Source organism: Schistocerca gregaria, chromosome 7 (genome assembly GCF_023897955.1).
Source record: "Schistocerca gregaria isolate iqSchGreg1 chromosome 7, iqSchGreg1.2, whole genome shotgun sequence".
In the NCBI taxonomy this organism is placed as follows: Eukaryota; Metazoa; Arthropoda; class Insecta; order Orthoptera; family Acrididae; genus Schistocerca; species Schistocerca gregaria.
In genome coordinates this window covers 134,511,673-134,583,761 of record NC_064926.1, presented here as the reverse complement: position 1 = coordinate 134,583,761, position 72,089 = coordinate 134,511,673, and the positions used below count along the sequence as shown (strand labels likewise).

Below are 72,089 nucleotides of genomic sequence, written 5' to 3'. Positions count from 1 at the left end.
TTGAAGGCATCTCCCACAAGGAGTAACTGAACTTTCTGTCTCACTGAATATTTTTGACGAAAGACATCTGGTATGAACATTATTATTTAGACGTATGTAATAACATGGCAACATTGCAGGATTCAGACCCTAGGTGACAAAAGATAGAAGCACTTCTGTCGGACAACCGTCGGATTGGTTTCAATATTAGAAGATTCACATTGATATATTATTCTACCGACGCAATTTCACCAGTAATAACTAGTGTGTATGTATCCCTAGCACATATTTAGTATGGCACACTCACTCCGTTTGGGTGAACTACTTCCTTGAGAAAACTGAATTTATACTGCTATTTCCAAAATACGCCCAGGTACATTGAACAGCTTTTAAAAACCTATCACATATGCCAGAAGGCTAAGGCAAGAAACAGAGGTTGTAATGCTGAACTACACGACTGGCCATTAAAATTGTTACACCAATATACTAGAACTGACATGTTATTACATTTTGACGCAATTTGGGTTCATAGATCCTGATAAATCAGAACCCAGAACAACCACCTCTGGCCGTAATAACGATCTTGATACACCTGGGCATTGAGTCAAACAGAGCTTGGATGGCGTGTACAGGTACAGCTGCCCATGCAGCTTCAACACCGTACCACAGTTCATCAAGAGTAGTAACTGGCGTATTGTGATGAGCCAGTTGCTCGGCCATCATTGACCAGACGTTTCCAGTTGGTGAGAGATCTGGAGAATGTGCTGGCCGGGCAGCAGTCAAACATTTTCTGTGTCCAGAGACCGAGCGAGATGACGCAGTGGTTAGTACACTTTACCAGTGTGAAAGTCGCTGCTCAGTAACAAGACAGCAGTCATCGAATATTGCTAATCCAACTTCGGGAGGACGACGGTTCAATCCCGTCTCCGGCCATCCTGATTTAGGTTTTCCGTGATTTCCCTAAATCACTTCAGGCATATGCCGGGATGGTTCCTTTGAAAGGGCATGGCCGATTTCCTTCCCCATTCTTCCCTCGCCCGAGCTTGCGCTCCGTCTCTAATGACCTTGTTGTCGACGGGACGTTAAACACTAATCTCCTCCACCTCCTCTGTGTCCAGAAAGGCCCGTACAGGACCTGCAACATGCGGTCGTGCATTATCCTGCTGAAATGTAGGTTTTCGCAGGGATCGAATGAAGAGTAGAGCCACGGGTCGTAACACATCTGAAATGTAACAACGTCCACTGTTCAAAGTGCCGTCAGTGCGAACAAGAAGTGACCGAGACGTGTAACCAATGGCACCCCATACCATCGCGCCGGGTGATACGCCACTATGGCGATGACGAATACACGTTTCCAATGTCCGTTCACTGCGATGTCGCCAAACACGGATGCGACCATCATGATGCTATAAACAGAGCCTGGATTCGTCCGAAAAAATCACGTTTTCCCATTCGTGCACCCAGGTTCGTCGTTGAGAACACCATCGCAGGCGCTCCTGTCTGATATGCAGCGTCAAGGGTAACCGCAGCCATGGTCTCAGAGCTGATAGTCCATGCTGCTGCAAATGTTGTCGAACTATTCGTGCTGATGGTTGTTGTCTTGCAAACGTCCCCAAACATTGACTCAGGGATCGGGGCACGGCTGCACAATCCGTTAGAGCCATACGGATCAGATAGCTGTCATCTCGACTGCTAGTGATACGAGGCCGTTGGGATCAAGCAAGGCGTTTCGTATTACCCTCTTGAAGCCACCGATTCCATATTCTGCTAGCGGTTTCTGGATCTCGAGCAACGCGAGCAGCAATATCGCGATACGATATACTGCAATCCCGATAAGCCACAGTCCGACCTTTATCAAAGTCGAAAACGTGATGGTTTGCATTTCTCCTCCTTACACAAGGCATCACAACAACGTTTTACCAGGCAACGCCGCTCTACTGCTGTTTGTGTATGAGAAATCGATTGGAAACTTTCCTCATGTCAGCACAATGTACCGTAAAGTAAGTTACTGAATTATTAGTGTCAATATATGTTAATGAGAAATGATTATGAGGGTAACAGACAGTCAATAGCCACCACCTCACTACTTGTTGAATGGTGTCACCGTTAGTCGATAAACTATATCAATGCCTTTCAAGGGGGCTGTGTGATATACGTTTTCCAAACTTAAACGGATAATGGAGAGCTCCACAGATGGAACGCCGCATCGTGGTAAGAAAATTATGTAAACGTAATCTGAGACTCTTCAAATGTCAGCTAATGTCTGCTGAAACAGATTATTGAAGTTTCTTTAGCGTTAAGTCCTGTCTCACTCTCTTCTGCCTTAGTTTCCGATGTACACACAAGCTTTGATAGGAGATGCGGTATTTTTTGTGTCTGCATGTTTGATGTCCTGTATCATTTACTCCCTGAAATGTTCTTATATAAGATGAATCATTGTGTCTACATTGTCGTAACCCATATTTGTCTGTTTCAGCATTAATTTGAGATAAGGTGACGTTAAAGTGTTGATGAGGTGATGTGACTGACCGGCTGCCATAGTGACAGCCTATATGTAAATTTACATGATCAAACATGGAACCTGCCTTAATTGTCTTTTATTGAATTTTGAAGTACGATTACAATTCGTTGTACGCATTTTTATGCACTCCAGCATTGACGATTGAAATCCTTATTAGTGATACACGGTTTAGCATCACCCTATTAATGACTGACCACGAACACCAACTACTCTGGTCTTAATTATTTCCATAACTTATTTTCTTCACATTTATTATCGTCTATTAGATCTAATGTTGCTATATGATTTATACATTTTCTTTCAAGTAAGTTTGTTAGATATATCATTTCATTTCCTTTATTAGAATGTCTTGTCTTTCCATATAGTACTGCTGCTCTCATCGGTTGTATCAGTAAACATTTTCAATAATTAACTCTTAACTGGAGCAGAAATAAAATAGTGACACTTCTGAAACACTGAATATTATACTACTACACTCCTGGAAATGGAAAAAAGAACACATTGACACCGGTGTGTCAGACCCACCATACTTGCTCCGGACACTGCGAGAGGGCTGTACAACCAATGATCACACGCACGGCACAGCGGACACAAAAGGAACCGCGGTGTTGGCCGTCGAATGGCGCTAGCTGCGCAGCATTTGTGCACCGCCGCCGTCAGTGTCAGCCAGTTTGCCGTGGCATACGGAGCTCCATCGCAGTCTTTAACACTGGTAGCATGCCGCGACAGCCTGGACGTGAACCGTATGTGCAGTTGACGGACTTTGAGCGAGGGCGTATAGTGGGCATGTGGGAGGCCGGGTGGACGTACCGCCGAATTGCTCAACACGTAGGGCGTGAGGTCTCCACAGTACATCGATGTTGTCGCCAGTGGTCGGCGGAAGGTGCACGTGCCCGTCGACCTGGGACCGGACCGCAGCGACGCACGGACGCACGCCAAGACCGTAGGATCCTACGCAGTGCCGTAGGGGACCGCACAGCCACTTCCCAGCAAATTAGGGACACTGTTGCTCCTGGGGTATCGATGAGGACCATTCGCAACCGTCTCCATGAAGCTGGGCTACGGTCCCGCACACCGTTAGGCCGTCTTCCGCCCACGCCCCAACATCGTGCAGCCCGCCTCCAGTGGTGTCGCGACAGGCGTGAGTGGAGGGACTAATGGAGACGTGTGGTCTTCAGCGATGAGAGTCGCTTCTGCCTTGGTGCCAATGATGGTCGTATGCGTGTTTGGCGCCGAGCAGGTGAGCGCCACAATCAGGACTGCATACGACCGAGGCACACAGGGCCAACACCCGGCATCATGGTGTGGGGAGCGATCTCCTACACTGGCCGTACACCTCTGGTGATCGTCGAGGGGACACTGAATAGTGCACGGTACATCCAAACCGTCATCGAACCCATCGTTCTACCATTCCTAGACCGGCAAGGGAACTTGCTGTTCCAACAGGACAATGCACGTCCGCATGTATCCCGTGCCACCCAACGTGCTCTAGAAGGTGTAAGTCAACTACCCTGGCCAGCAAGATCTCCGGATCTGTCCCCCATTGAGCATGTTTGGGACTGGATGAAGCGTCGTCTCACGCGGTCTGCACGTCCAGCACGAACGCTGGTCCAACTGAGGCGCCAGGTGGAAATGGCATGGCAAGCCGTTCCACAGGACTACATCCAGCATCTCTACGTTCGTCTCCATGGGAGAAAAGCAGCCTGCATTGCTGCGAAAGGTGGATATACACTGTACTAGTGCCGACATTGTGCAAGCTCTGTTGCCTGTGTCTATGTGTCTGTGGTTCTGTCAGTGTGATCATGTGATGTATCTGACCCCAGGAATGTGTCAATAAAGTTTCCCCTTCCTGGGACAATGAATTCACAGTGTTCTTATTTCAATTTCCAGGAGTGTATTAATAACAACATTATTGCATATATTAATATACAATATTGTTATGGTTGATAATACTAAATATTATAATATTATTAGTATCCTATTATTAATTATAAAATTATCGTATATATTTATATACAATAATGTTATAATTAACAATAATGTATTAGTCAGTGTGGAGAAGTGTCACTGTAATATTTCTGCTCCAGTACAGAGTTAATTATTAAAAATGTTTACTGATAGAACACATGAGAGGAGCAATATTATATGGGAGGACAAGACATTCTCATACAGGAAATGAAATGTTATATCTAACAAATTTAATTGAAAGAAAAGGTATAAATCATATAGCAACATCAGACCTAAAAGAAGATAATATAAGCAAAGAAAATAAGTTATGGAAAAAATTAAGTCCAGAGTAGGTAATTATATTATTAATTAATCGTCTTAATATTGTAATTCTAACTAAATAATAGTAAATAGAAAGATAAGCTCATCTTGACAACGCTTATAACTGATAATATTTCATATTAATAGACTAAATATTAATCACTGAAATCAAAAATGGTAAGAGATTAAACTGAAAGAACAGATACTGTAATAATTAGACATAATACCAATTCATGTTTGTATAAGTAAACGTTTACTGAAAATAACTGCTTTTGGACTTGAATATCTTCCTGAACATTGTTGTAGACCACCTCTGCATTAACAAAGGGATCAAAGTTCCCCCCTTTTCTCTCGTGGGAAGCAAATTTTGTAACCACGTTCGCAAAGAAAAATTACATCTTCCTGAGTTCTCACAGTAGGCGAGCTGCAATTGAAAATTAAGTTAGCCTCTTTTCCCCATAAGAATTTTGAGAACAGTTTTTGATACTCTTTATAGCGGTAAACAAACTTTTTACCAAATACTTTCTTACAGGAATTGTACATAGTAATGACACTAAAATATTATGCAGCTGAAACCTTATGTTTGGCATTGGAGTAGTACTCATTAAAATGGCTCTGAGCACTATGGGACTCAACTGCTGTGGTTATCAGTCCCATAGAACTTAGAACTACTTAAACCTAACTAACCTAAGGACATCACACACATCCATGCCCGAGGCAGGATTCGAACCTGCGACCGTAGCAGTCGCACGGTTCCGGACTGCGCGCCTAGAACCGCGAGACCGCCGCTGCCGGCATAGTACTCATTACTTTTGCAAGCTCACTCGCTGTTTTAATTCTAAACCCTTCAGTAATGTACACTATAATCAGCTTAGTTTTCAATCGAATGTCGTCGAAAATCTTTGCATAAGCATCTAAGGGTTTTTGGAAGTTTCTGTGGGATAACTGGTTGGAATATTGTTCATGGTTCTCATGTGACAATAAGTTTAAAAATGTCAATTTAGAAATATCCTGAAATCTTAAATCCATGTGGGTATCAATGATATGAAATACTTCGCAATAAATGCGTTAACAGGTGATATTTTTCCTCTTCGAAGGTTCTCCTACTTGAGACACGGTTTCTTGGGAAATTTCTTCACAGTCGTCTTGGATTTTCCGTTCACGGAGCGAAATATCACTTGCCTGGTTTCGTAGCACAACGCACGATTGAAAGTAAGTAGTTTGTTGAGTGTGTTCAAGAAAAAAAACGAATCTGAAATCTTCTGAAAGTGCCAAAAACCTCATTTTCTTGATGATGTTCTCGCAGGGCGCTAAACACAATGTTCACCATTCTTGATGAGTAGTTCCATCATGTTGGACAAATGTGTGACGACAAGGTGGCAAAAAGTGCATCCAAAAAATTATTTTGAAAAATATATTTCAAGTATATCAAGAGAATTTTAAAATATTTGAAACTCCGGTATTTAGCTTGTGCATTCAGACAAAACGAGGATTAGTAAGTGGGCATAACAGTGAAAAAACATGGCCTCATGATGTATGACTTTGATTAATGCTTGAGTTGCCTTCACGTTTCTCACCATAGTCAACGAGCCATCAGAAGTTTGTGCAATCAGGCTTCTATTTTCATTACATCCGAATTCTGATAAGAAGTGCTGGACACGTTCTGCAATAGCCTCGATATGCGTATCACTCCTTGTATCACACAGTCTTTAGAATCGTACTTTTTTCTCTCCTTCATATACACAACGCAGGACAGTAGAGAACTGTGCTTTATTTTCCGCATCTGCCGGCCACAAAATGAACATTTACAACTTCCCTCTTTAAACTAATGAAACGATCGAACCTATGGCTTGTATTAGATCATTGTGAATTCGATTAGAAATTCCTTGAAACACAGTAGAAGTTTCTATGTGCTCCGTCAAACGAGGATCATACTCCGTAGTTTGCTTCAAGAATTCCACAAAATTCTTTGATTAACATAATTTGTTATTTCATTGTGTCATCGAAAGGACCACTCTAGTTTTTCCGGAAAACTCACTGCAGTAATACACCTTTGAAGCAACCGCTTTGCCTTTGGATTATGTAGAGATATTTCATTTTTAAGCTAGCATATCAAACACAGTTTTTATTGTGTATTCCCCAAATGCAGCTATAGCTACAGATGATCGTAGATGGTTAACAGACATCGCGTGCTCGTTATCGACTTCACAGAATTTCCAAAATGCGTTTAGTCCGTTTTGGTCCAACTAGTATTTCTGTCCTTTTCAAACAACAGACAATAGCAATAAAACACCGCACTTAAATCACCGTCACCGCCTAACCAGCCACAATTAATATTACACTGGAAATGTCTATCGAATTTATTTGTCTTTTGAAACGAGTTCAGTATCTCTACTGCTGGCCGTCCATTTTCAATTGTTTCCTTCTTTTATGAGAAATAATGTGCACAAATCTGTTTAGTAATGCATGAACACACAGTTCGTTATTATACTAGCGACTGGCTTCACACGGGTAGCGTTAAGTATTTACGGTAAGACGACTTGTGTGACGTAGCGTATTTTGTTTGTCGTCCACTCCGTAGAATTATGAATAAATTTCAGAGAACAACATTAACCAACTGAATATCATCACCTTCCTATAACTTATGCGATGTAAGAGATGCGTGGGACGAAAGTTGTCTGCAGACACGAATGTTAGGTGATTCACATTGAATTCCCTCTTGATGTGACATCTAATGACTATGGTGGGAGCACAGTGATTCAAGATGTATTAGGGGCTGGCCGAGGTGGCACAAATAAAAGTAAAAAAATAAGAAAAATCATGCATGATGCACATGTTTAGCTCGTGTTAGAGCACTCATCTTGTGAAGCTTAGCATGTGCTGTGATGCAACGTTGAGACCCATTCCCTCAGTTGTTTGTCGTGGCCTCCAACGGCAGACTTCTTCGACGCGCCACGCAAGGAATCGTGTGAGCATCAAGGTTTGATTCAAGGAAGATAGTCCAGCATAACACTTGCAAATTTCGTCTCGCTTTCTGCATTGTCAAGAGACTACTGTTCTCTATAATTATGGCGCCTGTTTTCACAAGTTAGTTTTAATTCATAACGCTTCAGACAATTTTTATAAAACATTTATAAATTATATACAAAAACCATCCTCGCGAACCAGTGTGCCTATTAGTAAAAACTGGATCAAAATCCGTACAGCAGTTCCTGAGACTAGCTTGCACATACAGGTGACGCGAGCAAGTGACTTCCATTTGTATAGAAAGAGATAACTAGATGCCACCTGGCATCCTGGCACCACGACACACTTTCATATCGTTACAATTATTGTGCTTCAGTTGCTTCCCGTAAATGCACGCCACTGGCAGCACCTTCGGCAAGCTGTAGAAGTCGACATCTTTTCTGATGACATCTTGGGGAGAACATGGCTACTCGAACTAAATGGTTCAAATGGCTCTGAGCACTATGGGACTTAACATATGTGGTCATCAGCCCCTAGAACTTAGAACTACTTAAACCTAACTAACCTAAGGACATCACACACATCCATACCCGAGGCAGGATTCGAACCTGCGACCGTAGCAGTCGCACGGTTCCGGACTGAGCGCCTAGAACCGCGAGACCACCGCGGCCGGCCTGTTACTCGAACTTCCACCATCACTGCAGTGCACGCAGGAACCCAAAGAGGACAAATTAGTCTTGTCCGATAGAACCCATGCGTTATTGCAGTTACATTCCGAATCGTTTACGAGCATGAAGTTTTCTTCCTAATGCTACGAAGTCAGCCATATTTGGACAGGAAGAAGGGTACGCTTACGGTGTATTACAAACGCTTACGAATTCGTCCGAGCCGGTCATGTTAGACTGAAAGAATCATGGGAACCACAGCGACGACGTGGGATGGCAGTTAGCCGAGAGAGCACGGAAGCAGCAGACCTCTCACGAATAAAGCACACTGCCCCGATGTCGTCGGCGTTGCGGCTAATCCATAACACAGAGCGATCTGGTGGTATGACCGCGACAAATGTGTTGGCACCACGAGAAACAACGCACCTTCCGGTTTCAAATACTAGCAACAGTTGTCTCATATAAGACGCAATCACGACGCACGCGGGACGAAGATGCAGATGACCAAAATAATCTTAGGCTCTATCAGCTTACAGACCCCAGACTTAGCTACGGAAGTGTAGTTGTACCATTATGGTACAATCAATGCAGACGTCCAACAGCACGGAAGTTTTGAGTATTCCAGCACAAGGGGAGAATAAAAATAAAATATGGAAACTCATAAATTCGATGAAAAACAAAAGATTTTATTTACGTCATCAGCCTTCTGACTGGATTGATGCTCCCTGCCACGAATTCCTCTCCTGTGCCCACCTTTTCATCTTAGAGTAACACTTGCGACCTACGTCCTCAGTTATCTGCTGGATGCATGTCAATCTCTGTCTTCCTACACAGTTTTCACCCTCTACATCTCCCTCTGATACCATGTAATTTAATTCCTGATCTACTAACAAATGTCCTATGATTCTGTCCCTTCTTATCGTCAGTGTTTTTCATACATTCCTTCCCTCTCCGATTCTGCGCAGAACCTCCTCATTCCTTTCCTTATCAGTGCACCTAATTTTTAAAATTGTCTGTAGCACCACATTTCAAATGCTTCGCTTCCGTTCTGTTCCGGCTTGCCCACAGTCCATGTTCCAATGGCATGCAATTCTCCGCTACAAACGTACGTTCACAGAAACTTCTTCCTCGAAATCAAGTCTATGTTTGATACTACTTTTGGACAGGAATCCTCTCTTTGCCAGTGCTGGTCTGCTTTTGACGTGCTCCTTTCTCCATCCGTCATCTTATCACTGAAATTCTTTCACCCTAAATTTTAATTCCGCTCTCTAATCTTTCTTTTATTTTCATCATTGCTTCTTCGAAGTATATACTGAACAGTAGGAGCGAAAGACTTCATTCCTCTCTTACACTCTTTTTAATCCTAGCTCTTCGTTCTTGGTCTTTCACTCTTATTACTTCTTCTTGAATCTTGTACATGTTGTACATTACCCGTCTCCCCTTGCAGATTACCACTATTTTCCTCAGAATTTCCGGGTGCCCGGGTTCGATTCCCGGCGGGGTAAGGGATTTTCTCTGCCTCGTGATGGCTGGGTGTTGTGTGATGTCCTTAGGTTAGTTAGGTTTAAGTAGTTCTAAGTTCTAGGGGACTGATGACCTAAGATGTTAAGTCCCATAGTGCTCAGAGCCATTTGAACCATTCCTCGGAATTTCGAACATCTTGCACCATTTGACATTGTCGAATGCTCTTTCCAAGTCAATAAATCCTATGAAAGTGTCTTGATTTTTCTTTAGTCTTGCTTCCATTATCAACGACAACGCCAGAACAAATAAATGGTTCAAATGGCTCTGAGCACTATGGGACTTAACTTCTAAGGTCATCAGTCCCCTAGAACTTAGAACTACTTAAACCTAACTAACCTAAGGACTTCACACACATCCATTCCCGAGACAGGATTCGAACCTGCGACCGTAGCGGTCGCGCGGTTCCAGGCTGCAGTGCCTAGAACCGCTCGGCCACTTCGGCCGGCCCTCTCCTTCCTAAAGCCAAACTGATCCTCTAACACACCCTCAGTTTTCTTTCCCATTATTCTGTATATTATTCTTGTCACCTACTAGGACGCATTACCTGTTAAGCTGATTGTGCGATGGTTCCCGCACTTGTCAGCTCTTGCAGTCTACGGTGTTGTGTCGATGATGTTTTTCCGAAAGTCAGGATTTATATGACCGTACTCATATATTTTACACACCAACGAGAACAGTCGTTTTGTTGCAGCTTCCCCCAATGATTTTAGAAATCCTGATGGAATATTACTTATCCCTTCTGCATTATTTGAGAGATAACATCTACTAACAACAACACAGAGGACGTTTTAGAACTTAAAGTGATATTAAATCGAGAATACAGAACTAAGAAAGAAATAAAGCGTAGACAATAATAGTTGGATATTATATACACAAGGATAAATAACTTGCTGCCGAATGTGGAACACACAGGTTAGTGCAGGGATGGCTGAAAGTGGTTCACCCAAACATAGAGACAGGACGCGACATACAACAGATAAGACACGCCTTCAGTTTATCTGAAGGAGACAGGCGTGGCTCATGGCATTTCATTCATAGGAAGCAAGGTTCACCAGCCTACGGTAAAACGCGTAGACCGGCATCGGCTACCAAGGAATTTCCTAAATTGGTTCAAAGAGTGAAAATGCATATAGCCCAACTTCATTCGTGCAGTGTGTGCGAGACAAGGCCCGACCAGTCTTGGCTTTTCTCTGTCCTCCTCGGAAGTACCCAGAACAACGCGACACTGCACTGAGTGTTGCGGTGTGGCGTTTTTCAGCCGGCACAACTCTCTTTGGTTCGGGAAAATCTCGGTGTCAGTGCTGTTTAACCATTCCTATTTGTTCGTGATATGAAGGACGTTCACAACTCCAATTGTTGTTTGCACAAAGAGAGGCGGTCTAGCTATCATTACAAGCACTTAAAATGAATGGGAATGACAAGAGTGGAAGGACGAAAATTCTCAACATGTATTGTGCAGTCGCATAAGCGGCAAGTTCTGCTAATTTACTACTAAACGACATTTCAATACCATGCATAAAGAATTTAAATATTTAGTTGACAATAAATGAGCAAAAAATGACAACGATCGATAGAAAGGATTCATTGTTTTGTACATCAGGAAGGACTTTCTGCTAAATATCCAGGCATGGGGCTTGTGAAGAAATTGATGGTACAAATAGTAAAATTGCTCAAGTCGCACTCATTATTCAACTTTCAGTTACAACAGTTGTCACAGGAAGTAAACGAGGAGTATGGACACCTGGTACATTACCAGAAAGTACTTCAGTCAAGTTAAGGGGCATGCCTGGACGATTTTTGGATTTAAAACTCGCTATTGTTGAATTTACGAAGGAAAAATGTGTGTAAGAGCGAAAATTAGTACGTCGGGAGTGGACTGCAGATTTTGTGGACTTGACTGCACACTCCCAGAGTAAGATTATGCAAAGTGAGAACCAAATTCTTTCTTATGTAATGGGGATGCATTTAAAAAGAAAATCATATTGTAAAAGGGACACATTCTGACAAACACAGTCCACTTCCTGACGCTCACTGGCGTTAAAGAAAACGCAAAGTTAGAATAATTCATTGTGGCCTTGGAAGAATTACAAGGACAGCTTCCTACACGTTTTGAAGACACTGGCAATATTACATCTGTCTTCGAATTGGTTTCGAGATCATTTGCCCTACCAGGTGAAAGCGTCCCTGTGCCAGTGCAAATGTAACTGATTGCTATGCAAGGTGACTCCCATTTTAAAGACAAATTCCTGTATAACTGTTCAGGACGTCTACATTGCTTTCCTTAGGTAGTGTTTCCTCGTCTTCATAATCAGGTTACAAAAGTGCTACAGTATTTCGATCAACATGAGTGTGAAAGACCTTTTCGATGATGAAACAAAATAATTCACGATTCTTACGTGGCAACCTGAATGCGAAAATCTGTGTAACTGTCTGCACCTGTTCGTATGTCAAGAGTTTGCATCACAAAAAAGTATATTATGTTTTCAGCGCCCCAAAGATATTTAAAAAATACTTAATATAATTTTTAGCTACATCGACGCGACAAAGAAACTGGTATAGACATTCGTATTCAAATACAAAGATATGTAAAGTGGCACAATACTGTGCTGCGGTCGGCAACGCCTATATAAGACAACAAGTGTTTGGCACAGTTGTTCGGTTACTGCTGCTACAATGGCAGGTTATCAAGATTTAAGTGAGTTTGATCGTATCGTGGTGCTACAGTCGGCGCACGAGCGATTGGACACAGCACCTCCGAGCTAGTGATGAAGTGGGGATTTTCCCGTACGACAATTTCACGAGCGTACAGTGAATATGAGGAATCCGATAAAACATCAAATCTCCGACGTATCTGATACCGGAAAAAGATCCTGTTTAAACGGGACCAACGACGACTGAAGAGAATCATTCAACGTGACAGAAATGCAACCCTTGCGCAAATGCTGGGCCATTAATAACTGTCAGCGTGCGAACCATTCAACGAAATAGCATGGATATGGGCTTTCGAAGTTCCTCCCACTTGTGTACCCGGGGTGACTGCAGGACACAAACCTCTACGCCTCTCCTGGGCCCGTCAACACCGACAATGATCTGTTGATGAGTGGAAAATGTTGCCTGGACGGACGAATCTCGTTTCAAATTGTATCGAGCAGATGGACATGTACAGGAATGGATACAACCTCATACTCTGTGAACCATGCATATCAGCAGGGGAACGTACAAACTGATGAAGGCTCTGTATGGTGTAGGGCGTGTGCAGTTGGAGTAATATGAGACCCCTCATAGTCTAAATAAATCCATTCCTCGGCCTCTTGGCGCTCAGACAGCTTGCCGTGGTGGTGGCAGAAATGTGCCAGCCAGACCGAGCGCTATGGCACTCGCGCCAGGACATGGATCGCGAACCGAATTCATAGGCCACCCTGGGTTGGAGGATTCGCTTCATACACAGACGCAGATGACTGCTCCAGACTGTGATGCAATTGCTACACCAGCTCATGCGATACAATCACGTAATGTACGTCGGCGCAGTCCAGCAAGGCGCTTGGAGGATGCTGCAGGATGGGGACACAGCACGAGATCTACAAGACTTATCGACTACGTCCACCTTACAGGGCGAGTTATTCACGCCATATAAAGCAGCAACATATTGCCCACAACCAAGCTCCTACTGCTACACCAACTGACGTGACACTATCACGTTATGAACGTGGATGCAGACTACCAGTACATCTGGAGGACTGTATTGTCAATTTAAAAGTTATCATTCTCATTGTAAATACCTGTGCATAGGTCGTTTTCTCTCCCCTATATATTAATTGCCAACGGCCTTGCCGCAATGGTAACATCGGTTCCCGTCAGATCAGCGAGGTTAAGCGCTGTCGAGCTGGACTAGCACTTGGATGGGCGATCATCCGAACTGCCGAGCGCTGTTAGCAAGTGGAGTGCGCTTGGCCCTTGTGAGGCAAACTGATGAGGTACTTGGTTGAGAAGTAGCGGCTCCAGTCTCGTAAACTGACATACAGCTGGAAGAGCAGTGTGCTGACCACATTCCTCTCCGTATCCGCATCCAGTGACGCCTGTGTACTGAGGATGACACGGTGGCCGGTTGGTACCGTTGGCCCTTCCAAGGCCTGTTCGGACTGAGTTTTGTTTAGTTTAGTTGTATATATTAATTACAGCCGTGGTGTTAAAATACAGTTTTTATTCATTTGACAGACAGAGTTATTACACATTTGCATGGCTCACAAGTACATCCTTCTTCTACCGAATATGTGATGACTCTCTTGCCACTATTATATTTCTAATAGCAATAAGATTCTTATATATGTTTCAGTTATATATTACACAGTGTTTAATTTTTTATATTACCATATTAATTTTTGCCAATCCGTTATGTAATATTCTTGCGTTTCTCGGTACGTTTCATGTTTATTGTCTCAGTACTGTGCCTTACAGTGTACCATGAAAACGATACACATACATAATACACAGACCATTGCCCTAGTGCTTCGCTCTGTATTGGGGTGGATGCTACGTAGCAGAGAAAAGAATAATAAGATCAACTGTTAAATAAAATCGAACTAATCAGGATCGTTAGAGGGAAGAAACCAACTTTCCCATCCAAAAGGCTGAGAAGTGTCGGTTCTTCGGAGAAAGAGAGTCAGTGTGATCTGGTAACGCAAGGAGAGGAAATACTTATTAAAGTAGTTATTGTTCACTGAACAGTGTGTTCGACTATCATTAGTTGCAATCCACTAATAGTCCTTAATACTTTACCCTCAGATCGTGATGGGCAGGAAACAGACCAAAGGGAAAGGAAGAAATATGGTTGTGAATAAAGGACGTAACTTTAGAGTAAGTTTTTTATTAATACATTAATTTGTACATCAGCTTCGACAGACAGGAAGAAATTGTCTATTGGAGACCAAAGTTGCTCACCGAACTTTGGTGTCTTCGCTGAAAGCTAGATTTGTAGTTTGAGAAAATAATGCTAGCTGATTCTATTAAATCACACTAGAAACCAGTCATTTCGTACTAGAATGCAGTAATCATTAATTCGATACTTACACACTAGTCTTTTACAATGAAAACTATTCACGTCTTGTCACAACATGCGTCTATTAAGTAAAATGTTACCTCCTACAGGTAAACAAACAACAGGTTCCTTATCTGATATGTAAACTGAAACTGTAAAAAGAAAGCGAAAGTAGTGAATCAAGATTCGAGCTTTAATTAACCATAATCTGGTTATTTTATTGCTTGTTTTATATCAAATGTGCGTATAAAGACGTTTAGCAGACGAATTAGATTGTATTTTGTTTTCCGTATGTCTTTAAGTAAATTACTTCAGTAGTCATCCAAGATAGGTACAATTTAAACTTAAATTTAGCAGCAACTTTATATGCAGAGAAGGTATGAAAGTTATATAACTGATTCTGGAACTAGGAAAAGGTATGTTGTGCATTCAAATGCAGACATAGCAACACCTAGTATATTTACAGAGAAAAATAGTGTCACATGTAAGAGGATGGAGAACTTAAACTGGCGCATGAATGTTAACGATTGGTACAACGACAGTTTTCTGACACTCTGCGAATATCTCCATACTAACATGGGACGAAAATTCTTTGGCTGCCGATGCAACTCTCCACGGCATTAATTACTGATGCAAAGTACAGACAGCGGGTTAAATGTTGCTTTAGGTATTAACGACAATGACAGAGGATGATTGTTATGCGTAGAGTTGCAATCTACCGAAACAATGGATCAAGCAGTTTTCTCATAATACGTAAATGACGTAAGAATCGTATAATTACCGGTAGTATTTGTAGAACTGGTTTATACGAACGCGTGAGAGATAAACTGGTAGCCTACGCCTTCTCTTGATTATTGTTTGTTTGTTTGTTTTGCACATAATTAGAACTGTACGTCGTTCAGTATTAGTCTATTGCGTACTTTATATCCTTACAAAACATAAAAAGCATTTTATAAGTAATAAAAATTAGTTGATTGCATAAATTCTGCGCTTATGGAACCAAACCAATTACTTTTGAAACAAGTGCAGTTTACAGGCACAAACGTACAGAAATCTGTGTAAGTGTTGTTATTATTTTGTACTCAATAAAACTTTGTTCATCACGATGGAAAGCAGACTTTCATGTTATTGTTAGTAACTGCGAATGTTGTTTGTGAATAACAGAAACATGTTTAGTACGATCTCCTCAAAGTATTAAATAGGTGTATGATATGTTTTTGTTTTGTGGTTCTCTTTAATTTTACCTTTTTTTAAGGAAGTCCCGATTTCTAGAGCTATACGATAAAACAGTAGCTTTTTACAGTCCAAAAGAACAATTTTTTTTTAAATCTTGCATTATACATCAACAATTTCGATTATGGTATGAATGCTGTTTATTTTTTAGAAAATGACGGAAATATTCAGAACAAAAGTGTTCCATAGGGTAGGCGTTCCTTTATACAGGGTGAAAAAAAAATATCGCACTTGCATGTTGGCATGCGATTCCTCATTCAGATTCAAGACAGAATTTTATCTACCAAAATCAAATAGGGGGCATTCTAAATAATGTGTGAAAACAAGGAGCTGGCAAAACTGTTACGTCATGCAGCTCTTCGAAATGCATACATGAACGTGTATCATTCTGCACCAGTCGTAGCTCATGGAATAGACTGCAGTGACATCTAACCCACGTGAGAGATGACGCTATTGTTCGAATCCTCGGTATGTCCCTTTCTTTATTTTTTAGTCGTCCGTTCCCTAGTTTTCGTCTTTGAAAGGCCAACGTCATTTTGTCACATGACAACAGCCTGTCGCATAACACTGGGTTCCATTAAAATACATGCGTGCGTCTACTAAACGCGCAGTGCAGAACCACAACTGGCCCTGTCACGTTCACGTAGGGCGGCTTCCCGATGGAGCACACAAACAACGAATACGTCGATATGCTTCTGGTACTGGACGCATCCGATGGCCAAGCTGCTGCCGCTGTTCAGGCATATGCTGCACGGAGCCCTCCTAAGAGGCGCTTTCCCGATAAGAATGTTTTTCGATGCCTGGAGCAACGCCATCGGGAAACCGAGTATCTTCATCCACAAGTAATGGAGAGAAGTTGTCCAAGGACAAGACGCACTCCACAAACCCAGGACGCGATTCTTGAGACCGTCCACCAGTCACCTCTGCTAAGTGCCCGTGATACTGCAAGGCCGTTCCATATGTCTCAAAGACTGGTTGTTGGAGTGCTGCACGCTGAAGAACTGCATCCATATCATTTACACGTTAAATCGACACCGGTGGCCAGAACATTGCAGCCATCATTGGTCTGAGCAAGACCCACATGTCACCCATGAAGGTGGTTTTCAGGCACGCTTTGCCATAAACCTGTGGGATGGAATCGTAGGAGGAGCGGTTTTGCACCCTTATCTATTGGGGCTGGGCAAGTTTAACGCGCTCCTGTGTCGTACATGTCTTTGTAGATCTTTGCATGACGCATTAGAAAACGTCCCACTTCGTGTTCGGTACAGCTATGTTTTCAGCATGAACATGCACCGACACACTTCGGAATGAATGTGTTTAACTATTTAACTGAAGCGTTTCCAGGGAAACTGATTGTTCGTGGAGGACCGGTGTCCTGGCCTCCACGTTTCTCGGACTTTAATCCATTAGGTTTTTATTTTTGGGGACGCTTATATGAACAAGTTTGTGCTACACCACTTCTGGATATAAACGACCTAATAGCTCGCGTACATGTTGCTTCTGCAATGATTGATGCAGCTGTGTGGCATAGGGTTCAGTGAAGTACGATGCAGCGAATGTCGCAGTGTTCGTAAATGTAAGGTGGTCGCCTTAAACATCTTCTCTAAACAGATCGTTGCTCGTGTATGTACATAGCGGCTATGTGAAGATAAGCCTGGATGTGAAAGGTACAGAATAGAACTATTGTATGTAGCATAACGTGCAATCTAGTGTAGCCTACTTACCACGTTTTTTGTACCTCACTGGATACAGATGATGTTACTGTATTCACTATTGTTTACTATTGGATTGATTTCTTCATTTGTGTCACGGACAAAACAAAATAGTCATTTATGTCTATAAGAAGTTTATTTAAATTCTTAAGGTTTAAATGAAGATAACAGTACCAGAAAGAAATGCACAAAATACCGCATTTAAATTATAGTCTGATGCTTTAAATGAAAAAAGTTTGACGCGAATGTGACTCGAACATTGGCATGTCTGCATATGCATTCCACACGGCATTGCCTCATTGTCTCGTCTCAGTGAACTATTAGGGCAGCTCCGGCACTGTGTAGGTTTCATACTACTTCTTCTTGGCCACACTGCACACAGTTACAACAGTGGAAAACACTCGTTTCTGAAATTGCATTTCTATTAAACCTTTTAGGTATGTATGTCTCAGAGGAGACTTCGTCGAGAAGTAGAGTGAGTTGTTTACAAAACAAACATTTTTTCTTGCTTTTTTAGCAGACTTCAGTACGGCCCCTCCCGCCGGAGGTTCGAGTTCTCCCTCGGGCATGGGTGTCTGTGTTGTTCTTAGCATCACTTAGTTTCAGTTAGTTCCAGTAGTGTGTAAGTCTAGGGACCGATGAGCGATGACCTATGCAGTTTGGTCCCTTAGGCATTCAGACACATTTGAGCATTTGAACCAGACCTTAAACCATCCTCATAACTGTATGTGTGTGTGTTTGAGAGAGAGGGAGAGAGAGAGAGAGAGAGAGAGAGAGAGAGAGAGAGAGAGGTGATTCAGAAACCTTAGTACCAGCAAGCAAGAATGTATGGCAACAGTTCTGTCGTCTTCGCCTTGATATAATGTTTTACGGTGATGAACTTGGAAAATTTTATTCACAGATAATTATTAAATGACCAAAATATTTTCTTCTTTAACATTACTGACCGTCTCTTTTCGAATCACTCGTGACATCTCGCTTCATCACAAATTTTACTAGCGTAATATTGCAAAATTTACGGTGTATATGTTGCTAATGTTAATAACAACAAACCAAAGAGTTCTATAGGTTACTCGGTTACTCATTACTCGATACTACAGGGACGAGATTGGCACAGAGTGCAGTGTAGTTCGTTGTAAATATTGTGTTGGTGTTTAATACACTGAAGTAATCACGCACAGGGTTGGCCATATTGTCCATTCTGTTGACAGCTATAAGATCACTTTGCACTCTTTACTTGGATTCTGAATGCTGTGGAGCTCTATCTCAATCTGCAAGTGCTGAAAGAAAAATTCTGGCGTTACTTAACTAATGCTAGGTGCTTGAGACGACACAAGATGCCTGTGTTTATGTGATAGCAGTGCGTTTGCCTGCATCACAGAATGCCGAAAAAATAAGTTTGGATTGTTGGTTCCGTGCAATAATATCCACACAAGTTACAACAACATCAAGCAGAAATAAAGAAACTATTGTTTTCTGTGTGTGAATGTATATGCCGCTTTTAATAAAGATTTTGTAAGAAAATATTTTTTTTATTCCACACCCTGCCAAACAAGACTCCTATTTTTGGTGATTCATATGTATTTAAGATGTGTAGCTTCCTGAGTCCGGAAACTAATCAAAACTAGGTAGCCGAAAGTACAGTAGACACTTTTTCTGACCTATATGACGATAGCATTGTGGTAGTAGTCACACACAAACGTGTGTGTGTGTGTGTGTGTGTGTGTGTGTGTGTGTGTGTGTGTGTGTGTGTGTGTGTATGTGTGTGTGTGTTTTGCATGAGAGATGCCTATTTTACACCAATGTGATGAACGTTTGTAACACGTGTCGGTCGCCATTAGTTTGGAAACCTTTGAGGAATAATTAATTTGTAGTAACGAATACCTGACTACTCTAGGAACTGTTTATCTCAGTAAAATATAACTAGCACATTTACCTCAACAATGTCTATGTTGGGTCTCCCCTCATAACCAAGATATGTGTCGACAGTGACTGTGTTTATGAGGCGTGCAATTGTGTCAGCAGCAATATGACACCAGTGTGTCAGCACTGATAAGAATGTACTAATGCAGAAGTCTGCAAAATTATTGCCAGAAAATACATTAATGGATGTGGAAAATAATTGATTGAAACGGCTCTTATGTCTTGAGCGAAGCATTGTATATAAAGCAAAAATTTATCATTGTTACCATGCAGATATCTGTTGGTGATAGGACGAAACTGCTGGTACAAAGAACTGAAAATGGACGTTTTCCGTAGTGCTGCATTTGTTATTGACAGCGAGCAATCAGAATATTAAACAAGTGTCGGTTTTATTTTGCGTGTTCTCAGGATTTGCAGAATAGTAATAAAAGAAAACTCATATTTGACAACTGTGTATCACTAATTTGTTAGTTACATTTTATAAGCAAATACTAATTTTTAATTATTTCCAGAGAGTATATTTTATAAACTTTTCAATAATCCACCATGATGGTATGTATCTTCAAATGAAATTTGCCCATATTACTACTGACACAGTCCATAAGCGATTTTTAGAAGGCAGTAATACAACCATAGTTCGTCATACATTACACAATTCAGATACTTTTACCTGAATTTCTTTAAATATTTCAGATACTTTTGAGGATCACCGATTTAGCCAATATGCCCACTGCCCTCCTACATATGGTTGCTCAACGGATGGCAGCCATGAAGGTGGATGTAATTCTGCATACGTTTTGTCGGTACTGTAAGTTAAGAATAAACGTTTCGTAATATTTTATTTTGTTATTCCCATCACAGTGTCACAACAAATCTACACGTTGATCAGGACAAAGTTAAGGTAAGTATCTCCATGAGAATTGCGGATCTGTGTATTTATTAACGGCGGCTGTATTAAATGCCAGAGAAAATATGGTATATCTCAGTGGTTAGCACTATTTTTATTGTATGTTAGTAAAATTAGAAATTCGTTCTGCAAATGAAGCCCGTATCATGGCTAAAGTATCGCTTTTAATCTACCATCTTGGATTAACCTAAATTACTTTAAGAAAACTGTTCCAATTTTCAGAAGAATGGTTAGAAGTGCATTTCGCCCAAACATGAGTTCTGTTTCCTATTCAGTCTATCAAACCAAATGACCTATGCCAGTTATTAGCTATACGCTTTACAAGGCTTCATATAATGTTCTGATACTTCTTAAATTGCTAACAATATTTCAAAGGAAAGTAATTTTGAGCTACGAGTGTGGAACAGGTTATGAGGCGTATTGAGCTAGTTGCTGACAGTTGTCTCTATCGTGATACCTGTGTTACTACAATGGAGCGACAAAAGCAAATTTAACAGATCCACACGTGTTAGAATCAGTAAGCGTAAATATTTCTCCTATCACGATTTTTAACAGTGCCTTTAAAGAGAACATCATCACTGGGTGTCACCACAACTTTCTAATAAGATATTTCAACAATGTTCAGCCGATTCAAATCGCTATTGCTAGCTGTTGCTGGCTCTTTGTCACCGATAAATACTTCAGAGATATCATTCTGACATCTAGAAGACAGAAACGGAAAAAAAGAGCCTATTCCTGGTTCGGGACTGAAATACATGAGAATAATTAAGATGAGTTATCTAGACAGTTTTTGTTGTTACTAAACTTCATTCATTTATTGCTTCAGTAAGACTTGCAGATTATATCAAACTCTAACTTCATAGTTTTGTATTAAACAGATGATATAGTTTGAAAGAAAAGTCTTATACTTTTTATGTGAGGAAAATTTATTATGAAAAACGAGGAACTTGACAGAAAACACATTCTTTCTACTGGCAGAAATATTTTAGGGGCATTATAACAGTTTTCGACATATATAAAATGAGGAACAAAAACTTTAAAAAAATATCATTACTCAATCCAAATCGACATACTTAGTATAAGAAAATTTATTATTCATAGTTACTGTACAGTCCTCATTGTCACGGACTTTCCTGAGAAGCTTAAAAAATACATGCAAAAAAGTACACTATGTAGTTCACCAGCAACCACGAAACCTTTATATTTTTGAAAAGAGAGAATTAATACAATGCCTCTAAGTATAATTGCATTATACTAGTTTTCAATGAGTAATTGACAGAGAAACCGGTCATTAGGCCACATCATAACTGTGTAAGCTCCAGAAAGTTACGTTACTTAAAAGTGTATCATATAGTTTTCTCTTTCCAATTTTCACTACGCGATTTTTTTAATTTCGTGTGCTCTACAAAACATGTAGTAAAAGCCTATAGCTAGGGTCACAAAGTAGTGAAGCTAAGCCAATGAATAAACAAAATGAATCAACGGAATATCTCAACAATGGGTAAAATTTCCTTACAAATTCTAAGACTTCTGAATAATATTAGTGACAATGGCCAGGCTGTAGGTTTCCCTACTGCTTATAATTCTAGGTGTCTGGTTAACTTTTAGGACCCATAGAAATTATCAGCACCAGAGATGGAACAGGAACTGAATCACAGAAGTGTTAGGAACAATTGGCCTGGCCTTGTTACTGTCCCATCCCGTCATTTGTCTAATGTGGTTCAGGAAGATCACGGAAAATCCAAATCAGGATGATAAGTCGAAAGTTTTGAGCCCATTACGAGAATATGCAAGATGAATATCTTAAGTACAACATTACAGCACTCATCTGTTCACTGTTCATTCTATGTAAATGCTCCAGTTGCTGGTATGGAGGAAAGAACCCTAGAAGTTGGCACATTTTCACCTTGGAACTGTACGGAGCTCACAATATTATTTAACTACGTGTATGTGGGCTTCTTCGAAGATACGAATCTCAAACACACTGTTGTATTAACATTAAATTGTTAGGCTATTCTATCCACTGAATTGTTAGTGCGGCGCTGGTTATTTTAATCTGTTAACTGGAGGAACGTGCCAAGTAAACTATAAAGCGTTCTATATCAGCAGGAAAATCAAAAATTTTGTGGGAAGACCGCTCTGTAGAAACCTCTGTAAGCGGGCGTCTTTGGAAACAGCTCGTCGTAGGGTACAGTATCGAAGACGGCTTGTGCATACTGGCGGAACACTTCGGCCAGCCACTTTTCCAGCGTCGGCTTCAAATGCGGTTCCACTACGTTCGCTGCAACGTTGTTGATGAACATATTACCGGCGAGCGCTGTAAACAGAGAAACTACAGTCTTAAACACATCAACTGAGACAAAGTTATTGCGAGGTTATTGCCTTACACGCTGTGGTCTGACCAGAACTTTTATTATCGAAATGTGCAACTCAGTTATTAAGAATTAAGGTTCAAATGGTTCAAATGGCTCTGAGCACTATGGGACTTAACATCTGTGGTCATCAGTCCCCTAGAACTTAGAACTACTTAAACGTAACTAACCTAAGGACATCACACACATCCATGCCCGAGGCAGGATTCGAACCTGCGACCGTAGCGGTCACGCGGTTCCAGACTGAAGCGCCTAGAACCGCAAGGCCACACCGGCCGGCATGATTTAAGTAACTGAACAGCTTTAATACAGTAGTTATTGACGGTGTGGTCATTACAGATGGAGCAGTTTCTCAATTGAAGAAGTATAGGAATGTAACCGTCCATCGGTTGTTCAATTAAGCAATTCATAGATTCGCATGAAGTGATTTAGTGAGATCTTAGGCCACGAAAGTTGGTGGTTTTTATAGAAAAAGAGACATTTTTTATTACAGTCTATGTATCGAAAGTTCCTCCGATTCTTCTTGCAGTCTTGCCAGATTAAAACTACTGATCTTACATCTACATCTACATCTACATGACTACTCTGCAATTCACATTTAAGTGCTTGGCAGAGGGTTCATCGAACCACAATCATACTATCTCTCTACTATTCCACTCCCGAACAGCGAGCGGGAAAAACGAACACCTAAACCTTTCTGTTCGAGCTCTGATTTCTCTTATTTTATTTTCATGATCATTCCTACCTATGTAGGTTGGGCTCAACAAAATATTTTCGCATTCGGAAGAGAAAGTTGGTGACTGAAATTTCGTAAGAAGGTCTCGCCGCGACGAAAAACGTCTATGCTGTAATGACTTCCATCCCAACTCGCTTACCATATCTGCCACACTCTCTCCCCTATAACGCGATAATACAAAACGAGCTGCCCTTTTTTGCACCCTTTCGATGTCCTCCGTCAATCCCACCTGGTAAGGATCCCACACCGCGCAGCAATATTCTAACAGAGGACGAACGAGTGTAGTGTAAGCTGTCTCTTTAGTGGACTTGTTGCATCTGCTAAGTGTCCTGCAAATGAAACGCAACCTTTGGCTCGCCTTCCCGACAATATTGTCTATGTGGTCCTTCCAACTGAAGTTGTTCGTAATTTTAACACCCAGGTACTTAGTTGAATTGACAGCCTTGAGAATTGTACTATTTATCGAGTAATCGAATTCCAACGGATTTCTTTTGGAACTCATGTGGATCATCTCACACTTTTCGTTATTTAGCGTCAACTGCCACCTGACACACCATACAGCAATCTTTTCTAAATCGCTTTGCAGCTGATACTGGTCTTCGGATGACCTTACTAGACGGTAGGAAAAATACGTAGTCCGTTGAAATGTTTATGAAAGACAAAAATACTTTGGGAAGCTGAAAAGTAGCTTTCCAATTGAGGTTTTTTTATGACAAGTCACTTACGTGTGACACTAGGTGATGCACGTGGAGTACATGCATAACTTTGCATACATTAAAACAAAATTTAAGGTACTCTGATGAAAATTGGGGAATACAGTCGTGTAGGTAACTTATTTAACTGATAAAACATCGCAAGACCACAGTTTAACCGGAGCCAGGAAGTCATTGCAAATGTGAACTGCTGATACGTTAATAACGCATGTAACCACCTGAACGTTGAATACAAACATGCAGAAGTTCATGTATTGTGTTGTACATGTGCCGCATGTCAGAATGTGGGACGGAGTTCCATGCCTGTTGCACTTGGTCGGTCAGTACCCGGACGGTTAATGCTATTTGTGGACGACGAGAGTTGTCATCCGATGACATCCCATATGTGCTCGACTGGAGACAGATCTGGTGATCGAGGAGGCCAAGACAACATGTCGACAATTACAGAGTGTGCTGGGTTACAACAGCCGCATATGGACGAGTGTTATCCTGTCAGAAGACACGCCCTAGAATACTGCTCAATAATGGCCTGATTAAAGTACAATGTTGCAGTTAGGGTAAGCAGGATAACCACGAGAGCACTACTGTTGTAATACGAAATCGCATCCCAGACCATCTACTACAACAGGTTGGTTGTAGGCTCTCAACTGGTCTCCCCTGATCCACACGACCACCTCTGGCAGCGAGGCAGAGCCAGCTTTCATCAGAGAACACAACACAACTCTACCCTGCCTTTAAATGGTCTCTCGCCTGACATCATTGAAGTTGCAAACGGTGGTGGTTTGGGATCAGTGGAATGCACGCTGTAGGACATCTGACTCGGGACTGTTCTTCAAGTAAGCGATTTTTAACAATTCTTTGTGTCAATTGGGTGCAAACTGCTCCTGAAATTTCTGCTGTAGATGTAGTACGATGCGCAAGAGCCATATGCTGAAAACCGTGGTCTTCCCTCTTTGTAGTGCCACGTGGTCGTCCAGAGTCCGATCTTCTTACAACCTCGTGACCACCGAAGTCAGCTATCGTGAATAGTGGTTACTTTCCTGGCAGATCTTTCTACAAAATCGCACGTGGTATATCCTACGTCTCGTGTAGTAACACGACCTCGCTCAAACTCAGTGAGATTTTGATAATGGCGTCTTTGTCATCTTAAACGTATTCTTGACTAGCATCAACACGCCACGTCCAGTTCCAAAGATAACTTACCTTCACAACCGTTTCAGTGTGTGTTTAAAGCATAACCTGATTATCATCCTCATAGTGGCGCTATTAGCACCACTCTGGATCGACTGGCACGAAATCTGAACAGACATTCTTTTTCAGATGTAGTAACATGCCTTGCAACTTTCGATCATGTTTCTCATCTTCTTCTTGGTGCTGCAATTTTTTTACGTCAGTTTATTGGTGTACTCTGCTCTACCTAAGACTAAAGTGAGTGTTTCTGAAAGGATGCGTTAGTATCTTAAAATTATGGAATGTACTGGAACCATATGAACGTAAGTGGAAATAATCAATGAAAAAATACTAGCTGCTCTTCTAAGGTAAGACAGATGAGAATTTACAGTTTTCGAAACCATCAACAGTATATTTACTTACTACCATAAAGACTTTGCGAAGGGATATGGAAGTAACTGTATACAAAGATACAACACTACAGTCTAATTCTAAAAAGCATTCTTTCAACAGCGTGAACTGACCGAGTTGCTCCATAAAAGTGAGAGACCAATGGTGAAGATTTCTGGCATGGTCTTTTTTTCGTGTAATTGAACAAGCCGTTAGGCCTTGACATCTTCTGCAAAATTAATTCTGACTTCTGTCTGTTAGAAACGAGTTATAATAAATGCGAGATAACATGCTTTGATGTATATTGCTTATAGATTTTTATTCAGTAACGTACCTAGAGGCTGGTAGTCTCCAAAGAGACCAGTGAGCTCATACTGAGACCTGCCTAAGGCCAATGCGACTCGGACAGTGTCTAGCTTCAGATACGACCGTCCTCCCTGGCCGCTCTCAAGGTGTCCAGAATATGTGACGTCCACAGCACCACCACCTGAAATGCAATATGTATGTACTTCTCTTTTAATGTACGTTTTTTATAGCCACACATCAGAACATAAATATGACGTTTTGATAAAAGGACGTTTTAGTAGTCTTTAAAATACGTTGTGGTTTTTTCTTCTGACCGTACCTGCAAATAAAATTGATTTCTTAAAACCGGTAATATAGCATTTTAAACAATAATGTAGCCTAGCAAGTAAGATATTAGTGCCAACATAACTGCTGTTCTGCTTTTTATAAATAGCAGATGAGGAAGAGGAATAACAACATAAATTGGTTTTCAACATACATTCACCAATTTATTTTTTTAATTGATTTTCTCTTTCGAATCTTAATTATTTTCACAGTTGGGCCAAAGACTTATGAACGACTGATTTTCAGTTTGTAACAGTCATGTGTCACTTATCACTTAGGTAATCTCTTCTCAGCAAATTGCTTTTTTTTTTTAGTTTTTGTTCACTTTTTCTGTAATATGTCTCTTACTTCCACGCTTTCCCCTTCTTTCATGTTTCTTTATTTTCACATGAATGCGATAGTTAATGTCCCGCATAATACATTGTGCTCTCAACTGGCCATTGTAATAGAACAATTTATTGGATTATCTTACTGAGGGTACTGCATCACTCAGTGAACGTTCGTTCAACAACTAGCTGTTTGCGAACTAGTGATAGTTATTCACAATGTGCTCACAAGGGAACATTAAAGGCAATAACACAGATATCTTTTACATCTACATCCACACTTATTCTCCGCAACGAGGGGCGTCGGGTAGAGTACCCTGTACCACAATTAGTCATATCCTTTCGGGTTCAACTCGAAAAATAGAGCGAAGGAAAGACTACTATCTGTGATTCTTGAGTTTCTCCCGGCGTATTTGACAATCAAAATATCCACGGGTGTACTGCCGGTCTATAGTGTCCAACGGGCACAATATTTCGGCAATCAAACATGTCGCCATCATCAGGTGAACTACCGGACTGAGCTCCTGTGAACGCGCCGGCACGGAGATCCGTACGCTATGGCTGCTCAGGGGGAACTGGCCAACAAATATGTAGGTGCCCTGATGTTGCTGACAATGGGGCGTACCTGACGGGAATATTAAGTCCTTATGTAGGTAAATGCCCTCATCACATCTGTAATTCCGTGGATTTTGTTAAACGCCTCGATAGCTTCAGGTTGGATGAGTCAGATATCATGGTGAGTTTTGACGTCGTTTCCTTGTTTACGAGGGTACCCCTGCGAGAGTCGCTAGAGTTGATTGGTCAGAGGTTTGACGAGAATACCACGGAACTTTTTAGGCATGTCTTGACTTCCACGTAGTTTCTTTTTAATGGAGAATACTACGAACAAACGGAAGGAGTCGCCATGGGTAGCCCACTCTCACCGGTGGTAGCGAATTTGTACTTGGAGAACTTCGAGGAGGAAGCCCTGTCGTCATCCGAATGGAAACCTACTTGCTTTTTCCGTTACGTGGACGACACGTTTGTCATCTGGCCACATGGTATGGATAAACTCCTTGACTTCCTTACACATCTAAACTCCATACACCCCAACATCAAATTCACTATGGAGACTGAAACGGAGGGTAAATTACCTTTCCTTGACGTCTTGGTCAGGAGAAGGGCTGACGGCACCCTAGGTCATGGGGTGTATCGAAAGACAACACACACTGTTCTGTATTTGCACGCAGACAGCTGCCACCACCCTTCACAGAGGAATGGGGTACTTAAAACTCTAGTACATAGGGCGCGCACTATCTCTGACACAGAGAGTCTACCCCAGGAATTGGAACATCTGAGAACTGTATTTCGAAAAAATGTGTACTCAGAGTGGCAGATCCAACGTGCTCTTCGCCCAACCACTGCATCACAACCTGTTGAGATGGATGAAGTCACGAGGGAGGAGGTAGGCACTGCATTTATTCCATACATAGGCGCACTCTCGGGGAAAATCGCCCGCATTCTGAAGAAACACCGGGTCGGAACTGTGTTTTGTCCTCCGAATAAAACTCGTGCACTGGTGGGGAGCGCCAAAGACGACCTCGGTTTGAGGAAGGCCGGCGTGTACCAGATTCCGTGTCAATGTGGCAAGTCGTATATTGGTCAGACGATGCGTACCGTCGAGGATGGATGCCGTGAACATCAGAGGCATACTAGACTGATGTATCCGAGCAAGTCGGCGGTCGCTGAACATTGTTGGTCGGAAAATCACTCTATGGAGTATGACCGCACGAGGATTCTGGTACAGACTTCGAGATACTGGGACAGCGTTGTTAGAGAGGCCATCGAAATTCGCACCAGTGACGACCTCATAAACCGTGACTGTGGCTATAATCTTAGCAAGGCTTGGGAACCAGCGATTGGGTTAATCAAGAGTAAATCGAGCAAACGCATAGTTGTGACGACCACGGCGGACAGAGCCATCACACTGACGTCATCTCAGACGTCGTCGCAATCTGTTCCACCGCGCGACCGTGGCGCGGGGCGCGGACGGCGGAGGGAGCGCCCCGCGGGCGGAGGGTATTTAAATCGGCCGCCGCCGCGACCGAACCCAGTTCCCCCTGAGCAGCCATAGCGTACGGATCTCCGTGCCGGCGCGTTCACAGGAGCCCAGTCCGTCAGTTCACCTGATGATGGCGACATGTTTGATAGCCGAAATATTGTGCCCGTTGGACACTATAGACCGGCAGTACACCCGTGGATATTTTGACTACTATCTGTATCCCTCCACACGAAATCTAATCTCTCTGATCTTATCTTCTTGGTTCTTGCGTAAATCGCACGTTGGTGGCAGTATAATAGTTCCGCAGTCAGCCTCAGTTGCCAAGTCTCTAGATTTTATCAATAGAAAGAACGTCGCTTCCCTCCAGAGATTCTCATTTGAATTTCTGAAGCACCTCCGTAATACGTGCGTGTTCTTAAAATCTACCGGTTACAAATGTGGCAGCTAGCTCTGCATTGCTTCAGTGTCTTTCCTTAATCCGATCTTGTTCGGATCCTGAACACTCGAACAGTACTCAGTAATAGGTCGCATTAGTGACCTATATGTGGTCTCTTTTACACATAAACCACACTTTTCTAAAACTCCCCCAATAAACCTACATGTATCACGCACCCTCCCTACCACAATCTTTACATGCCTGTTGCAATTCATATTGCTTCGCAACGTTACGCCTAGATATTTAGTAGATTTGACTTTGTCAAGCCGCATTATTAGTAGGTTTTTTCTACTCATCGCCATTAACTTATATTTTTCTTCATTTATAGCTAGCTGCCATTCTTCACATCTAGAAACTTCGTCTAAGTCATCTTGTATTCTACTAAAGTCCCTCAAAGACGAAACCTTCCCATATATCTTAGCATCATCAGCAAACAGCCCCAGACTGCTGCTTACCCTGTCCGCCAGACGATTTATGTATACAGAAAACTGATTCATTGCTTTAGGTGTGCTACTCCATTTAAGTGTGGTACTCCGTTCTTCATTATGTTGATCACCCTTATTCTTCGAAAGAGCAACTCATTTTTACTTGACGAACGACTAAGAGCGTCGACCATCGACTCCCTTACAGTACCAGTGATTGGCACAAACGACCAAGAAGTCTGTTGTGTGTATTCCTTCGGCAATGGCAGGTCATAATAATGCAACATTTCAAATTATCACGGTTCTAGGTACTTCAGTCTGGAACCGCGCGTCCGCAACGGTCCCAGGTTCGAATCCTGCCTAGGGCATGGATGTGTTTGATGTTGTTAGGTTAGTTACGTTTAAGTAGTTCTAACTTCTAGGGGACTGGTAACCTCAGATATTAAGTCCCATAGTGCTCAGAGTCATTTGAACCATTTTTTTCAAATGATCAACTTTCTCGTCGACCCTCTACTGCCCAAAATAACAGGCATTTTCAACTGTTCATTGACCTCCAGCTTCTTCCCAACATCCTGGAAGCATGATGGACTCATAACCCCAGAAGGGACCTAGCAAAGTTCCTTCCGACTACAAGCCCATTTGCATTCTACCAACAATATCCAAGGCTTTAGAAGGTAGAATCCACGAAAAGTTTACCAGTTATCTAACATCAAATAACCTTTTAGATAAATACCAGCTGGGTTTCAGGCAAAATTGCAGCACGACCACCCCTCTTGTAAAAGTCACTGATCAATTGAAACAAGCTATGAACAAAGAGTAGGCGACCATTATGTGCTTTTTGGATTTCAGAAGCAGTTAATTTGACGTTCAACTTGCTAAATTTGAACGTCAAAATTTTGTACACGTGCTATTTAATCGTTCCACTCATACCTTACATCTCGCCAACAACATGTATTGACTCGAACTAAGAGGCCACGATGAAGGGATGTAGCATCTGTGGTCCTACAAGTATCAGTATAGGGTCCATTGATTTTTCATTCTATATTGATGTGTCAACTGTTCTCTCCCATTGCAAATATCATCTATACTCGAATGACCCTCAGTTAAATCTAAGTGCAAGTCCACCAAATGTACACAGTCATCCACCTGTAAATGATGATCTACTTGCCTTATCTGAGGTAGTGCATCACATACGTTTGAAAATCAACCTTTTAAAATGTAAGAAATATTAGTCCCTCACCACAGACTTATTACACGCAGTTCACCGAATCTTTTCCCTCCATAACCCTAAACGGCATAGATGTAACCTTTTCTTTTTCCCCAAAGAACTTGGGGCGAATTCAGCATCATCACTTAGACAGGACTGAAAACACAGCTGCAGACTGTAAGATGGTGGAAGCGTCGCTTCATTCACTACAGAAATAGACAAAAGTATTTCATTTCAAGCTTAAAAAGAAGCTCGTAGAGTCACTAATGTTCCCCACACTTGATGTTGCTCTCCAAGGACTTTCGTACGAAAGCTCACACAGGCTAAAACTGGTGACGAAAACTTGTGAGCGATGCATTTGTGATATGTGCTATTTAGACATATCACTCCTGCCTATGGAAATCATCATGGCTACGTGCCTATAAGCGTAGAGACTCTCATACTCCTCACTGATCAGCCAGAACATTTTGACCACCGACCTACTCCCAATACAAACCCGCCCAGGTGCTAGCAGCGCCACCTGGTGAGGAATGACTCCTAGTCAGACACACTTACAGTGCATGTATTAGTGAGCTTGCTACCCGTGTGTAGAATGGAGAAGGAACGGAATCTACCTGAGTTTGACCAAAGGGAGATTGTGATGGCCTGGAGACTCGGCATGTGCATTTCAGAAACTGCGGGACTTGTCGGTTGTTAAAGGAATGCTGTGATGAGTGTCTTCAAAATCAAGGTGAAACCACGTCCAGACACCGTGGGGTTGGCGACCACCCTTCGTTACAGATTCTGGACATCATAGAGGGGGCTGGTGGGTAAAACAGCACAGGCAACCAACTGTGGCGGAGCTAACATCACACCGAACATGAGTCGACGACACATGCCTTTGCCAATGGTAAGACCATGACGTTAGCAACTACCACTGAAATGGGCACTTCACCATTGGCACTAGACGTTGGTGTAGCGGCAGAGCGTTACATGGTCTGGTAAATCCATCACATTGTTCATCACGTCGATTTGAGGGCGCGAATCCGTTGTCTTCCAAGTTAACAACTCTTTGGCACAGAGACAAGCTGCTAGCTGCTCCATTATGTTCTGGGGAACATTCACACTGGCATCCACGGGTCCACTGGAGTTTGTTCAAGGCATCATGATGGCCAAGGAGTGTCATATACTGCTTGCAGACCATGTACACCCCTTCATGACCACCATGTTTTTCGATGGCAGTGGCATTTTTCAACAAGATAATGCGTTATGTCACAAGAGTAGGAATGTGATGGAGAGGTTCAATTGATGTGCTGGCTCTTCAACTTGCCAGAACTGAACCTGATTGTAAACATCGTCCCTTCCCCGGAATTTACAAAAATTAGGTGATTTCTGTATGCAGATGTGGTGCCAACTCCCTCCAGTGACCTACAAAGGGCTCAATGCTTCCATTTCACTGCCTTTCATTAAACTTCAGCTTTTACATCGGTGTCTGAACAGTGCAACTGAAGTATAGTTCTCACCAAGGTAAAATGCTCTCTGTACCATCACATAACACTGCCATGTTCTCTCCATTCGTTACCTGTATCAGGAACCCAAGTTATGAACAATATTCCTTAAAAAACCAGAAAAATTGAATTCCTTCCAAACGTCAAAAACTCAGTTGATGCCCCACCTTCTGTTTGCCTGCAGCTAACTCATGTCAGTCTTCCCTCCATTTAACTTCCCCTTGTTGGCAGAGTCCCTTACTTAACCCTTTCAGACCAGATTTTTTTCTGGAGGAAGGGAGGGTTTTCTTTATGCCCTAATGTTTATAGGTGAGTTTCAATCAATTTAGATGTATGATTTACATAAATACATATACCTGTTTTCAGTATGTACTTTGAACATTTGGTTTCTTTCTTTGCATTAAAATAAATAATTTCGTAATATTCACTGTTCTAATAAATGACCTGATAATTCAATAAATACTATTATAAATAGCAAAAATACTATTATATTATACCATGGAGTATAACTGACCGACAACTTCCATGACTTTTAGCAGTCTAAGTTGCTATGCTCTGATACAGTAATGCCCTTCAGATGGGAGCACTTGTGGATGATTAAAAGATTTAACATTCACAGATGGATACATGAGTTTTTCCATTGAAGAAAAATATTTCTCTTGCAACTGATACACACTAAATATTAATGCAAACAGCTGTAGCCAGAGGGTGTAAAAAGATTAAATTCTGTTTATTCCTAATAGTAACTGTCATTGTCATTTCAATCTTCTCTTCTTTCTTTATTCCTTCCACTTCCACAATACTCAAAATGTACTCAAATGTGCTACATTAATCTATATCATTCTTAATTCTTTTTATTATTATTATTATAAAAAGTTAATTATTCCTTTTCTTCTTCTTATTATTATTATTATTATTGTTTTTATTATTATTTCTTTTCTTCCTCAGACATTATGTCTGGTTAAAAATGGAAAGTGATGCGGATCTTAATCAAGTGTGACTTCCTTTTAACTGTACAGTATATGTTACATTGCATTTAGGAACTTTCAGGTAACTGAACAAGTATCAATAATTACAGATTTCTGTAGTTGTACATATAAGTTTGGATGTAGCTGTATTGCGTTGATGTACTGGTGGATATTGTGTAGTATGACTCCTGTAGTTGATAGTGAAATCAGTATTATGTCAACTTTATCCTGATGCCACATGTCCTTGACTTCCTCAGCCAGTTGGATGTATTTTTTAATTTTTTTCTCCTGTTTTCTTCTGTATATTTGTTGTATTGTGTATGGATATTTTATTAGTTGTGTTAATTTCTTCTTTTTATTGGTGAGTGTGATGTCAGGTTTGTTATGTGGTGTTGTTTTATCTCTTATAATGGTTCTGTTCCAGAATAATTTGTATTCATCATTCTCCAGTACATTTTGTGGTGCATACTTGTATGTGGGAACGTGTTGTTTTATTAGTTTATGTTATATGGAAAGTTGTTGATGTATTATTTTTGCTACACTGTCATGTCTTCTGGGCTATTCTGTATTTGCTAGTATTGTACATCTGCTTGTGATGTGATCTACTGTTTCTATTTGCTGTTTACACAGTCTGCTTTTATCTGTTGTGGTATTGGGATGTTTACTAATATGCTTGCTGTAATATCTGGTGTTTATTGTTTGATCCTGTATTTCAATCATGAATCCTTTCGTCTCACTGTATATATTTCCTTTTCTTAGCCATGTGTTGGATGCATCTTGATCTATATGTGGCTGTGTTAGATGATACATGTGCTTGCCATGTAGTGTTTTCTTTTTCCGATTTACTTTCTACGTATCTGTTGATGTTATGTGATCTAAAGGATTGTAGAGGTGGTTAAGAAATTGTTGTGATGTCGCCGACGTATTTATATGAGTGGTTGCTTTGTGTGTTTTGCTAGTTTCTGCTTTTTCTATAAACAATTTTCTTAAATTGTCTACATGTCCATAATGTAGGTTTTTTATGTCGATAAATCCCCTTCCTCCTTCCTTTCTGTTTAATGTGAATCTTTCTGTTGCTGAATGTATGTGATGTATTCTATATTTGTAGCATTGTGATCGTGTAAGTGTATTGAGTGCTTCTAGGTCTGTGTTACTCCATTTCACTACTTCAGATGAGTAGGTCAATATTGGTATAGCATAAGTATGTATAGCTTTTGTCTTGTTTGTTGCTGTCAATTCTATTTCAGTATTTTTGTTAGTCTTTGTCTATATTTTTCTTTTAGTTCTTCTTTAATATTATTATCTATTCCTATTTTTTGTCTGTATCCTAGATATTTATAGGCATCTGTTTTTTCCATCGCTTCTATGCAGTCGCTGTGGTTATCCAATATGTAACCTTCTTGTTTAGTGTGTTTTCCCTTGACTATGCTATTTTTCTTCCATTTGTCTGTTCCAAAAGCGATATTTATATAATTGCTGAATACTTCTGTTATCTTTAGTAATTGGTTGAGTCGTTGATTTGTTACTTTGTATATTTCCAATATTTGTAGTAACCATGAGTGGGGTACACTATCAAAAGCTTTTTGGTAATCAATGTATGCATAGTGTAGCGACCTTTGTTTAGTTTTAGCTTGGTATGTTACCTGTGCATCTATTATCAGTTGCTCTTTACATCCTCGTGCTCCTCTGCAACAGCCTTTTTGTTCTTCATTTATAATTTTGTTCTGTGTTGTATGTGTCATTAATTTCTGTGTAATGACTGAAGTTAATATTTTGTATATTGTCTGTAGGCATGTTATGGGGCAATATTTAGCTGTGTTTGCTGTGTCTGCTTGATCTTTAGGTTTCAGATAAGATATTCCATGTGTAAGTGTATCAGGGAATGTGTATGGGCCTGCAATGTAACTGTTAAATAATTTAGTTATATGTGAATGTGTTGAGGTGAACTTCTTTAGCCTCAAATTTGCTATTTTATCTTTTACAGGGGCTTTCCAATTGTGAGTAGAATTAATTGCTTGGGTGACTTCATGTTGCAAAATTATCGCTTCAGGCATTTGTGGTATCATCTTGTATGTGTCTGTTTCTGCTTGTATCCACTGTGCATGCATGTTATGTTGCACTGAGTTTGACCATATGTTGCTCCAGAAGTGTTCCATGTCTTTTATGTTTGGTGGGTTGTCTATTTTAATGTGTGTGTTATCTGTTGTCTGGTAAAATTTCTTTTGATTTGTGTTGAATGTTTGATTTGTTTCCATCTATTTTCACTTCTTTTGTATCTTCTAAGTCGTTTAGCCAATGCTTGTAATTTCTATTTCTTTTCATCTAACTGCTCTATCGCTTCTTGTTGTGAGATTTTACCTAACCTTTTTCGTTTTTTGTGTGATATTTCATTTCTTATAAACTGTGTTCTCTGTCCGATGTCTTTTCTCAGTTTTTCTATTCTGATCTGTAGTCTGTGTTGCCATGCTGATTTTGTGGGTTTCTTCTGTGTGTTGGTTGGTTCTGATCTCTGCCTAGCGTGGATATTTAGTGTAGTGAGTGTTCCTATATAAATCAGTAGTTGTAACTTTTCGATAGTTGTGTATGATTGTGTTGATAGTAGTAATTGTTGTTTCGACTTGTGGGTTATTTGCTGGTCTATGCAAGAATGGTCTAATGTCTGTATTTGTGTCTGTGTATTCTATATATGTCAGCTGAAATTTTTCTTCTATATCAGACATGTGTGTCACTTCATGTTCTATTTGTGCTTGTTCTGGTGGCTGTATTAAGATTTCGTTTTCCACTGATGGTTTAATTGATGCATGTTCTTCTTTGTTTGTTCACTCTGGTATGTTTGCGATCATTACTGTATTTTCTTCTTCTTCTGATTGCACATTATTTTGTTCTAGTATTTGTTGTACTTGTTGTTTGATGTTTCCTAATTCTGCCTGGGGTATCCTGTTAGTTTTGATTATTACACGAATCTGATCAGCTAGTCGTTGTTCTGTTAAAAATTTTAATTCTGGGTATTTGATCATAAATGTTGTGTATACTTGTGATCTGTATCCAGTTGTGTTTGTTTCTCAGTGTGTTGCTTGGTAATAACAGAACATGAGATGTCAGTTAACTCCATCTGACCATCTCATCCTCTGTCTTTGCTTTCCTTCTAGAGTGGTTGCAGGAAGCATATCCTCCAAAACACCTCTATTTGGATTCAAATCATTTTCCGTGTGGCTAGCAGTGTTGTTACCATTGTGGACGACCATAGGGTTCAAGCATCGTCTCCGACCATGACAGCGCTTGTCTGAGGCTTCATTAGTTATATCCTGAACCAACTAATCACACTCAAAGGGGGATTAGCCCTATTAGTAGTTTGTTCTTTTCGTCGCCTTTTACAACTGGCAGAACATACCGGAGGCCTATTCTTATTCTTCTTCTTCTTCTTCTTCTAATTATTATTATTATTATTATTATTATTATTATTATTATTATTATTATTATTATTATTCCTGTGAATGTTTTGTCATATCTTTGGTAATAAATAATGTATTTCATTTTCTGTGTATCAGACCTCTTGCTCTTGTAGCAGTTCTGTATTTGTCAAGTGCAATACTTAACAAAATAGTTGTATCTTTGATTATACTTATATTAAAGAACAGCATAAAACTCTACCAGTACATGCTCAAGAAACTATAATAAAACATAAGAGCAACTCAGATTCAAACAATCTGCTGCATCAGATACTCCAGAAAACAATATACGTTGTAACACTAACTCTTACACAGAAACTGGCTCTCACTGTTGTCTAATTAATGAAGGAGCCATTTCTGTAATCAAACGTACGAAAAATTTTAGAGTTTCTGTGTCCCTGTCTTAATTGTTTTACTCCTGCCTCTCGAGTTTAGATTAAATATCCTTCCGTACTTTCGGAATATTCCGTTTTTCTGTCGTCAGGTGATATTTTTCCATGGAAATACTTACCCATCACACCCCTGAAGATCCCAGTGCCCTCTAAAGGTATTCCAAGTACGTGTGCAGCCAAAGTGTATGCACCTTCTAGTGTGTAAATGCCATTGAGGTGGGCAATGATGCGGATACGTTTGCTAAAGGAATCCACCCTGGAAAAGAAAACAGAATGCAGTGACATGAACGATCAAGAAAAACGAGAAAGAGAGGGGAGGCGAAGTGACTAGCGACATACAGGGTAAGCCAAGATTAAAGATACATGCTTTTGAGGGGAGACAGTAACGGGAAATAGTATTTGTGATTCTGAACAAAACATTTCATCTAGACCTATGCCCCATTCCAAATAGTTTCTGAGATCTAACACATTTAATACACACTGGGTGATGATAAGTATAGGTTCTGACTCTTTCTTTGTAAGTTAGTTAACTCACTCATTCACTAACTCAACATAATATACTCTTATTTTCTACTGCAATTGGATGTTTTATGTCAGACACACTCATTTTCATTAAAAAACTTATATTTTATAAGAAGTTACTTAGAAAATTAGAAACTTGCATTCTTTTATCACATTGACTTATTATAACAAAACATATTTTTCTCACAAAATGTAATTCTATATTTAATAATACATTTGTTAATGCCTTTATATATTTTCTCTGTGTTATCACCAACTTTATAAGCAAACAGTTTTGCTCTCAAACCACTAAATTCTTTATGAATTTTCCATTGCATTAGTCATTCATTTTCCCAGAGACTTTCTAATTTCCTTGCGAAATTCCATAAGTATTAGTTTTTGGATAATCACTTGTATCAAAGTAATCAGTCATCAGTTACAAGTCTTCATGAAAATCTTCAGTTTTTATGTTGTAGATGTAACTGTTCCTATATTGATAACACTGCTCAATATTTTCTTTATATTTTGGCTTTATTATAATATAGTGAAAATCATACATCAGTTCATTTGATAAATCAAATATAAATATTCCATTGTCGATTGGTTCACTGAATCTTATTTTGTTTCATTCATAGAAATAGCAACTAGATTTTCATTGAATAGTTCTCACTGTTTTTTTGTCTAAAACTAATTTTATAACCACTCTATTTCAATATTTTCCATTGTCTTACCAAATGTTGAATTATTTATCAGTTTATAGAAATAATTTTCAAAATAATTTTTGGCTTTAATTCACATTTCTGTCTTTAAAACTATATACTTCTTAAACCAATCTAATTGTTTAAATTTTAAAACTCTATGTATTTTTGTTATTTTAATTCCCAATGATGCACACACTGTAAGGTTTCTATAATTAACTAAATAAGATTATTTGTGTCCTAAGGTAGTTAATAATTTTGTTTCTTTAGTTCCTGGCACAATTTTATTGACAGGACCAATGGTAAATTTTCATGTAAATCATTTAATTTTTTCTGATATTCTAAATCTACATAAGGTATATATCCAGTTTTAACAGTATCCAATACTTAACTTACTTTAGAACAGTAAAATATATTTGGTTCATTCGATTCAATTGACATATGGTAAGGATTGACTCATAGCATAACCTTATAATTAATTCACGTCTAAATGTGCTAAATAATGTATCATTTTATAATCTTTCATGTATATTTTATTTGCTTTAACATATCTTTTACACACTGCAATATTGCTCCTCTTATTCCCTTTTCAACCATTAATATCACATCATAATTATGCAATAAATGAAGATGTTGTTTAGGCATTTGCAGCATTTAATTCCCAAGTTAAACTGGTGCTGTAAAATACCAAGAGATAATAAGCAATAACACAAGTTTTTCTGAAATTGTCATACACATCAGTCAGTAAGAAACAATACATCAGGCTTAAGATCATAATATTCACCAAGATTTTTCATATTAAACTTTTCCCAAATTAATTTTTCTTCTTTATAATCTTTATCAATTAATTTACTCAGTGAATTATGACATTTTCTTTTTGTGTCACTTCAAATTTTTCCCAAGAATCCATGGTGTTCTATCCATAGATTGCATTACTCTTGCGAGAAAAACGTTTAATACCTTTCAATTGTTCCTTTTTCAAATTCCATGAAAGTTTGTCAAGTGAAAGAGCCATAAATGTAAAAGCATCAATCAATCTCAATATCAATCTTTCTTTCTTCTTACCAAAACTAAGGCGTCAGTCTTGATCACTTGGTATTCAATGTACTTCCTTGTTTTATCATATCCAAACAGATGTGAATCGTATTCAGATAAATTATGTAAAGAAATTGGTACAAAACTAGGATATTTTAACTCTAAATTACATTGATAATATAATGGATTAATAAATTTTCCAATTAAATGATCATAATGGAAAACCTTTTTTTTTTTGTTCATGAATGAGATTTACAAAATGTACATTTTTATCTTTTATATGAAATTAAAGTAGCAGGATTTTTAATATTACGAATAAACTGAATATAAATATAAATTTTTTACATAAAATTCACAAGATTAGGTGTTAATTGAACTAACACTAAAATGATTCTCTTAATAAACCATCACTTGCTTGAGTTATTGCAGTTGTGGATGGAGTATTCAAATAACAAAAATCAAACTAATATTTTACTGTTTAATTTTTATTTCTGCTAATTACTGTTTCCACAAACAAAAATAGTAGAAGTAAATATCATAACATTAATCGAAACAAAAGCAACAATGTTATTTCTTAATGATTCTGTATGTTTAAAAACATAATTTTTAATAATACATATAACAAATCTAATAAAAAAACTTTTCTATTAAATGGAGTCGATGAACCATCTATTCAACAACAAGCTTACATGCAATTATAAGCAAATGTTTATGATAACAAATGAAAGAAACTAATCGATGATTTTATGCACATTATGTTGCAGATCTTTCAGAATATACTCGACCTAGGAAAGCAAATGAAGACTTTGTTAAACAAAACTATTGTAAATCATTTGAAAATCTTCATAATTCCATTACAGAACTTCCACAATGTATGCAAAATTCTACAAAATTAACAATGAACTTCGCTAATATCCATTACTTATGAGATCAAAAATTGCATTTGCAGAATATTTCATAATTTAGATCATGAAGTAGTTCTACTATCAATTATAACATAAGGAAAATATTAAATTAAAAAAAAGAAAAGACATGTAAAAATTTAAATGGAAATCCAAACAATCACTGTAGAAAGGTTACATCAGAAAAAGAGGACTAAATCCACCTGATGTTGATTCTCAAACAGAGAATAAATGAAAATTTAAGACGTACTTTTGTTATTTTAAATTATTTGATGGTGACTAAAATTATAATTATTATGTAATTAGAACACAAAGAATAAGTTTAAAACAATGATTTATTCAATTGAATATAGACATCAAAACTGTGAAGAAAAGTTACGACCTAATGACAATCCAAATTCAGTAAATTTATATCAACAATTGAAAGAAACTTTAAGAATTTTTGTGGCACATTTATTTCGATATTTGAAATGTTTACACCCAATAACAACTGATTAATGCTATAATTAGCCTTCATCAAATTTAACTACATTTTTTAACAACTTTTCTATAGAATGGACATTTATTTTTTTGTTCTTTAGCATTCATTAATTCACTCTTTATGAGAAGTGCAATTAGGAGTTGTTTTTTCAGATTGATGATTTTAATTACATTAACATATAGAACAATGATTATCTTCAGATAGTTCTATTACTTCACATGAGTGAGGTGTATTTGTACAAAAGATTCAGACAGATCTTGATATTCTATAACACACTCCCAATTTAATTTATCTTGAAATTCTGTTATAAAATCATCAGATAGTATTTCTTCACTTGATATTTCATCCCAGTTTAATCTTGAAATGTTCTTATAAAATCCTCAGACACTTTTTCATTACTTGACATAATTTACCAATGTAATCACTCTTAAAATTCTCTCACAAAATTTGCAAATAATTTTTTACATGCTAATATAGATTCCTAAGCTACTGTATCATTAAGTTCTCTAATACAATCTTCAGACTATGTATTTCATCTTGAAATTCTCGTATAAAATATTCAGAGAAATTTGACCCTGTTGTTGTTGCAATCAGATTTACTTTATCTTATAAAACTTTCATATAGTTATTCATACAATGATAAGTAATCACAATTTCCATTCTCTTGATATTGTTGAGTAATTTCTATAGACAATTAGTGTTTGGCTAGCATTTCATCCCATTTTAATTTGTCTTGAAACTGTTTCATAAATGTTTCAAGTAATTTTTGACAGCTTGGTATTTTATCCTAACTTGCTTTATTCTGCTATGCTTATAAATTTTTCTGATAAGTTTTCTTTACAGGATATAATATTTCATTCTTTATTGTCTCAAATCATATGAGGAAATTTTTAGTCAGTTGATATTGTGATACAATTACCCAATCTAATTTGTCTTGAAATTGTCTCATAAAAATAATATTTAAATTTCGGTATGATATTATATTCCATTCTAATTTATGTTAAATTTTTCTAATAAAATCTGGAAGCAAACTTCGTTCTAGTATCACTGTAGTTTTCAAAACTAATTAATATTGAAATTCTCTCATAAAATCGACAGGGAATTCATAACACACTGGTATGTATCTGCTTCCTAATTCTCCATCCTCATTCATCGAATGGATCATTATTTTTAATATACTCAAAAATTTTATTTTTATCTGTTACAAATTTTCTCAAAATAATTTTTATCATTCCTTAAAATGGAAATTTTGAGAATTATAATTAATCAATGCAATACGTTTTTCCTTCTCCATTTCAGAATATCCTTCATTTCCTAGTTCTTTTCTATTATCATTTATTCTTTTAGGTATAATTTTTCACTAATAATAAAAAGATCAATAAGTTCTTATTCCTATTTCACTACTCTAGATTTTAGTTCATTTACTTTTAGACAATTTAGACCGATCATTAATTAGTAAATGATGTATATTAGATTCTGCAGAAATTGTAAAATTTAACATTTACAATTATATAGATTTTATGTTTTGTTCATAAAGTTTCTCTGAGGTGTAAATCTTTACACATATGAATAACACATATTTTCAGAGATAAAAAAACACCAAATAATTTAAATAAAATTTCCTAATATAAATAGTTTTTAATAAATGGCAGTTATACCAAACACATCTAATTCAAAATCAAATATGCTAAATACATTTGAAAATTTCAATCAAAATATTTCACATTTTCTGTTGATCAAATATTTTCAGAATAATAGGTATCTTTAAAAGATAAACAATAGATATTAATTACACCAAATTTATTTACTTTTATAGGACTTGTTTTGGAATGTCAGAGGTCAGGAACATGGACTGCTGATTTTTAAACAGGAAAATACACTTTATAGAATTTTTAAAGCTAAATAACTTACAAAATGAACAAATTGATTATCAAAATGAAAAAGTGACTTTGTATCTCTGTATTCAAGATTATATAAAAACACATCTCAAAATAACTAATCTAGAAGAAAGTTTACTTATGACTATAGATAATTTGGAATTACATTGTTGAATAACTCTAATTCGAAGGAAGGTAAAAAATATAATCTTAAAGCAGATAAGATCATTCTCTCCTATGCTGAGTATGTAAGAGAATATAAATCTCAACAACTTGCAATCGAATCTGAAGGTAAATTACATTAAAAGATGTAGTAAATAATGTAATAGAAATGAAGAAAGAAGAGCTTATTTACATTGCCACAGCTAAGCATTATACAAAGAAAAATTATTTTAGACTCAGTAGAGTTCAATCTAAAATACATTTAAAAGAAAGATTTTCTGTGTATAATAGTGGTAGTTTGGATAGTGATAAATTATTTTATATACTCATTCAAGTACATTATAATTACAAATTAGATGAAAACATAGTTGATAAATATTTGGATGTACATAAAGATAATAAAGAGAAAGAAATATATCAAATATACTTTAATAACCTAAAATATCATATAGAATTATTCTGTGATTATGTGTAAAAATATGATGATTTAATAATGTGTCATAGAAGTAAAATATATTCTGATGTTTGAACTGAACAACCTATAGGGGTTAATACAATTGTTATTGAACAAAAAGTCACAGTACAGTTGAGGAAGAAAAACTGACTTAATTGTTTCTGATATCTTCAAAGCATATTCTCATAAAAGTAAAAGGGGTTACAGAAACATTAAAAGAATTTCTGGGGTCAATCGAGTAAAAAAGTAAGGGAAAGATAGAGTTATGAAAACTGACAGAAAATATTTAAGAGCAGTTAACTCAATTATAAAATTTATACAATAATCTGTTTTTATAATATTCATAAGCAATAGAAATTTCTTATCCATTAAGATTATATAAAGAACTCACATTTTCATCAGTTAATTGATTTATGAATATAGCTGTATATTCATTTCATAACATATTCCTAGAAAAAATAAAGAGCTAATTTTCTCTTTCATACTGTTTGACACATTCATACATGAATAATTTACTTAATATTTATAAACAATTTTATCTTTATTTACCCAACCATTACATTGAATTATCAAAACCAAACCATTTAACATAACCTTTATCACATTTCCTTTTTAAAATCTTTCAACAAGATAAGGCCAGGATATTTCGGTATGTGTAATCTTACCCATAAAAATTTCCTTACATATCTTCACCATTTACATCTCATTATTTATACCTTATTTGTTTTGCATGAATAACAGTTTCAGTTTTAAATAATCATGTTGAACATTTGGGTGTATATCTTTTTTCAAGAATTCCCTTAAGTTTACTGTCTAACTTTATCGCTTTGTCAGTAGATATAGCAATGGTTGGTTTATAATTACTTTGATTCAATTCTGTTGTTTTCATTTTTATTGTTGAATTTTTGTGTTATTATATCCATCAACTAATTTGAGACTAGATCATTTCTTTTATAATTTCCTTGAAAGTCAAATTTTTCCATATCTCTTGTTTACATGTTTTATTAAATCTATTAACAATAGTAAAAGTTTAATAATGATTAATGTTTTATTTTTTCATCAAGTCTCGAAAACATGTCTTATAAAATTCTTTATTATTTCTGTATGTAAATTTTTTGGATGTGTGTATCTACTTTTTTAAAACAAGCACCAACTAAATTCTCATCTGTCTTATCTTTAACTGGAATAGCCCAAGCAAATTTTCAAAAAAAATCACTAACAGTTTATAAATATTTATACCCATTATCTGTTTCAGAAATTAGTCGAAATTACTTGAATCCATTTCCATTAAAACTGCTTGCCATAAATCATCAATAATGATAGTAACTACATTTCAGTCTAAAATTTTTTCTCATTGGTTAATGTAGCTCATTTATGATTGTTTCATGAATATTTAGATCTTTGTTACAATTCTTTTTAACAAACTTACTCTTCTTAGTTTTTCATTCTATACAAAGACCTTTGATCCCTCGTTTTCCATTTTTATTGTTTATTCTTTGAGGAATATGTATTTCAGAACATATCTTACATTTCAAACAGCAGATATGGTTTACATTTATATAGTTAAAAATTTAATGAGATTTAAATTATTGTTCCATCCTGCCATCGTCATCTGATTCTAAAATAAGTTCACATAACATGGGTAAGTCACCTGAAACAAGTTCAGTTTTAACTGACTGATTTAGAGCTATAAATATTTTATTTTATTTTCAAGTAATGAATCTTAGTTGGATATAAAATCTGTAATTCATGTCTTTTTATCTCTATTTCAAAATTAGTATATGACAAGTCACCAACTACATTGGGCCAAAACAAATAATTCTCTTGAATTTTACATCGTTTCAAATGTGTACTTCAATGTTTCATCACTTCTAACAAAGTGAAATTACAGTGTTTGATTTTCACGCATTTTTTCTGAAGATTACTTAACTAAAATAGGTACGGTGTTAACTCTGCTTTTGAGAAATCATCTGTAAAAGCTTTTTCTATTTCGTTTTTTTGGAAAGTAATTTGTCAGATCAGTTATATTAAGTCGATAAATTTCTTCAGTAAGCTGTTTAGTAGAGATGTAATTACAGAGTTGTGTTACAATACTTGTGTATTCAGATATTGTAACAAGATTGTTTAATTAAAGCATAGTTTTGTAACTGGATCATGTCCACTTGCTGGATCTTTTATATCCAGTTTTCTTTTACCTTTAGAATCAATATACCCTTTAGTTGTTCGAAAATATTCATAATTCCGTATGAAATTGTTAAAATCAATCCTTCTATTTATGTATCAATTTTTGTTTCTAATTCCGTTTTTGGATATTTTCTAAATTTATTCGACCATTAATCATGTGACCTCTAGGCTGCAGCTTATTTCCCAAAAATGTTCACTTATAATTATCTGAAAACAGCCTTAAAACAAACAGACACAATGGACCATAAATTATTTCACTGTAGTTTTGTATTATGTCAATATTGCAGTATAGATCATTTTTCCCAAATAGTTGAGTAGTTGTTCTGATATATAATAATCAAACAAAATAAAAGCAAATTCGATGTCAATAATCTTATAATTACAAATCCAATAAGTATCAACATGATCAGATGTGTCTAAATTTACAATTTTTTTTTATTCATTAGGTAATTCCTGGCACATTAAAACAGTCTGCCAGAGCTAGATTCGTACTGAGGACCTTTGCCCTTCCTTGACAAGTGCTCTACCGACTGAGCTACCTGGTGACCTGTTCTCACAGCTTTAATTCTGTCAGTACACCATATCCTACCTTCCAAACTCTAGTCGGTCAGGAAGTTTCATATCATTGCACACTCTGCCGCAAAGTGAAAATTTCATTCTGGAAACATCTTCCAGGTTGTGGCTAAGCCATGTCTCCTGAATATGTTTTCTTCCACAAGTGCTAGCCTAGTAAGCTTGGCGGGGGAGCTTCTGTGAAGTTTTCGAAAGTAGAATCTGGGAAGCAGGAGATGTGAAAATTTCATTCTGGAAACATCTTCCAGGTTGTGGCTAAGCCATGTCTCCTGAATATCTTTTCTTCCACAAGTGCTAGCCTAGTAAGCTTGGCAGGGGAGCTTCTGTGAAGTTTTCGAAAGTAGAATCTGGGAAGCAGGAGATGTGAAAATTTCATTCTGGAAATATCTTCCAGATTGTGGCTAAGCCATGTCTCCTGAATATCTTTTCTTCCACAAGTGCTAGCCTAGTAAGCTTGGAAGGGGAGCTTCTGTGAAGTTTTCGAAAGTAGAATCTGGGAAGCAGGAGATGGGATTCTGCAGTAATTAAAGCTGTGAGTCGGCCGCTGTAGCAGAGCAGTTCTAGGCACTTCAATCCGGAATCGCGCTGCTGCTACAATCACAGGTTCGAATCCTGTGTTGGTCATGTACGTGTGTGATGTCCTTAGGTTATTTAGGTTTAAGTAGGTCGAAGTCTAGGGGACTGATGACCTCAGACGTTAAGTCCCATAGTGCTTAGAGCCATTGGTACTATTTGATTTTTTGAACCTTTTTTGAAAGCTGTGAGGACAGGCCACGAGTCGCTCTTGGGTAGCTCATATGGCAGAGCACTTGCACGCGAAATGCGAAGGTCCCGAGATCGAGTCTCGTTCCAGCACACAGTTTTAATCTCTGAAAATCGGAAATTTGTGGTATGGTCTTATGGGACCAAGCTGCTAAGGTCATCGGTCCCTCCGCTTACACACTGCTTAATTTAACCTAAACTAAGTTATGTGAAGGACAACAAACACACCCATGCCTGAGGGAGGACTCGAGCCTCCGACGAAGGGAGCAGTGACACAACATCTCAGACCAGCCACTACCCCGAGCGGCAGTTTTAATCTGCCAGGAACTTTCCACGCTGTTGGCGCATTATATGCACACTTGAAGGCCGGGATCTGGCCGTCTCTGCTCCGTACTCATACTGTCACAAAAACTGAAATACGATCTCAGAAAGGTCACTAAAGCCTCTGTGTCCGATCAGACTGTAATGAACAAGTTATGAGTAAGAAACATACGACCCAGACGTCCTGTTCGAGTATTTCCTTTGACATGACAATATCTTGCCTCTCGTCTTCAGTTTTGCCGTTCCCATGTCAACTGGTAACTCTTCACTGGTGAAACGTGCTAGTCACGGGTAAGTCCAGATATCCTCTGAAGCAAGGTGATAACTGATTAGAGTGCAAAGTCGGTGGTAGCGGTACCTCCCACATGTTGTCCAGGACATCTACAGATTTCCAAAGTTCTGTGATGTTGTGGAGAGGCTTCAGTGTTGATAGCCATATGTATCTTGTCAATATCCATAGTAAACTTACTGCGCAGCAGTACATTGTACAGATCCTGTTGTATCATGTGGTGGCTGCTGTATAATGTGGTGGAGGGTTATCTTGAGAACTGTGGAATGGCCAGCCTAAACCCCGCCGTGCATATATGAGACATCCTTTGCAGACATGTCCATGGTAGTCTTGTTCCTCAACAGAGTCTCCAGAAACACTTACAGGCGCTCATTAAAGCATGGGAACAGATACAACAAGGTGACCTCTATAGGCATGTACGGAGATCGCACATAGGTGTCAGACACCGATAAACGCTCATGGAAGGAGTACATGTTATTGAAATCCTCAAGGTATAACGAAAAGTACCCAGGATGACGCGACGAATGATCGTTTCCATTTTGTTTTCGACTCCTGTCGGACATTTTAGTTCTTTTTGTGTAAAGATCGATAATGTGATGATGCTGTGCACTTAATTTGTACAAGATAATGGTATAATTTGGTAACATGCCCATTCCTCAATTATTACTCACTGGAGTATGGCAGACGCCCAAAGCCATATCCCCTAATTCTATTGAGCACTAGAGGTAGCACCAATAGTTTTACAAAAAGTCACTATGGCCTCTCAAAATAATGAACAGCGTGATCAGAACATTGTATACATTGTGGACGAACCACAGCTACGACTGGCATGTTCTTGTAAAGAAGTAAAAACACCATAGACATCAACTTTTTTTTCAAATGAAACTCGTATTTTTTTGTTTCCTAAGAACATTACTAGAAGTTTTGTCCTGCAGCTGTTTATTGATACATCATAAGTTATTTCATTGGCATTTAATTTGTAAGTGCTAAATCTCACGGTATACCTCTGACATGTTTGAAAAATTAATTACACTGCCAGACTAAGCATTTTAAAGGCAGCGTAGGTTAACTGAACTTCAGCATATCACCCAATACCCTTTATCTACGCTGATGTTGATTCAGTTATTCTACGTTCAAATCTTCAGAAAGGCAATACAAAATTAATCGATTACATCCCACCTCAGTGAAGCATTTTATTACTGAGAGAATCATAAAATTTGGGTGGCGTGCATTGAATCCACCTTCAGTACCTCATGGAAAACTAATCAGAAGTACACTTCTAATATGTAATATCTTCTCTTACCAACGAAATATTGATACAGCTCAATAAAGTATACAGGGTGTTTCACAGGTACAGCAAATATATTAGTAGATGGTAGTATAAACCAGTTAGAATGAAACATCTCATATAATTTGTGTCCAATTTTTATCAGTTACAGAGATATTGCTGTTGGAATCAGACTCAAACAAATAGACAAAGAAGGTGTTCAGCAAAGGCAAATTATTAAATTCAAAATTGTTTTAGATAAATTCCGCTTCCGAGTTAAGTGTACAAGGGACATTACATAAATAATGTACACTAATTTTGTTTACCTACATGCTTTTTCAATATCTCTTGACAGTACTTCAGTATAGCATCCCTGCTTCTCTATGACTCAATCCCAACGTCTCTGGGGCTCTATTATTCCATCCAGAACAATTGTCGAATGCCTCAGGTAATGATGGTAGAAATCTATTCCATAGAAAGATAATGACGGCCATGCCCAGGTTTTTTAAACTTTAGGAACTCGTCGAAGTCTCATAGACTCATGTCCGACTCATGTCCGGTCTGTAGAGAGTATCCTCCCCATTCGTGTTCGCGCAATTTGTAGCTACAACACTAACCGATATGCAGGGGAGCGTTGCTGTGAAGAATGAGCGGCCCACCCTCACGCAAGTAATATCGGGTTTTGTGCAATTTTCTGCATGTGTTTTGCATGAAGCTAAGGTGAAACACTGCTGTCACACTTATTCCGTATGAGACTCTGTCTGTCATGATGAATCCTTGGTAGTTATAAGTAAAAATTAACATCTGCTTGAGTTTTAATTGATCGCGCAGAAATTTTTTTGGATGTGGAGAATCTCAAGGTTTCTACTCACTGGACTGTGATTTCAGTCTTAGGTTCAGAGACTCTAATCTATGTTTCATCAATAGGACAATTTTACACCAGAATTCTTGACCTTTGTGTAGAATCGTTGAGCAAGCTTGCAATATCCTGGCGTCTCTACTTCTCTTTAGCAGTCAAACAGTTTGGGACCCGTCTCTCAGAAACTTTCTCCTCTCTTCAAATAATTTGGCAGAATAAGGAATCCTGAAGTTTCAGAAATTCCCCTGGCTTCAGAGAGTTCCTCAAAAGTCGCACGCGATCTTCTTCAAGAGCATCTGCCACAAGTTTCACACTTTTTCATCTGTTCCAGTTTTCGGCTTTCCAGGTCTTGGATTATCGTCTGTGCTCGTACGACCACCACAAAAACTCTTAATCCGACATGATACTGTTCAAGGTTCCAATGTAAACTCACCACAAACTTCACTGAAGGATACGGGGTACTTTTCTGGCTCAATATTATGTAAAAATGAACACCTACTTCTTTCAGGCACTGTTTATATTGTGTTTTACAGATTTTTTGTTGACATCAGGTAATGCAGCACACTTTCTAAACAAATTAGAAGTATTTTGAATATTTTAACCTGCTTAGCGTTGCTAAAAAGTTACAAAGAAATTGATGCAATTTTTTTTCGAAAATGCTTCTTCAAATTGAGGCACCATTTCATCCTATGTTATATATTTGAAGGAGACCAAACTTTTACCAGATATGCATGGCATGATGGCTGAGGTACCAGATCTGTTTAATTCCACCTATTATGTATATTACAAGGATAAAAAATATCACATCTTACATTTTAATTTTTATAGCTTTTTTCCTAATAAAAATGTTATTTTTCTACAATTTAGTTGATTCTGCACTAAAGCTTAGGTCTACTACATAAGTATGGACTATTGCAAGTTATAGAAAAAAATTTAGCAATGTTTTATAAACTTTAGGAAATATTTGTACCTGAATTCTGAAAAAAACAACTTGCAGAAAATTGCAAATGAAGATATGAGTCCAATTAAACTGTGCCTCACAACATTCCTGAAGCATAGTCTTCATCTTGAAGCTTCCTCTTTGCATTCCTTTTAGCACTTCTTGCTTCTTTGGTAACTGGAAGAGCGACACTTTCAGCTCCATGCGCCCGTTGTCTGTCAAATGCAAACAAATTATCTTCCATATTAGAGCCACATTTTATGCCTAAATTTATCACGACTTCCAACGTTCCTATTACTAAATCACTGAAACATATCACTGCAGCTAGTACACCAACTTTTAATGTATTTAGAGCTACAGAAAAATTCTTGGGTAATCTTTCCCATACACAATGACTGAAACTTTCATTTGTATTCTCTTGTCCCATGAAGACATTTACTAAGCAAAACAGGATCGCTCAGGCCGCAAAAAATTGGTTTTATTTCATTCATAACAGGCGCAGGAAGAGAATGCTTATGATGGTATATTTGACTACTTTCTTTTGCTTTTTGGTAACCACTCCAAGAATCTGCCACTTTAGGGAAAAGTCCGTGAACAGGGTTGCCATTTGTGGACAACTCATGAAAGTAGGTGGCACATTCAGCTTTTCTCATTGCTGTAACATCATTCAGAGGTGGAGTTCGTCTAATAGCCAGTCCATAATAACTCTGAAGAAGGCCTATTTCAGTTTCTGTCAATCTGCCTCGGCCAGAGAGAGATTTTCCATTAGATAGCAACTTTCCTTTCATTTCTCTTCGTAGCTTCCTCGGTCTAGCACCCATTTTCTTTTTCACATGTCCACAACATTCCAGTTTTGTTACGAAGGTATCACCATAAACATTGAACTCATTAATTTTGTTGAAAGTTTTTGAGTCCTCATCGCCTAGATGCTTCGTATATCTAACGCTATAAACTGGCATCGACCTCTGAAATATTTTTAGAGCTCTATCACTATCCATACCACCACTGTAAGCATCATAATTCTTAGAACACTGATGTTAAATATGTTCTTCAGTGTTACCATAGCGGGTGTGGTAGCACGTTGCCACGTCCCATCAAGTGCAACAGCAATCTCCCTGATTCCACTGATATTTACAGTTTCTTCTACTGCACGTTTCATAGATACTTTAGACACAACCGGCAAAGCTCTTGGAAGTATTTTTATGTACTTGCTGAACCTACTGGGAGGAGGAGGAAGGTCCATCAAACAATGAAACGTTTGAACAGCCTTTATTCCTTTTCCTATTGCACTCATTGCATACACTAACTTCAAATTCACATGATACGGATTATACACGATGTTCGAAGTCATTTTCGAGGTAGATTTGTTTCAGGATCTATACAGAACAACTAATTTTGACACTAAACCCTTCCTGCTATTTCGTTGTTCAGTTATTTCCAGACAGCCTATACCATCAGATTGTTTACATTTTGCCACTTCCTTTATCAAAGAAGATAAGATGCCTACATCAACTACAATAAATCCACTACAAACAGCGCCATTGTTAACATAAAAATTTGAATCACCAGGAGTGCCATGTGGAAGTTTCTTTCCTGAAGAACTGAGACATAGGTTACATACAACAGTAAGGCTCGCTTTTTTTCTGAACTGGTTACCACGGAATTTCCTTTTATTGAATTTTTTGATGCGTGGCATTGCTAGTATTTGTCGCACACTACGGGATATGTACTTCCACAAATATATGTTGCAACAAACATTCACTAACATGTGAACAAACTGCTTCAGCGAAACAAAGGTAAATACTAGCAAAGATAATCATTTACAGACATTAGAAACCTGCACTGTTACCAATATATCATGCATATAAACGCTGGAAACAGAAAGTTCACAGTTCTTTTCAAAATAATACTGATTTCTGTAACAGAAATAAAGGGGGCGTGGCGGCATACATGACGGTAACTTCAAAATTTTGTATATACAGGTGAGTTTTCATTGGAAACCCTATAATGTATATCTCAATGTAATCAGAAAAGACTATAGAATTTAATAAAAGTCAACAAAAATTTCGATTTTTCCACCACTTATAAGTAGCCTCTATCCTTAACATGCTGTGGCTTTCTGTCGGACTTTTGCTAGGTAAAGTTGCGATCTTGATGTAACCCCCAACTTTTCAACAGCCACAGTTCCCGAGACCCTGCAGGGTTCAAAACATACCTCTTGCTAATTTTATGTTAGAGTAAAAAAGCGAAGAAATAAAAACACTTTCTTCTTCCTCAAGCTCCCTACTACATCTGACGTCATTTTCATTGTTGTTGCATCAAACAATCCACAGCAATACCACCCACAGAATTATGTATGAAATGCCCCTCGTACTTTCGAATTCTCATGACAACACTACTTGCAGATCTTCTGTGGACGCCTTGACGTTTGTCATCAGGTTGATCAATTCTTATCTCTTGCGTTTACTTTTTCTTTGTAGACTTTGCTCTTCAACCATCATCACAAAAATATAACAGTGTAAGTTCTGAGAGCCCTGGCAGCCAAGAAACGCGACCATTTCTATGGATCAATTTTCTGGGAAATGTTAAGTTTAGATGATGAGTCACCTGACGAATAGAATGAGCAGGAACCCCTTCGTGCCGAAGGTCATACTCATCCTTATATCTAGGGAACCTCCTCCAGCAATATTAGACGCTTGTTTTGGGAAAATCTAGATGACTAGGCCCTGTAAAGCAGTATCGTAACACAAGAAGCCAAATCAAGTGATTGTCTAATGTAGCACGCCACACGTTTAGAGTGAAGCGTTCTTCAAAATGTTTCTCCATTAAGCTTGTAGATTTTCGTCGGCTCGCTCTATATCTGTTACTAGTGTTACTAATGCCGTCACTGGTGAACGTTTCCTCATCAGCAAATTGTATTAAAGTTATTACTCGGCGATTTGCAATTCGCCATTCCAAAATTCAAATCGTCTACCTTCATTTGCTTTCGAAAGGAGCTGAGTCCACTGTAAATGATTAAGACGGGCGCTGTGCGCATGTCTGCCAATTTCTTGTAGGTGAAAACACGATATGGGCAGAAATTTCGCGTATTGTCGTTGAAGGATTAAGTTCTACCAACTTTGTAATATCTTCTACTTCATCCACACTGTTCAATTCCACGAGCAAATGAAATACTATAACTGCTGGGTACTGCTCCAGCCTCTCGTAGTTTAGTGAAAACAGAGTAAACGCTCTTGAATCTGGTACTCTGTGGTTAGGAAATCGTCTACCGTATTCTCTACAAGCAGCAATACCGTTTCCATTAGTAAATCAGTATACAAATACAATATCGACTCTCTAGGCGTTTGTAAATAAGTGCGGCATGCTTCAAGATGAAACAGAATTAGATAACAAATGACTGTCACAATCGCAGTAGAAACATACCGCTTTTCAAGCTGAAGCACAGCTTCAAACTGAAGATTGAAACAAAACTGGCAATCTACAAATAAACCCATATCATCTAGAGTACCAACAGTGAAATTAAACGTTAATTCTGTAACCAGCCCTAACTCTGTAACCCATAAAAATTGGATAAATGTTACATGTAATGTTTTATTCAAATGAATTTGCACTACCACCTTCCAAAATTAATTTCTGTTCATCATGAAACACCTTTTGTAATGATACGTATGTACAGGGTGGATCAAATAAAAGTTGTCCAGAGAACTGAGTTCTAGGGTACAAAGAAACACAGCATAGGAAATGACATACAGAACCAACCTTACTATAGCAGGTATTGAAAATTACCACCATTCATCTAACGGCACTTGTTGGGCCTGGTCAGCAAGTTCCTGAAGACGGATCGAAGCTCGACTGCTGGAAATACTGCAAACTCATCCGAAGAAGACTATGAGGGTTGTTGCGATACACCTTAAACTAGATGGCTCCCCACACAAGGTAATCACACAGTGACGGAACTGGTGACCGGGCTGGCCAGCTTGGGCCGCGACCAGAATGACTCCGCCAAAAAGAAATTCCGTCAGGCGTGAAGATTGTGTAAATGTGCTCCAAGGTTCGGCCGCCTGTATGGGCAGTTGCTCCATCCTATAGGAGGTAACTGAAGGTTTTTTCCTCCTCCGTTAATGCTGCCACAAATGGTTCCAAAATATTGGCAATGTAACGCCCCCAAGTCAGTGTCTGATGAAAGAATATGGGACCAATAATACGGCGTACATAACCTACACACCAAACCCCAGCTTTCTGATGATGCAATGATATTTCGTGGAAGTTATGCGGATTCTCTGCAGCCCAGAATATGTAATTCAGTGAGTTTACATAACAAACTCAGGCTTCATCAGACATAAAGAACAGATCCATGTCCATACCCTTCACTGTTATCTCAGTGAATATCCATGCACAAAACTGGAGGCGCTGAGGAGCATCTACTGCTTTTAATGCGTGAACAACAGACACTCGGTAGGAAAGCATGTGCAGGTCCAGCTGGAGTAATCGTTCGCGATATGCCGGTGAGGGGCCCGTTTCGGAAAGTTTTCTCACTTATTCAAAACAGATCCTGACTGACGCCATTTACGCCCTAAGCATTACATGGCACTACTTGTTAGCACTCTGACAGCATTAAACTTCTCAGCAAACAACTGACCACACGTTTCCAGACTTTATTGTCACGTAACTTTCGACAACGAACACCCGCGCCTCGCGGTGAGTACCATGGTACCCTTTGCACTGCTGCACTCGTAGTGACACAGCCCACACTACGTTCTGAACCGGGGTGGATCATGTGGCGGGAGTACACGTGGTGGTGTGCGCCACGGGGTGTGGTTGTATGGTTGCAAGCATACATTCAAGTCCAATCGAATTCACCCGTTCGGGCCACTTTTATTTGCCCCACACTATACTCGAGCGTATCCCAACGAGCTGAATTGCGTTCCGCCTGATATGCATGCATCCCACATAACGTAGGTGTATTGTAGCTCCTCTAACCTGCTTGTAACTAAATCTTTTGACTATACAAAACAGATACATCCGGATACCACCAGGGAACATTTTTCTTGATGTCAATTAGTCCACACATAAAATAACACCACGATATTTCAAACATTTGGATACATGTCATTAGAGGTGATAAAGTCCTTATCGCCTGTAAACTCAATTTTATTACAATATGTAACATTTCAAAAGCATTTGAACACTTATTAGATTCTGAGACTATGTCACAAACATCAACCTGTAATTCTTAAGGTGGTGGTGGTTAGTGTTTAATGTCCCATCGACAACGAGGTCATTAGAGACGGAGCGCAAGCTCGGGTTAGGGAAGGATTGGGAAGGAAATCGGCCGTGCCCTTTCAAAGGAACCATCCCGGCATTTGCCTGAAATGATTTAGGGAAATCACGGAAAACCTAAATCAGGATGGCTGGAGACGGGATTGAACCGTCGTCCTCCCGAATGCGAGTCCAGTGAATTCTTAAGCAAATTTAAATATTTTTATGAGCAAGACGTTTTGAAGCAATATTTAAACATCAAAATTTTCTAGGACTGTTTGAACTATTATACTCGCTAAAAGTCTTTCCTGCACCTGGTGAACGTCGTTTCTGTGGCGAGTGCTTTTGCATAAACTGCTTGTTGACCTAACCAGTTGAAAACAAAGCACCATTCACAGAAGCAAGCAGTCTATGGGAACTTCAACATTTAACAGTAATTAGAATGTACTCATGATACGTGAACAAATATTTGTGCATATGTTTCAACATAAAATGAGACGATGAAATTTTTTGTTCTCGATCTGTATTGAAAGCCAGCACCTATATCCATTACTAACCAAGGAAAGATCGAGTGTTTGATAGAGTCTCGACCACGGCAATCATAGTCATTGCTGGCTATGCACAAAGAGAATGAAATATCGACGTTATCACCAGTATCAGTTATCAAATTTGAACTTGAAAGTAAACAAAGAAAATTTTATTACTGAACTGGGAATCCTATCAACACCCTTATCTCCCTGCAAAGTAACACAGAAATACTTTAAAATACTTTCATTCACAAATAAAGGAGCGTGCACATGTTTAAAATTGAAAGCCATGATGTAAAGTTATGTGACGGGGATTCGTTCTCAGTATGTAATCGGAATGTTAATTAAGTAAATTCAGATGTGTGACGTCAAATTTTTTCATCAGCTGTGAGATGTCTGAATCTTAAACAAAAACATAATTATTCTTTTTATCTGCCCGCAATCGAACCCGGTACCTACAGCCAGTGTTTTCTGCCCACTAAGAGACTTTAAGTTTCAATTGTTAACTCACCAGTAATAAGATCTTTGCATATTTGACTAGAAATAGACATTATTGACAACATGCAAAGACTAATTAAAAATGAAAATTGTTTTTCACTAGTAGTTTTATGTGCACATCCTAGACCTTGAAATGAAATTAAGAATATTTTTGCCATCAATCATAATTTGATCCCAGGGACGTGCCTTTTGTGAAGCACTAGAGAAGTTTGTGATCCTGAAGAAAACAACGAAATGATTGAATTATATTGTTCCGAGAGTGTAACATACTGCGAAAGAGGAGATCCGAACACATAACCGAGCCCCCCCCCCCCCCCATGAACCATGGACCTTGCCGTTGGTGGGAGGCATGCGTGCCTCAGCGATACAGATAGCAGTACCGTTGGTACAACCGCAACGGAGGGGTATCTGTTGAGAGGCCAGACAAACGTGTGGTCCCTGAAGAGGGGCAGCAACCTCTTCAGTAGTTGCAAGGGCAACAGTCTGGATGATTGACTGATCTGGCCTTGTAACAATAACCAAAACGTCCTTGTTGTGCTGGTACTGCGAACGGCTGAAAGCAAGGGGAAGCTACGACAGTAATTTTTCCCGAGGCCATGAAGCTTTACTGTATGATTAAATGATGATGGCGTCCTCTTGGGTAAAATATTCCGGAGGTAAAATAGTTCCCCATTCGGATCACCGGGCGGGGACTACTCAAGAGGATGTCGTTATCAGGAGAAAGAAAACGCGTTCCACGGATCGGAGTGTGGAATGTCAGATCCCTTAATCGGGCAGGTAGGTTAGAAAATTTAAAAAGGGAAATGGATAGGTTACAGTTAGATATAGTGGGAATTAGTGAAGTTCGGTGGCAGGTTGAACAAGACTTCTGGTCAGGCAAATACAGTGTTATAAATAAAAAATCAAATAGGGGTAATGCGGTAGTAGGTTTAATAATGAATAGGAAAATAGGAATGCGGGTAAGCTACTACAAATAGCATAGAGAACGCATTAAGATAGATACGAAGCCCACACCTACTACAGTAGTACGAGTTTATATGCCAACTAGCTCTGCAGATGACGAAGAAATTGAAGAAATGTATGATGAAATAAAAAAAAAAAAATCAGATAGTGAAGGGAGACGAAAATGTAATAGTCATGGGTTACTGGAACTCGACTGTAGGAAAAGGCAGAGAAGGAAACGTAGTAGGTGAATATGGATTGGGGCTAAGAAATGAAAGAGGAAGCCACCTGTTAGAATTTTGCACAGAGCACAACTTAATCATACCTAACACTTGGTTTAAGAATCATGAAAGAAGGTTGTATACATGGAAGAACCGTGGAGATACTAAAAGGTATCAGATGGATTATATAATGGTACGACAGAGATTTAGGAACCAGGTTTTAAATTGTAAGACATTTCCACGGGCAGATGTGAACTCTGACCACAATCTATTGGTTATGACCTGTAGATTAAAACTGAAGAAACTGCAAAAAGGTGTAAATTTAAGAAAATGGGACCTGGATAAACTGAAAGAATCAGAGGTTGTACAGAGTTTCAGGGAGAGCATAAGGGAACAATTGACAAGAGTGGGGGAAAGAAATAAAGTAGAAGAAGAATGGCTAGCTTTGAGGGATGAAGTAGTGAAGGCAGCGGAGGATGAAGTAGGTAAAAAGACGAGGGTTAGTAGAAATCCTTGGGTAACAGAAGAAATGTTGAATTTAATTGATGAAAGGAGAAAATGTAAAAATGCAGTAAATGAAGCAGGCAAAAGGAATACAAACGTCTCAAAAATGAGATCGACAGGAAATGCAAAATGGCTAAACAGGGATGGCTAGAGGACAAATTTAAGGATGTAGAGGCTTATCTTATTAGGGGTAAGATAGAAACTGCCTACAGGAAAATTAATGTGACCTTTGGAGAAAAGAGAACCACTTGTATGAATATCAAGAGCTCAGATGGAAACCCAGTTCTAAGCAAAGAAGGGAAAGCAGAAAGGTGGAAGGAGTATATAGAGTGTCTATACAAGGGCGATGTACTTGAGAACAGTAGTATGGAAATGGAAGAGGATGTAGATGAATATGAAATGGGAGATACGATACTGCATGAAGAATTTGACAGAGCACTGAAAGACCTGAGTCGAAACAAGGCCCCCAGAGTAGACAACATTCCATTGGAACTACTGACGGCCTTGGGAGAGCCAGTCCTGACAAAACTCTACCACCTGGTGAGCAAGATGTATGAGACAGGCGAAATACCCTCAGACTTCAGGAAGAATATAATAATTCCAATCCCAAAGAAAGCAAGTGTTGACAGATGTGAAAATTACCGAACAATCAGTTTAATAAGCCACAGCTGCAAAATACTAACACTAATTCTTTACAGACGAATGGAAAAACTAGTAGAAGCCGTCCTCGGGGAAGATCAGTTTGGATTCCGTCGAAATGTTGGAACACGTGAGGCAATACTGACCTTACGACTTATCTTAGAAGAAAGATTAAGGAAAGGCAAACCTACGTTTCTAGCATTTGTAGACTTAGAGAAAGCTTTTGACAATGTTGACTGGAATACTCTCTTTCAAATTCTAAAGGTGGCAGGGGTAAAATACAGGGAGCAAAAGGCTATTTACAATTTGTACAGAAACCAGTTACAGAAATGGCAGTTATAAGAACGAGGGGCATGAAAGGGAAGCAGTGGTTGGGAAGGGAGCGAGACAGGGTTGTAGCCTCTCCCTGATGTTATTCAATCTGTATATTGAGCAAGCAGTAAAGGAAACAAAAGAAAATTTCGGAGCAGGTATTAATGTCCATGGAGAAGAAAAAAAAATTAGAGGTTCGCCGATGACATTGTAATTCTGTCAGGGACAGCAAAGGACTTGGAAGAGCAGTTGAATGGAATGGACAGTGTCTGGAAAGGAGGATATAAGATGAACATCAACAAAAGCAAAACGAGGATAATGGAATGTAGTCGAATTAAGTCGGGTGATGCTGAGGGAATTAGATTAGGAAATGAGCCCCTTAAAGTGGTAAAGGAGTTTTGCTATTTGGGGAGCAAAATAACTGATGATGCTCGAAGTAGAGAGGATATAAAATGTAGACTGTCAATGGCAAGGAAAGCGTTTCTGAAGAAGAGAAATTTGTTAACATCGAGGATTGATTTAAGTGTGAGGAAGTCATTTCTGAAAGTATTTGTATGGAGTGTAGCCATGTATGGAAGTGAAACATGGACGATAAATAGTTTGGACAAGAAGAGAGTAGAAGCTTTCGAAATGTCGTGTTACAGAAGAATGCTGAAGATCAGATGGGTAGATTACATAACTAATGAGGAAGTATTGAATAGGATTGGGGAGAAGTTTGTGGCACAACTTGACCAGAAGAAGGGAGCGGTTGGTAGGACATGTTCTGAGGCATCAAGGGATCACCAATTTAGTATTGGAGGGCAGCGTGGAGGGTAAACATCGTAGAGGGAGACGAAGAGATGAATACACTAAGCAGATTCAGAAGGATGTAGGTTGCAGTAGGTACTGGGAGATGAAGAAGCTTGCACAGGATAGAGTAGCATGGAGAGCTGCATCAAACCAGTCTTAGGACTGAAGACCACAACAACAACAACAACCGACCCCACCACCAAAATTTTCAATATCATGTTGAAATAAAATAAATCCTAATAACCTTAAATGCACACTGATAAAATAAAATTTTTAATGTAATAAAGCTTGCTGTTGACAAAGTTTCTGTTTGCCGAGACTTCCTCCTCAGTTCTGGCCCAATCTAAACTGGCTCACCCCCACTTGGTTGCGAAGGGATATTGTATTCAATACGCATTCTGAACTATGATGCAGACGTGAAAGATATCTGTTCATGCCTGGTAAAAATGGACGCCTGAAGTTGTAATCTAACCCTTACCTTGCGTCTATCAAACTATAATTTTTCCACTAGCCCTCTGTATGCTTTAGTTCGCAGAAAGCTGATTGTGTTGTAACGGAAAATTACTTATCTTAGAAATTAGACTCGATGAAGAAAATCCGGGTGCCCATAAACTGGCAAATTAACAGCAAGCACCTCACACGGAAACGATTCCTGTCTCATGCCACTGGGATGTAAAGTCGCTTCTACTCATCATAGCCCCGATCGAAGCCTTTAGAGATTTTCACTATTTCAACAAATGTCTTATTTTCGAGAAATACCGCTTCAGAGATGAAGTCACGAGATAATTCGATTATTACTGCCGTTGTTATTATTGTCTACTTTATTCCACTGCTGCTACACATGGAGATGATGAAAGTGCTTAATTCTATTTAGTCATAACTACACTGTAACAGTAATTTAACGTGCAGTCAACCACAGGTTGTGTCAGTCAGCTGCAACACACACATAGTGTAAGAGTAACAAGGGTACTTGTTACCCGCCGTATATTTTGCTGTACAGAAACTGTTCGTGTCTTTTGACATCATATTGTATGAATAATTACGGTTAATAGCAAGGTGTGTGGTTTTTGAAATGGGCGTGTCAGCCCGAAACCAGTAACCACTACAACTGAATCTTATATTAGTGCAAGTTAGAGCAGCGCGGAGTGGCCGCACGGTTTGAGTCGCCATGTCACAGTCTGCGCGTCCCCTCCCCTTGTTCAAATTTCGAGAAGTACGTTTAATTGAAGAGTTGTTGCTGCAAGGCTTGAGCAGATCAAACGACAGAGAAGACGTCAACAAACAAAGAGCATTATATAACACATTTAACTACTGACGTGGTACTATTTATAGCAGTGGCGAAGCCGGTCACATTTGAAACACTACCTTGAGGGACGCCCGCCCAACTAGCCGAGCGGTCAAACGCGCTGCTTCCCGAACGGGAAGGCGTGACGGTCCCCGGCACGAATCCGCCGTCGAGGTCCGGTGTGCCGGCCAGCCTGTGGATGGTTGTTAAGGCGGTTTTCCATCTGTCTCGGCGGATGTGGGCTGGTTCCCCTTCTTCCGACTCAGTTACAGCATGTCGGCAACTGCTGTGCAACCACTGTCTCCACATACGCGTATCTACCACGCAAACATTTGGGGTTGCATTCGTCTGGTATGGGATGTTGCCGGAGGCGGAGGGGGGGGGGGGGAGGGGGAGTCCACTGGGGGCCGAATCGCCCAATAACCCTGGATTCGGTGTGGGGTGGGTGCACTACTGTGGCGTGCTGTGGAGTTATCAACCACTGAGGGCTACGGCGGGACGGAGCCTCTCCGTTGTTTCTAGGTCCTCGGTTTAATACACAATGCACACACATTTTGAGGGACACTTGTAGGACACTCTTCCCCTGCTCAGAGCGATCAGAGAGGACGTCAGTGAGTTGATGTCTAAGATAGAATGGTAAGTATAAGGAACGTACAATGATGAAAGACATCGACTAAAACAGCATTTATGGAAATGCCTGAGGATAATAGGCTTCCAAGAAGAGTCATCGGCCTTCTCAATGTCAATAATATACCCTGAAAAGCCTGCCATATAGCCGCTTCCAACAGTATCAGTTTATCAAATGTGGAGCGATTCTTCCTGAATCCACATTCAAAGCGACTAAGGAACTGCCTGTATTCTAAGATACAGAAAAAGTGGCGTTAACCATCCTTTTCAAGGTCTTTCCCACGCAGCTAGTGACGCAGAATTACAATAACTATTCGATTATGAGCGGTCCTTGCGGACACCAGGTCGACTAAATCAAGGAACATTTACAATAAACCGGCCTGGGCTATTTTTCGGCCAATGCTCATAAATTTGTGGACCAAACCATAGATATATACCAATTGTAATTGAAAGAACTTCAGTAAACTTATTTATAAAGTGATATCTAAGATAATCTAAGGAGTTAGTTAAAATGTATAACATTAGAGTGTCAATCTAAAATAACTAAACAATTAGTACATCTTGAAACATCAGATGACTTAAAGTAAGTAATGGCAGGTTTTAAAAGAGGGATTAAAATTTCCTCGTGCCTCGAATAGGTAAAGTGAACGAAGCTGAAATGAGGTTAAAAAGGTACAACGATAATTTCTTTGTTCCAGCCTATGAGATGCCGTAACATATCCTAATGGAACCCGTGATGACCTAGTGACGTGTCAAGAGCTTCAGATGGCGAAGTGTCCAGGGGCAGTTTTATTCTTTGCTTTGTAGCGTCGGAAAGCTGAGTACTGCTTGACAGTTGTGGTAACTGTCGCAAAAAAAGGCAACCATTGTCTGGCCAATGTCTCAGGGGTACCCTATTATAGCAGCCAAGAGGCACCACTCTATTCTCCAAGAGTCCTCCTGATGATTTCCCCATGGACAAAAGACTGAACAGCCTGAAAACTCAGTGTATGCGTTACAATAATTTCTCTTGGAAGACAACTCAAGTTGGTCTACCCAGACCCAACAGATGTATTTTCTCCGCATGTGTCCTGAATCCACGGAAGTTTGAAAGCCGTTTTAACAGTGAGGTTTCTCTCTTATTTCGTGTCCTTCCTCCCTGGTTGGGAGACTGAAGTGAAGAGGTGTGGGGGAGGGGTGCGGGAGGAGGGGGCGTTACTTCAGACACTTTCTGGTTATATTAAGCAAACGTCGACGTTGTACCTTCGGTAGCATGGTCAACATGTCATCTATCAGACGATACCATGTCACGTAGTCTGATGGCCCCCGAACTGATCATTTTGGCCTATTGTTTTCCGTTATACATTTTAGGGAAGCTGGCAAGGTTGCTTTAACATAAACATTTTGCTATGCCTCTCCTACTATCAGCTGTGAGGGTGTGTTATGCTTTCACACATTGAGCTCGACAATCACTGTCATTTCAGTGGTAGGAATGCTTAGTTGTTGGACTTGCTGTGGAGGTTTGCAGCTGCATTTACAGATTTAAGCCGGTGTTCTCTGCTCATCTGTCAAAGCTTGGTGCCATCAATAGTCTCCTGTACAGATTACTTCAACGCTGACACAAACGACTTGACGAGTGCCTGCGAGGCATGAAACGTCATAATTGAACATTCGTTGTGTGATTTTAATCTCCTGTATTTTTTTCTCTTCCACAAATACAGGACATTCCTTGCTCCAAATTAGAAGGACATGGGGGCAACTGACACACATGTGTCGAGCAGTACATAGAATAACATTGAATAACTGGTTCAAAGACCGTGGAACCGCATCTTACAGGCAGTACGTGATCGTTACAACCGCTTGGTGGGGTGACTGAAACTTTGAGCCTTAAAAGAGTCCTTTGAATTAGGTAAATAATGCCTACCTTTAACCTTTAAAACGGAGAAAGTCTCCTGTAATAAACTCTGGTACTTCGGTAAATGGAAAGCCACGATTAAAGAAGCTGACTTCTGAAGCTCACCATCTATCTGTACTTCAGTGGCACTCGTTTTCCCGTCCCTGTGGGAGTTCTTTGATACCTATACTCATACTACCCCAACGTATCAGAATTTCTTTACAATATTTGACCCAGTGTGCAGATCGCAGGTTTTAGTATATTCTATAGGTGGTTTGGCATTTAACAAGTTTTTCGGCTGGGTCGCCTTCAATGTCTCGTGCAGCCTCTCTTCATTAAAGTTGTCCTGTAAGTCACCATAGGGGATGCAGAAAGTCGATGATTTTTCGAACGAAGCGTCTACACTGTTAACGCAATAAATATATTATCTGCCACAGAATGGTGTCCGTTACTAATACGGATTTCCCTTGCAACCAGTGATGTCGCACGCTGACTATCTGACAATTTTAGTGGGCAATGAGTAATTATGTATTTAACTAGAGAGAGAGGCGCTACAGTCTGGAACCGCGCGACTGCTGCGGTCGCAGGTTCGAATCCTGCCTCGGGCATGGATGTGTGTGATGTCCTTAGGTTAGTTAGGTTTAAGTAGTTCTAAGTTCTAGGGGACTGATGACCACAGCAGTTAAGTCCCATAGTGCTCAGAGCCATTTGAACCAATTAACTAGAGAGGTGCCGATTAGCCATAGGGAAACGTCGGCTCCCTACACACACAATGGAAGATAACTGAACTTACTGAAGGCTATCGACGACGGCGCTCCCCAGTCCGCTAAAGCGGCCGTTGTCCAGACGGAACGTGATGTCGAGTCCTGTGGAGCTGGTGTGCCACGTTAGGGGCGCCAACTGATCCGCAGGGTCGATTGGTGGAGCGCCGATCTGTGGAATTCCTGCGCACAGTAAAAGCGTTCAATAGTGAGATTGCTGTTTCTTTGGACCTCTTTGAGTCTAGCATGGTGAATGCAATAATGTGTGATTGTTGCAGGTTAGAAAATTAGCCATTCTTCCAAGTAAAAGAGGAGGACAAGAAAGTATATTGATCACGTGTCACCAGAAATATGTACCCAGTTAAACAAAAAGAGCTGATTTAACTGTTGTCTTTTCAAAGTTACTGTTTTCAAGTTTATTTATTCTTTATTCGCGGTACTTTTAAGCACAATATTAAACATAATGCAAACGATAACATATGTAATTTGCATACAGACATGTAAATTTTTAATACACTGAGTTGAGTCGTTCGTTGTTACCAGGAACTTGTCAAAAGTTCCGCGATGTGTCGCGTTGGTACATTCTATAACAACGTGACAAACGGTTTGTCTGGCTGCTCGATAATCGCATGTTGACGTAATGCCTTATCCCGTCTGCGAAGAGAGTCCCGTTCTTCTGCCTTGATTGGTGCGTATTCTCTTAATCGTTGTCCATGTTGTGCATGACTAGTCGAAACCAGGATGTTTATTTCTTAGCCAGGGCAGGTTCTGGCAATAGGGCAACTCTTTTGCCCAGTCTCGTTCCCGTGCAAAGGCGCCCGTACCCAGGGTATAGCTTTTAGCGAGCTTTTCTTTCAATAAAATTATTTAAAAATCGATATTACGAAGGTTTTTAACAGGATCGAAAATGTAACTTTCTATTGTTACTTTCGCCGGCCGCGGTGGTCTAGTGGTTCTAGGCGCGCAGTCCGGAACCGCGGGACTGCTACGGTCGCAGGTTCGAATCCTGCCTCGGGCATGGATGTGTGTGATGTCCTTAGGTTAGTTAGGTTTAAGTAGTTCTAAGTTCTGGGGGACTGATGACCACAGCAGTTACGTCCCATAGTGCTCAGAGCCATTTATTGTTACTTTCAAGTCGCCTTTCGTCTTCCAAAATATTATAAGTACTACAGATCCCCCATATCTTGGCCCAGTCTCTACAAACAGCGTGTGGGGCCCTTGTACCCGTTAGTCTGTTGAGCTGAACTGAAACGTATGAGTTTCCACGGGAGTTTTCATGAATAGTTTCGTTGATCGGAGCCGGTTTCTTTCTAGGGTAACTGCATTTTGTTATTTTGATAGATAGGGAGTTTAAGGTTGAACTGTATGCGTTTAGACTCACAGAGAAGAGCTCAAGGGGGAAGGGGTGGAAATGTGGCTCTATATAAACAGCCATTCGATGGGGGTTGACTTTAGTGTACCACTGATAATTTCATTGCGTTGCTAAGCCGTGTCTCGAAAAGTTATGTGTGTGTGCGCCATTGAACCATACACGAACGCAATATCCCGCAGTACAGTAGACTAAGCTAAGTGGTGAAGTGTGCACAGTTCGAGCAGCGGAGGGCCAGGCAGTACTGTACAGCTTATGTAGGATCTTGTTTCTAATTCATATCTTCGCAGGCTGTTTTCCAGATACATCTTGTAGGACAGTGTCGGTCCCAGTGTAACCCCTAGTTTTTTTGGGCGCTGATTGTCATTTGGTACTCTATCACCGAAATAGACTTGGAGCCGCTTATATGCCGCTCTGTTGCACTAATGGCAGCAAGCAGTCAGTCTCTTGTCTTAGTGGGGTTTGGTTTCAGTCTCCATCTCATAAAACATTTTCCCATTACCGCCAGATCAATTGTTAAGGCGGCTACCGTTTCTTCGAAATTTCGGTATCCTACTACGAGCACTAAGTCTTCAGCGTATTGGCACTTATGTGATCTAGTTTCAGTCATATAGGAGATGTATAAACAGAACTGCAATGGGGTACCGTCTTTAAAGAGCTTATCCTGTTGGCCAGCATTATCTGGAATGACCTCCCAGCAAGCTCACTACTAATAAGCTGCACTGTCTTTCTGAACGAAATTGTTTGAATGGGTCTGTAGAGAAGACGACGTCTCCATATTCTGTCATAAGCTGATGAGAGATTATAAATGGAGTTGATGTTTTTAATTTATTTTGGAGATCTGAATCTAAATAGGTAGTGAGTGACATTATCTGGTCTGTATTGCTTCTTTCTGCACAAAACCAAGCTTGTTCAATTGAAATTTTCTCAAGTATTATAGCCGAGATTCTTTTGTAGATGGTTCTCTGAAGAAGCTTGTATATTGAGATACGAAGAGGTATTGGGGGATAGCTTTTCAGCTCGTCGTTTGTGTTCGAAGCTGAAGAATATCGGCAAAGGATATCGGTAAAGAAATCCGCAAGTCATTTTTTTGGTGTATATATATATATATACACCGTAGTTCAGGAGGAATGTGAGATGAATTACATCAGGCTCTGGTTCCTTTCCCATTTTAACTTTTCTGAGTGCCATATGTACTTCCTTGGCACTAAAGGGGTAGGAAAATATGGTCGAGTCTGGGCGAGATGTCTTCAAAGGTGCAAGCTCGTGTTTGATATGGGTGGTGTAAGCCAAAAGTATACTAACTTTCAGTTTCTTTATATCCGCACTGATCCTTGCTGCGGCCAACGTTGATGCTGTTCTAGGTTCCTCTGTTGGAGGCCAGGCTGCATCGTTTAGTTGAGTTAGTTGCGGTTGTTTGTTTTCTTCTTGTGTTGACTGGCGCCACTTGGTTTCTCAAGCGTTGCCTGTCCGCTAGTGGCAGCGGTGGCGTCATCGATATGTAGTAACTGTGGCCCTATCTCTGGGGTGACGTGGTTGTTCTTCCGGGTCGTGTGAGTGCTCACTTCCGTTGGGGACTCCGGAGGAGCCAAGAGTGCAGTGCGATAACACGCCGGGACCACTGGCGGCACGAATGCACTGCCGGATAGAAGGGCTGCGGTCGCGAGTGTACACCACCTAGTCGACACCCGGATCCAACAAGCCTTGAATGGATTTTAATCCTAGCAGTGAAACCTCCACAATTGTGAGATCTCGCGATTCTCCAGTTACTTGAGTTCGCGTTGCTGCTCGCATTGTCGCCGAGACGAAGAGCAGCGAGTAGAGTGTTTGGGGAGGCGGTCTAATTAGCTTTCCTCGACTTCTTGTTACTAATTGCTGCATTCTATGTGTTTCTATTTGTTAAATTCATCAGCGGTATTATTCCTGCCTGCTGGCAGCTAACGCCACAGTAACCTGCCGTGGCAGTGTACGTTTTCTCGCCTTGCCGCTGCTGTCCGGTAAGGCGTGTAGTTTTGACAGCTTTCTTGATAATAGGTTGGTTGGCGATTCTTCTACTCTGGTAGTAGTTGTTCCTTTCTCCTTTCGGATGCTGTAAACACAGCATTCTGGGGAATCAGTGCTGACCGCCGGTTCCATCGTCGCATTGGTTATCGGATGCTAGGTAGCTTCAGCAGATTATCATTAGTCATTCGTTAGGCTGCCACTAGTCTGAGTTACCATCTTGTGAAGCAAATGCAACACTTGGCTGCGTTTCTCATCGCTAGCGAAAGTGTTTTTGGCTTGACTTACTCAGTGGTCGATTCCTGGAGCAGTGTCTGTGACTAGGCCTTGTGTTTTATTATTGTGTTATTATTTTATTATTGTATAACCAAGTTACCAACATTTGCCTCACCTGTTTGGTGATAAGTTGCTTGTCCTTTTGAATTAACTTTGTTATTATATTTGCTGTTTTATTGTATGTTCCTAATTTTTTTTAATATAATTGTCGTTCTTGGCGTTACAGAAAGCTTAACCGGTTGTGCTACCAAGTTTAATATCAGTTTGTCTCACCTGTTTGGTGATCAGTTGCCTGTCTTTTAAATTAACTTTTGCTATTACCTTGCTGTTTGACACTATGTTTGTTAATTTTTTTAAATAATTGCCATTGTTAGCGTTAAAGGCCTTCAGCTGTGACTGTTGCTACTTGTCTTAAGATTCTAATGTGGCAATTATATATTTGTGTTTAACCGTTAAGACCTTGCTTATTTGTTTCCAATATTTTAATAACTGTAGTTTCTAAGTTGCAACAAGTTAAACATTTATTAATTTATTGCCATTAAGGCCTTCAGCCATGAAACAATTCTTAATTTATTGCCATTAAGGCCTTCAACCGTGAGTGTCGTTACTTGTGTTAAAATTTAAATTTGACAAATGTATTTTTGCAACGAGCTTTAAGACCTTGATCACTTGCCTTTTATATTTTAATAACTGTAATTGTAAGTTGCAGCAAGTTTAATCAATTCTTAATTTATTGCTTTTAAGGCCTGCAGCCGTGAAACAATTCTTAAATTATTGCGATTATTTAATTTGTTGTTGATCTTAAATAAATTGTGTGTTATTAAAAGAAAAGTCAACAAATAGTAACTGATTACGGCCACATTCGCAATCATAACTGAATCCTGCCTTCCTTGACCACCAGGTCTCACACATCATATTTTCCCTTCATTTCTTCTCCTCACGTAGGATCTATACTCAAAATCCTTTTTAATATTATGAATGATTAATACAAAGTACTATAGAACATGAAATATTTTAAACTCACTCTGCCAAACAATATATCAAAGTTGCAAATATGGTTTTTAACAGAGTTCTTCTATTTGAATCATTAGTAAGATGTTCTTGTGGTTGTGCTCTTCAGTCCTGAGACTGGTATGATGCAGCTCTCCGTGCTAATCTATCCCGTGCAAGCTCCATCATCTCCCCGTACCTACTGCAACCTACATCCTTCTGAATCTGCTTAGTGTATTCATCTCTTGGCCTCCTTCTACGACTTTTACCCTCCACGCAGCCCTCCATTGCTAAATTTGTGATCCCTTGATGCCTCAGGATATTTCCTACCAGCCGATCTCTTCTTCTGGTCAAGTTGATCCACAAACTTCTCCCCAATCCTATTCAATACTTCCTCATTAGTTACGTGATCTACCCATCTGATCTTCAGCATTCTTCTGTAGCACCACATTTCGAAAGCTTCTACTCTCTTCTTGTCCAAACTATTTATTGTCCATGTTTCACTTCCATACATGGCTACACTCCATACAAATACTTTCAGAAACGACATCCTCACACTTAAATCAATCCTCGATGTTAACAGATTTCTCTTCTTCAGAAACGCTTTCCTTGCCATTGGCAGTCTACATTTTATATCCTCTCTACTTCGACCATCAGCAGTTATTTTGTTCCCCAAATAGCAAACTCCTTTACTGCTTAAAGTGTCTCATTTCCTTATCTTATTCCCTCAGCATCACCCGACTTAATTCGACTACATTCCATTATCCTTGTTTTGCTTTTGTTGATGTTCATCTTATATCCTCCTTTCAAGACACTCTCCATTCCATTCAACTGCTCTTCCAAGTCCTTTGCTGTCTCTGGCAGAATTACAATGTCATCGGCGAACCTCAAAGTTTTTACTTCTTCTCCATGAGTTTTAATACCTACTCCAAATTTTTCTTTTGTTTCCTTTACTGCTTGCTCAATATACAGACTGAATAACATCGGGGAGACGCTACACCCATGTCTCACTTCTTTCCCAACCACTGCTTCCCTTTCATGCCCGTCGACTCTTATAACTGCCATCTGGTTTCTGTACATATTGTAAATAGCCTTTCGCTCCCTGTATTTTACCCCTGCCACCTTTAGAAATTGAAAGAGAGTATTCCAGTCAACATTGTCAAAAGCTTTCTCTAAGTCTACAAATGCTAGAAATGTAGGTTTTCCTTTCCTTAATCTTTCTTGTAAGGTAAGTCGTAAGGTCAGTTTTGCCTCACGTGTTCCAACATTTCTACGGAATCCAAACTGTAGTAAGGTATCACTTCATTATATTAATTTATAAATTCAAAATATGACTATTTATTCATATTTACTCGGCGGCCTCGTTACCGTCCAGTCTAAATATATAAGAGCGTTCTTTAACATTTTACCATTCCATAAACATAAACATGAAATTAGACGTCTTTACTAACGAGTCTCTGCTGTGTGCTATGCTCCCGTTATGTTTCCTGCACCTGTTTAGTGAGTGAGGCATGGTTTGGTATCAGTTCTGGTCATTCCGTTATTATGGCTCCATATTTCCCGCAATTCCAGGCGTCATGGACTTTATTGTGTGAGAAAGGAACATATTTTAGACACGATATAGTAACAGGCTATTATAATTTTCGTCATATTTTTATAGCAGTAATATTTTATTTTCCATGTCCCAAACGGCACAGAAATGTTTTCCAACTTCCCAAATAATTAATTAATTAATTCCCTATGTTCATATATTAACCAATATACTCCAACTATTTCACAGTAGAACCAAAGTCATTACAAAACAAATACAAACGCTGCTCCTTTTGATGCGCCCATGTTTACGTCACTGTTACGTACTTTTGTGTGATGGACTCGCTATATGGCCCCCCCTCCGGCGGAGCCCTTAGCAGCAGGTCGATAATATAATTGACGCCTTCAAAATGTATCGCTAGCTGCCAGTTCACACAGCCATTAAACCGAGGTGTTCTCGTGTAAGTTGACAAACAGTAGACAAAATATTACATATGATGTCCACTTGCCAATAAAATCTTCTTTTTCTAATATATACATTACATTTAATATGTAGCCCATTTCAATTCTTCTTATTTTCGGATTCAGGTATTCACGTGAGTCATAGCCAAACGGCTTTTCAAATGTTAATGTGGTATTTCTTGACATCAATCATCTAGTAATTCTATGCCTTTTACTAACTGGGACTCAGTACGTGCCACTTCTGCTGCATTTGCATGGTACATTTCTCTTCAAAATTCTCACAATAAGTTTTCATATTGTTATTAGTATTGAATGATTTCTCGTCACTTTTCATTAATCTTCTACAGATCAAAAACCCGTTTCGTGGTTTCAAAAACAAATTCTTCAAAATCAAATTCCTCACTCCACGTATAACTGTTTGCTACACATATTAATTTCCTTTACTT

The 72,089-nt window shown here is 39.2% G+C and overlaps 1 protein-coding gene across 1 annotated transcript; it reads right to left on the bottom strand.

Moving 5' to 3' along the window:
- Window positions 1-22,848: 22,848 nt before the first annotated feature.
- On the bottom strand, window positions 22,849-65,646 carry LOC126282325 (putative beta-carotene-binding protein). The gene is made up of 5 exons (XM_049981982.1): window positions 65,619-65,646; window positions 65,048-65,198; window positions 37,593-37,729; window positions 26,450-26,602; window positions 22,849-23,051 (listed from the first exon to the last, which is right to left on the bottom strand). The coding sequence occupies exons 1-5, from the start codon at window positions 65,644-65,646 to the stop codon at window positions 22,849-22,851; spliced, it is 672 nt and encodes a 223-aa protein (XP_049837939.1).
- Between the last annotated feature and the right edge of the window lie 6,443 nt (window positions 65,647-72,089).

Excerpts from the sequence above, each read along its gene's own strand:
- LOC126282325 (XM_049981982.1), bottom strand. The coding sequence starts at position 65,646 with ATGCGATTATCGAGCAGCCAGACAAACC. Across the intron at positions 65,199-65,618 it reads ATCGAGCAGCCAGACAAACC|GAATTCCACAGATCGGCGCT; the intron begins GTTTGTCACGTT and ends TACTGTGCGCAG. Across the intron at positions 26,603-37,592 it reads GATCTTCAGGGGTGTGATGG|GTGGTGGTGCTGTGGACGTC; the intron begins GTAAGTATTTCC and ends ATTGCATTTCAG.